Below are 72089 nucleotides of genomic sequence, written 5' to 3'. Positions count from 1 at the left end.
TTAGATCCAAATCAAAATGCTAACAGTGCAACTAGCAGTGACCATCCACCAGGAACTCAAGTAAACTTATCACAATTAGGATAAGTAGCCAACTATCTAGCTCAATAGTAGATGCAATTTTGCAATTGATTTTGGGACTACAATGCCTTATGTAAGAGGATGATCCCACAGTATTCCTAAATAGCTTTATAGAGAGAATGAAAGCCTTGCAAGAGATCCTAATACTTCAGTTTCTGAGAAGACAAATCCATTGGTGGATTGATCCAATCTCAAAATTGCTATAATCTTTGCAACCAGATGAACCAAGAAATACAAAAGAAAGCACGGGAGCTTGTTGAAACAAGTGAAATCCATGGAACAAAATGTCACTATGTAGTTGATTGATCTACTTCTATAGGGAAGATATAGTACTATATTTGACTTTTATACATTTAGAACACATTGAACTAGAAAGTGTGAATTCTTGAAAAAAACACCCATTTGTTGAATTTTTATCCTTTTATAAGACATCATAAATCAAGAGTAATATGTGTGCTATGTTAAGGAGCCCTTTATGACATTCTTGAGCAAGAAAGGCCAAGCTATGCTCCTAAAGAGACCTCCAAGATAGATTAGGAACTACCTTTAAAGGCTAAGAAAGATTGGGAGCAAAATCAAAGTAAAGTCATATATTGGATGTCTCTTAGTTTCACAAATAGCATGATGGGCTATTTTCAAAAATCTAAAATCCCATTACTACATGGAAGAATTTGGCAAGGTTATTTGAAGTAAATACAAATGCCAAAAAGCTGCAGCTCAAGTCGTCTAAGCTAAACCAAGGTGAAAAGAGGAAATCTATCCATTAATGATTATGACTTGAAGATCAAGAGTATTGTGGAAGCTCTTAAATCTATTAGTGTGGTAGTTGATGACAATAATAATGTTGTGTGTGTATTCTTAGATGAACTTGGAGATGAATACAAGAGCTTCGAGTCATCTATGAATACATGAGATGCTATCCCTGATTTTATAGACTTGGTTTCTATGTTGATCTTTGAGGAGAAGAATTCTAATAGGAAACAGAACTTTGATGATGGTGGAGAGTGGTGGTATTGTGATAAAAAATGTCACATTTCTAAAAATTGCTTCAAAAAGAAAGCTAAAATTAGAAATGGAAAAAAGCAGCAAGGTAACTAGCAGAAACGATGATGACAAGAGTGAGTAGTTGTTTGTTATGTAACACTTTATGAAAACTATGACTATTGATGGTTCATCAAAGAATGATGTATGGTATGTAAATTCAAGATTCTCTAACCACATGACTTCTCATGGAGAGTGGTTAAGAGAGATGTATTCGAGAGTCTCTGAGCCATGTGGAGACAAGGGATGATATAACTCACCCCATTACTCATGTTGAAAATGTTCATTTGAGTATTCAAAATGGCAAAACTAAGTACTTTATTGATGTGCTCCATGTATCAAATACTACAAAAACTTGGTTTCTGTTGGTGAAATGATAGAATAGGGATTGCAAGTTTGATTCACATCTAATGGTTGTTATGTAGAACATCTAAAAAATGATTGTAGGTTGATTGCAAAAGGGAGACATGCTGGAAAATTGTTTACTCTTGATGTTAAGTTTTCTTGGAATGGATATTATCATATTTGCATAAGGTTCAGGTGTGGGATCCTACAAAGACTACAACTTTGAGTGGTTGCACGTATTACATTTGCTTCATTGATAATCATACTCTCGCAAAGTATGGGTTTACTTAATGCATGAGAAAAGTGAGGTGCTTACTCACTTTAAAAGCTTTAAGGCTTTGGTTGAGAAGGAGACATGGCTGCATATTAAATACGTGAGATCAAATGGAGGAGAGATTATCTCTCCAATTAGTTTTTCATTTTTTGCAAAAAAATTGTATACAGAGGCAGTACACATGTAGATATACTCCACATAAAAAATGGAATTGCTAAGAAAAAAAATAGGCTCATGGTATTGATTATGAGGAGACCTTCGCCCCAATGTCTAAAATGGCCACTATGAGGACTATCATAGCAATGGCTGCATCAAAATGTGAGGTAGCTTGGTTGCACATGCTACTTGGTGATTTGGGGATGCAAGTGGATAAGAAGGTTATCATCTACTATGATAATCTTAGCAACATTCAATTGGCTAGGAAACCAGTGTATTTTGCGCAGACCAAACACATAGAGGTTCATTACCATTTCATTCAGGAGCAGGTTCTAGCAAGTGATATTGACTTAGTTTATGTTAGCACAAAGAATCAAGCTGTTGATATTTTTACCAAGGCCTTGGGAGCTAAGAAACTTCAATGCTTTAGGACTATATTTGGAATTCATGAGCTCATGCTAAGCTCGAGGGGGAGTGCTGAGATATGGAGCTCTACATAAGTTAGCATCCACTATGTGCCTTGGTGATGTGGCATGATATTATTCATTGATGTATTAGGTGACCAACATGAGGATATGCTAGTGATTCTATAGCTAGACTACACCCATGTAGTCCATCATTGGTTATGACACATTTATTGTGCCACCCCTTCCTTTCTAGTAGTAGCTGACCGTGTGTACATATGTTGTGGTACTTTTATATTAGTCTTTTATTATGTTGTAGACTTAGTTATTTTGTGTGGAAGAAGAAGAAAGGAGGAGAAGAAGATTTCATCCATGTCTCTCTGTGTTCTCAAGTCTCCATTGCTTGTGTGTGTGTGTTCTCTTGGGTGCTTTACCTTTCTCCCCTCTTGTCCATTTTCAAAAGGCCCTAATGAGATAGTACAACTATATTGGTGTTCTCTGATCTCTCTTTCCCTTAGTGCCAAGCTTGACTATAAGGCCAAGATCTTCTCCAAAAGAGAGCTCCAAAAGAAGGTGGGAACTATCTTGCCCTCAACGATGGCAAGCTTGAGCACATGTCCAAGCTATACAACAAAAGGGGTCTCCAAGATTGAGTTGGAATTGTCTTTCCCTCAAGATCCTAATGAGAAAGTAGAATAGTATTGGTGATCTTTCCCTGAGTGCTACCAAGATTGAGCCCATTGGCAAGCTATACACCCAAAGATGTCTCCAAGATAGAGTGAAAACCATCTTGCCCTAAGAATCTTGATGACAAAGTAGAACTTCATTGTCTTACCCCTAGTGTGCTAGGCTTGACTAGAGGGCCAAGTTGTTCTCCTAAAGAGAGCTCTAAGATAGAGTGGGAGAGCTATCTTGCTCCAAGTGCCATGCTTGAACACATGGCCAAAGCCCTACACCTAGAGAAGTAGCAGAGAAAATGTTGGAACTATCTTGCCCTCTGTGTTGTGATGAGAGAGTAGAACTATATTGGTGTTCTCTAGACTATCTTACCCTCAATGCCAAGCTCTAGAACAAGGCCAAGCTCTACTCCCATCAAAGAGAGCTCCAAGATATAGTGGGAACTATCTTTCCCTTAGTACCAAGCTTAAGCATAGGGCCAAGCTATGCTCCCATAAAAGAGAGCTCCAAGATAGAGTGGGAACTATCTTTCCCTTAGTTCCAAGCCTGAGCATATAGGACCAAGCTATGCTTCTAAAGAGAGATCCAAGATAGAGTGGGAACTATCTTGCTCTTAGTGCTAGGCTTGAGCATAAGGTCAAGCTATGCTCCCAAAGAGAGATTTAAGATAGAGTGGGAACTATTTTCTCCCAAATGTGTCCAAGATCTGCACCAAAAGAGGTATATCCAAGCCAAAGTTGGACCTTTCTTTCCCTCTAGGCCTTGATGAGAGACTAGAACTATATTGTTTTTCTCTAAACTATCTTGCCCTCTATGCCCAGCTTGAGTGCAGGACGAAGCTCTGCTCCCAAACACAGCTTCAAGAGAGAGTGGGAACTGTCTTTCCCTCAATGCTACTAGTAGGGTTAAAAACCAAGTTATGCATCCAAAGAGGTCTCCAAGACACAGTTGGGGCTATCTTGACCTCAACGTGGTGATGAGAGAGTATAGCTATATTGGTATTATTTAACCTATCTTGCCCTCAATGCCAGGCTTGAATGCAAGGCCGAGCTCTACTCCCAATGATAGCTCCAAGATAGATTGTGAGATTGAGCACATGGCCAAGCTTTACACCTAAAGAGGTCTCCACCAAGACAGAGTTGGAACTATCTTGTCCTCAAGTGTAGGCATGAGTGCATGGCCAAGATCCACATTAAGGAGTTCTCCAAGAGAGAACCTAAACTATTTTGATGAGAAAGTACAACTAGATTGGAGTACTCTAAAGTATCCTACATGTGCATCCTAGCCATGAATTTTGACTTCAATCATACCCCATAAACAAAGGGTTATACCAGAGAAATACAATTATAAGATTATGGAAGTCTTCATGAGTATTAAAGATTGATCCTAAATGATGACTTAATCTCAAGCATGATGACTATTGAGTAATCTTTGTGAATCATGTACTATAAATGACCAAGGACAACTAACTGACCCCTGGACTGAAGAGAAATCATAAGATTGAGCAAAAAAATGATAAAGTTATAAACCTTCACTTGAATAGTTAAACTTGTGATGAGTGTATACTAACAATAAAAAAAGCCTAAACAAATCATGTGAATCACATGGTAGAGACTAAGAGGAAAAGGGACTAAAATGTGCCACTACTCTCATGAAGAGCTAAACTCACTTTGCAAGGATTTGAGAAACATAAAGCCTAAAAAATGCTAGACCTTGCAAAAAGAAACCAAAATGAAAACGTGATCTAACAAGGTCTTATAAGGAAGACATGGTACTATCTTTGAATTCTATACATTTAAAAAGCATTGAACTAGAAAACATGAATTCTTGAAGAGAACTCCCATTCCTCAATTTATATCCTTATACAAGAGATCATAAATCAAGAGTAATAAGTGTTCTACCATAAGGAGATTCTAATGAGAGAGTAAAACTATATTGGTGTTCTCTAAACCATCTTGCCCCTAGTGCTAGGCTTGAGCACATGTCCAAGCTCTGCACCCAAAAAGTATCCATGACAAAGTTAGAACTATCTTGCACTTACGGTAGCCAAACTTGAGCATATGGCCAAGCTCTGTAGCCAAAGATATCTCCAAGAAAAAGTTGGAACTAGCTTGCCTTCAGTGCCAAGCTTGATCATACGCCCAAGCTCTACTAAAAGGGATCTCCAAGAGAGTCTAAACTATCTTCATGAGAGAGTTGTAACAGCTAGAGTTTTCTTGCTCTCCATGCTAGACTTGAGTGCATAGCCTTTACACTTAAGGAGATCTCAAAGATAGATTTCAAACTCTCTTTTTCTCAAGGCCAAGCTTGAGTGCATGGCCAAGGCATGTCCCTAAATAGATCTTCAAGATAGAGGTGAAACTATCTTGCCCTCAAGGCTAGACCAAGCTCACCCAAAGAGATCTCCAAGACAAAATCAGAATCCTTTGGTAAGACAAATCATATTATAGTCACAAACAAGGATATTCTATTGATTTTCCTTCACATAGTAATGGCGTATACAATGTTGTGGCAATTTAAACAAACATATACAAATTACTTTTTAAGGGAGTATAAGAATTTATGATTATGAAGATGTTAGTTTGATCAAATAATTGCAAAATCATTAGCCTCTTCAATCACAAAGTACTTGAAAACAAGGGCACAAGACCATCTACTATGAGCAAGAAGTCATCAAATGTTCCTCTAAGCTAGCAGAAAGAATAATGTGTGTAGAAGTCTTAGAAGAGACAAGTTTTCAATCCTAAAATACTCACTATGACCTCAAAAATGCTAACAATCATACATGATTAGTAATGATTATGATCAAGCATTTAGCTTCCTACATATCTCTTTTGATTAGTAAATGTATCATATCGAAAAAAATATTTTATGACTTTTAAATCATTCATGCGATTTGAGTATCCATACTGAATCTTGAATTTGAGTCAAGATGTCAAAGTGTACCCCATTCTAAGGGCACTTGATAAGTTTTCATTGGGGAAGCATTTTAGATTTTATTACTTGTCCATATTGTATATTCATTTTGATTAAAAGATGTCAAGATGTACTGGGGGCTTCACATGAAATAGGTCACATTAGAATATTGATTTCTAAGTATGTAGCTTAACAAAATTCTAAGTACGATATCAAAGTAAGTTTTATTCTAATCTTGAAGTGAAAAATGATAATAAAATGATGTCGAAGCATCTAAGTGCACCCTATTCTAAGGGGACTTGACATGATTATGTCAAAGTACACAGATTTCTAAGTATCACCAATTTCTATGAGTATAACTTGATAGAAATCCAAGTACAATGTTAAAGTAGTTTTCATATCAGTGTCAAAGTGAAAGTGAGAAATGACGATAACAACTACACGCAATGTATCCTAAAATATTTTTAATATGTCAATTTTACCTAAGCAATGGCATCAAACTACTTTGGCATCAGAGCTTAGTCATAGTGCATATTAGTGTAGCAAGGGTAGTTGACTTGAATTGAGTCATTGTATTGTTGTTGATAGATTAATGGTCCTAAAGATTCAATTAGTATCATGGCTAAAAGCACATCCTCCCCTTTTAGATGCCAAAATACTTAATGCATTCTTGATCTTAATGTGCATTCTAGTGTTGAGCAGACCAAAATACTCAATACATTCTTGATCTTAATGTGCCTTCTATAGTGTTGAGAAGAGCAACATAGAGGTACATCTTGTATCAACAATGAGTACAGTATGGCCAATATTTAGGTGCATCTTATATCAACATTGTGGCCAACATTGAGTTATAGAATATATCAACATTGTGCTACATTATATAACTTGGTCCCATGGCCAAGCTAACATCTTACATCTAGAATGGTAAATGAACAAAAGGTTTCCCTATTCCACAAAATCATGACCACGTGACAAAAATGGGTTACAAAAGCTTAAAAATGAATAAACTATTAGAGTATTCTTACAAGAAATGAACTAACTATAGAAAAATTGGGCATACCAAGAATGAGACTTTTCCCACTTTATTTAAAATACTCTTAGGTGCTAAAAACTATCCAAAACAATGAACTCAATCAAAAAGCATGCTTGCATTATAAGAAAAGTCCCAAAATATGAAAGGCTCATAAGGGCACATGATGTCCTAGTAGAGTAGTAACGTGCATACCAAGAATGGAACCCAAAAGCTAGCTAAAAAAGGCTTCAATCAGCCCCAAATGAGTACTAAGACCAACCTATCAAAAATCAAAGGAGAGGCTATCCAAATGACTACTAAAAAAGCTACCCAACTATAGAGAGAGTAAATCTTAAACATGCCAAAAATTCATATGTAATCTCTAAGTTGTTTGGCAAACTCTTATTGATGTTGGTTATTCTTATGGAACTATGCAACCAATGATATTGGGCAAGTTTTATCTCAAGAAATGGAGTAAATTGAGCTCCAATGGCAACATTCATTTATTTAATTTGTTGCATTTTCATTCAAAGCTCCCTTTCTTCTCCATCATTATTATGTATTTTTCCATTTATTGCATTTTTGTTTAAGTTAGTATGTTTTAATCATATTTGTACATTCTGTGTTTTCTCTCAAGCCCCCTCTCCCTTGACCTTCATAGATCAATTCAACTCAAGAAACCCTGGTTGTAATGAATGTGAACATACCATGCATTGCCTCATCTATGTTGCTATAGCAGAAGAGCAATGAATGTGAATATAATGTGTATTGCCTCATTTGTGTTGTAGCAAGAGAGTAATATTATCCAACACTAGCTTATGGCTCCAGCTGCAATCCTCAAATCTTGCTCCAAATTTGCAAGGACAAACTTCTTTTACATGTTGTCATGATCTCTATATTTCATTCAAACAAAGTTAGCATAAAAATTAGATTCATATTATATAAACAAGCTTGGAATTATACTTACATCCACTACAAATGAACATGTATCAAATACAGGTTTCCAATGTTGCATGTTTTATCAAAAAAAGATCAAGCCTCCTTTGGTTGGGATGATCTGACCATCCTTGTCAATATCACAAGTGACACTTTATATCCCCATGCAAGTGGTGTAACCTATAGAACAAAGGAATCCAAACACATAAAGCAGTGTAAGAGAATCCAAAATCATATGTATAATCAAAGTAAAATATACTCAAAAACTAGAAAAATATATCTGGGAGAGTAGAGGCTCATGCTCCTAAGGCAATCTCTCCACATCAACTTGTACTATCAAAGACTAAGGATTATCACTCCTTTATCTATTCACTGGACACTCATAGGCATAAGAAACAATTCCAAAACACATGTAGTACACTCAAAATCCAAAAAAATATGCCTAGAGAGGAGAGGCTCTTGCTCCTAGGGCAGCCTCTATAGCAACTCATGCTACTAACAATTGAGAAGTATCACTCCCTCATATATGCACTAGACGTTCACCATTATTATAGATAAACAAGAGAAGGATCAATCTAAAGAACACCTATAATTCTAAGTTTCAATTCAATGCAAACAAAGTCTTATATGGGTTGGTTTATCCATACCTCAATCCCTCAACCTATTTGACATGACCCAAACTCTACATGTGGCCTGAGCTAATGGAAGAGGAATCCTACCATAGATAAGAATCAAGAAAATTCAATATGAGATATTCTAGATCCCATTTTTAATGTAACATTTTTTAAAAAGGATTGCCTCATAGCTATGGGGGGTCTCTTGAGGTGCCCTCTCCTATAGAAGGTATGGCAACATCGATGCAGCCAACCTCTTGATATTAGCCTCCTATGCATTGTCAAAGGGCATCATGTAGCTCTACATATCCTCTGAATCTCCTTGTATATCAAGCCTTGCCTAGAGAGCAATCTCTATAGTGCTATCAACAACCCATCTTTGCCAATGGATGGAATGTTGCTAGTCTTAAAAATTCCTAACATGTATCTTCTATCAAAAATCATGTAATTGTAGTAATTGAGTATCCAAATGTATCTTTGTGGCATCACTAATTAGGACATATGACTAGAAAAGGAATGGAAATTCTATCTCATTTGGGTTACTTGCCTTCTCTTGATTTTCTTGATCTTTTTGTTTGTGAGAAATGTGTATATGGAAAGCATACATGTTTAGCCCATAAGAAAAACTTAAACAGAAAAAGAAGTGAGCCGCTTGACTTAAAACATAGTGAAAGCATGCACCTAATAATGCTACCCAAAATGGTGTTGCAAATCATATGAAAAGGATGCTAAATGAAAGAATGTTGAGTATGATATCTAATGGTAACCTTACTCAAGGATTTTTGGCTAAGGCTATGGAAACTAATGTACATTTGATAAACATGCTACCTAATACTATTTTGGATGGTGGCATCCCACAAGAGGCGTGGTCGAGCAATGAGCCCTCTTATAATCACTTAATAGTATTTGGCTATGAAGCTTATGTGCATGTACCAAAGGAAAAAATTGTAGCAAGTTAGGGCCAAAATCCACTAAATGCATCTTTTTGGGCTATGGACAGTGATAACATGGGTTATCACCATTTGGATCCAGAAGGTAGTAGAAAGATTGATTGTCGTAATGACATGATCTTCAATTAGAAGAAGATGCATAAGTAGCCTCTTAAGAAAGTGGAAAAAAGGAAGGTTTCTTTCCAAGATGTAATACCACCTATTATTTTGCCACATAAGGCAAGTTCTAGTGCACCAAATGTGCAAATAAAGGGGATGACCATGTGATGTTAACAAATTGTGGGGAGCCATCTTGTTACATTTGCAAAGAAATGCTTAGTTGCAAGCTTTAAAAATAGTCTCTATGGATTAAAGTAGGCCCCATGGTGGAAATGGTACAATAAGTTTGATGGCTTTATGTAGTCTCATGGCTATAATAGAAGTGAGACAAACCATTGCTTATACACTAGAAAGGCTAAAGATGGCAACTTGATAGCGTTGATCCTTTATGTGGATGATATATTGATAGCTAGGAAAACAAATATGAAATTGATGACCTAAAGAAAAGGTTAATTCAAACCTTTGAAATGAATTTAGGACATACAAATCACATTCTTGCCATCACATTATCAGGGATAGGACAAAGAGATTGCTCTATTTGTCCCATTATGTCGACAAAGTATTACAAAGTATAACAAAAGGAGAGGAGGAAAGCAAGTAGTACTTCACTACCTCCATATGTGAGACTTAGTGCTGATGATTCTCCCAAATCTAATGAGAGGAGAACAGAAATAGATGAGGTCCATATTCATCATATGTGAGCAGTTTCATGTATGTTATGATTGCCACTCACTTGGATATTGCCTTTTATTGAGATGGCAAGCTCAACACATGCAAACTTTGATGATGGACCGCCTAGCTAGATGGGTCTGCACGTCTACACTTAGCACGTTGGTGATCATTATGATACTCACATGGCCACGGACTTATCACTTATTATATTTAGTTTATTACATCTACCTACAACTGGCAAAGATATAGCGCCAATCGATTAGTGTAGTCTATTATGCATTGTTTGACTTAGTAGGCCACTTTCCTTTATGTTGTATCTTATCTATACTTTGTGTACATTGTATAGTGTGTGGAAGAAGAAGAAGAAATCAACAAGAAAACGTTTTGGCCTCCATCTCTTTTCTTGTGTTCTTGAGTGAGCTTCCTCTTGTGTATACAGTGTATGTTTGGTGCAACAACTCAACCAAGTCCCCCCACCATGCGATTCTTAACATGGTATCAAAGTGCCATTGAGAGAGGCCGATTTTGAAGGCTGAAGTGAAGGAAAAGAAGGAAGGTTCAAGCGAGCAAGCAATGGGTAAGAAGCTCTCCCATTCTTCCACTCTTTCTCTTGGATAGTGCTTGCTGAGGCACCAGAAGCAGAGTAGAGTGAAAATCTTAAATTGTTGTGAGATTTGGTGTGCAAGCAGAGCACTGTGTATTCTGTAGATAGGCCCTATAGGGTTTTTCCGTAGTTTTTTTGGGCATCTGAGGCTGTTTCAAGCACCGGTTTAGAGCCACAAGGTTGCAAATAGCAGTTTCAAGATATACTGTGATTTCGGCTATATTAACTGAAAGTGGGTGCACATGTTACAGATTTTGAATCTGTAATTTTTCAGGTGTTTGCCAAGAAGCAAACATAAGATTTATCTACAAACAGGTTACAGATTACATGTACTATTAAGCAATCAGTGAAAAAGAATGCTCGGTGTATTGTTGTGCACTTGTTGTGAAAGGTTGCAAAAGACTAGCTTGTTGTGTTGTATCATTTTTTGTGATAATGGCATAGAACAGTGGAAATCCCATTATTGAGAAGCTTGACCAGAACAACTACCCTTCATGGAAGTTTCGTGTGATGAACTTCCTCATTGGAAAGGGCCTTTATGAGTTTGTTTCATGTGAGGAAAATGATCTAGAGCTGACTATCCCTTCGATTGTAGATGAATTAAAGGCATGGAAAGAATGGAATGCAAAAGACAAAAAGATGATATATTGGCTATCTGCAGTCATTGATAATACTATGCTGGGACATATCAGGAATGCAAAAACTTCACATGCAGCTTGGACAATTTTTGAGAACATGTTTTCAATAAATACAAAGACACAAAAGATTCAACTCAAGCAAGAGTTAAATACCTTGAAGAAAGGAAAAATGTATGTTAATGAGTATGTTTTGAAGGTGAGGAGCATTGCAGATGCTTTAACAACAATTGATGTAATGTCTCTGATGATGATGATTTGGTTTCATCCACTTTGAGTGGCCTTAATAATGAGAAGGCATAGAGATTATTTGTCACTTCTGTATACGTATGGAAGTCATTTCTAGATTTTGATGAGCTGGTCTCTCTCACAATTACCAAAGAGATCAATATGCAAGGTGACTTGTCTGAAAGAAATGGTAAACAAGTCCAAGCATTTTACTCAAGTTCAAGAAGGGGACGTCGTAGATCCTCTTCGAGAAGCCAAGGAAACTTTAGAGGCATGGGAGCTCTAGAGGAAGAGGTGGATAGTAGAACAAAGGTTCTAGAAATTATGTTATTGTTTGATGATTGTTCAAGGAAACTATGGGTATATTTCATGAAGGAAACATGTTTGAAATTCAAGTGCTTGAGATCAGATGGAGGGGGAGAGTACCTCTCTAATGAGTTTAGTGGATTCATAAGGACTCATGGGATAAAGAGGCAATTTACTTGCATGTATACCCCATAGCAAAATGGGATTGCAGAAAGAAAAAATAGGCATATTGCAGAAGTTGCACGGACATTGATGGTTGAAAAGAATATGCCAAAATATTTTTTATTTGAAGTTGTTCATACTACTGTTGTCTATATTATGAACAAAACTCCCACAGCTGCAGTTCATAGGATGACCCCCGAAGAATGTTTTACAAGCAAGAAGCCAGATGTATCACACTTGAAGGTATTTGGATGTGTTGCATATGTTCATGTGACAGATGAGTTGTGGAAGAAGCTTGCTCCAAAATGTATTTTAATTGGATACTCTTTAGAGCAGAAAGGGTATCATTGTTATAACCCTCACAGGTGAGCTCAAAGTGAGCACAAATGTTATTTTTTATTAGATGAGCAGTTGGTATGCACTGTCAAGATTGTGGGAGAGAAGGAAGGAGTCTCACTTGTAGCTTTCTTGCTTGCACAATGGGGGAAGACACACAAGGGTGGAGGCTGAAAACAGTTTTCCTCTTCTTAGTTGTGTAAGCCAAAAGAACTCTCTTACAAAGAAATAGAAGAACCCTATATATGGGTCTCAAACCAAACTCAACTAACTAAGGTGGCATACTAACTGAGCCACGAACTAGAGTAGATAAGGATAGCTATCATGTAGCTATTATTCATGGGCGGTGTACCAACCACATCTACAACTAACACGTCGGTAACATAAATGCACAACGGTCACCCTGGCATATCATGAGTGGAGCTCGATATCTCAACACTCTCCCTCGAGCTCAATCCCAATTCCTGCACACCAAGCAGGTCTCTGAACTTGCGCAGCTTCTCTGCGCCCAATGCCTTTGTAAATATGTCAGCTACCTGATCCTCTGTGCTGACATAAACTAGATCAATAAGACCTAGTAAAACCCTCTCTCGCACATAGTGATAATGCACCTCAATGTGCTTTGTTCTAGCATGATAGACTGGGTTATTTGCCAAGTGTATACTACTCATGTTGTCACAATAAATGACAACTGGCCCATCTGTAGACTGATGCATATCATAAAGTAGCTTATGTAACCAAGCTACCTCACATGCAGCCATTGCTGCACCCCTGTACTCAGCCTCTGTACTCGACAAGGCAATTGTAGGCTGTTTCTTGCTGCTCCAAGTGACTGCAGCACTCCCAAAAGAGAACACATATCCACTGGTAGATCGTCTATCAGAAATGCTACCAGCCCAATCAGCATCAGTGTATCCATGCAACTGTATCTGAACCCCAGTCTCATAAAATAGTCCATACTGCAATGTGGACTTCACATACCTGAGTATGCGTCTAGCTGCATCCAAATGCGGTTTCCTTGGAGCCTGCATAAACTGACTTACCAATCCAACAGCATAGCTCAAATCTGGCCTGGTAATAGTCATATAAATCAAGCTTCCTACTATGCGTCTGTACATAGTAGGGTCTTCCAGAAGCTCACCTGCATCTGCGCTCAGCTTCACATTCTGCTCCAAAGGAACTGAAATAGGCTTACAGCCTGTCATCCCATATTTGGATAGCATGTCCAATCCATACTGCCCCTGCAAGAGCTGTATCCCACTTGGTGATCTAATCACCTCAATGCCCAAGAAATAACGCAGCTCTCCCAAATCCTTCATCTCAAACTTCTGCTTCAATAGCATTTTCACATGAAGGATATCTTCATCACTGTCACCTGTCATAATCAAATCATCAACATAAATGACAAGTAGCATAATACCTTTCTCTGTTTTTCTCACATAAAGTGAGAAATCTGCCTTGGAAATCTGAAAGCCAATAGTGACAAGATACTGTCCTATCTTGTCAGACCATGCTCTAGGTGCTTGCTTCAAGCCATACAAGGCTTTCTTCAACCTGCAAACAAATTCAGGATGAACAGCATGCACATAACCTGGTGGCTGCTCCATATAGACCTCTTCTTGCAAGTCACCATGCAAGAAGGCATTCTTTACATCCATCTGATGTAAAGACCATTCCTTTGATGCAGCCATAGCAATGACTGCTCTTACGGTTGCCATCCTTGCAACCGGACTGAATGTTTCTTCATAGTCAATGCCATATGTTTGTGCATACCCCTTGACTACTAATCTTGCCTTGTATCTGTTCACAGAACCATCTGCATTGTGTTTCACCTTATAAACCCACTTACAGCCAATTGCATTCTTACCTTTAGGCAAAGGTACCAATTCCCATGTAGCATTTGCTTCCAAGGCATCCATTTTCCTCATCCATGGATTTTTCCCATTTTTCTTTTCCCATGGCTTGCTCAAAAGAAGTGGGTTCTGGTTCCTGTATCACTTTGACCATATATGCATAGTGAATGGCTGTAAATCCATCATATTTCAGCCTATCCACAGGATACCTAGCTCTCGTAGACCTGCGCAAAGTAGGTTCACTCCCAGGTGTTCTCAAAACATCCCTGGTCTTCCTTACTCCAGGTGTAACAATAGAAGGAATACCCAACTGATCATCAATGCTCTGTTCTGAGCCACTGGATTCACCATCCACATAAGAGTGACCTGCATTCACATCAAACATGGGCTGATCAACCTTCTCTTTTCCTTTTCGTGATACCTGCATACCACTATCTGCATTGCTTTGAGAAGATTCTCTTGATCTCAATCTGCCTGTCCATGGCGAAGAATGTGAACCACTGCTAGAGGACGCTCCAGGTCCACTAATATTTTGTGACTGCTGCTGTGAATTCTGTGCAGCATTACCATTTTGTGCATCTACATCATCAATCACATTTACTGGTTTATACCAGCTACTCATCTCATCAAAAACAACATCTCTGCTCACTATAAACTTACGAGTAGAAGGGTTATAGCATCTATACCCTTTTTGCTGCAGAGAGTAACCAATAAAGATGCACTTCTCAGCTTTTGGATCCAACTTGGATCTCAGCTCATCTGGCACATGTACATAGGCAATGCAACCAAAAATTTTCAAATGAGAAATATCTGATTTCCTACCAGTATACCTCTCCTCTGGAGTCATTCCATGTATTGCTGCAGTGGGAGTCCTGTTCATTATATAGACTACTGTAGCAACTGCTTCAGCCCAATAAAAATCTGGCAAGTCTTTTTCATTGAGCATGGCACCAGATACCTCTCCAATATGCCTATTTTTCCTTTCTGCAATTCCATTTTGTTGTGGGGTATAACTGCATGAATATTGCTGCTTTATGCCATGCTCCTGCAAGAACCTTGCAAACTCATTTGAGAGGTACTCTCCCCCTTCATCTGACCTTAGGCATTTTATTTGCAGACCTGTTTCTTTTTCAGCCATAGATTTAAGGGTTTTGAAATGCCCAAAAACTTCACTTTTCTTTTTCATAAAATACACCCAAACTTTTCTGCTATAGTCATCAATAAAAGTGACAAAATAATGACAGCCTCCAAGAGATGCAGCTTTAGTAGTTCACACATCAGAGTGGATTAATTCCAATGGCTTCTTACTCTCTTGAACATGTCTAGGAAATGGTTTCCTTGCCTGTTTTCCAAATTGACAGGCTTCACATACCTTATGCATTTCTGCAACCTTGAATTTCGGCAAACCTACAATAATATTTTGGGCCTGCATTGATTTAAGTCGCTGTATATTAACATGACCAATGCGTTTATGCCAGATATCAATATCTGCAACTACACCGGTCCCATGTGCAAACATTGCTGCACTCAATTCAGGCATGTCTGCATCCAATGTAAACATTCTGCCCTTCTTCTTTCCTTTTGCTATCAAGCGACCTTTATTTTTCATATCCTCAACAAAGCATCCATGAGGATTAAATCTGACCTGCAAGCCCTGTTCAACCATTTGACCAACAGAAACCAGATTCTTGGTGATATTCGGGACATGAAATACATCGGACAGGTATTTCTTTTTCCCATCCTGCATAGACAAAGGAATTTTTCCAATCTGCACAATCGGATGTGCAGTATCATCACCAGTCTCCACAAATGCTGGTTTTTCCATTTTCCTTGCATCCTCCATCCATTCTGCATGACCTGTCATGTGGTTTGATGCACCTGAGTCAACATACCATACATCGTTGCTTTCTTCTGCACTTGTCACAGAATTATTCATGTGCTGCACCATAAACAAATGCTCATTTCTGTCATCACCCTGTCTACTAGAGGATGCATAATTTCCTTGTTGCAGTTTTCCATTCATGATGTCATTCTGCTTTTTATAGCAGTCTTTAGCCATATTACCCATTTTACCACAATAGTAGCATTCAACATTACTGTTTGCATTTTGGCCTCTTTGCCATCCACCACGACCTCTTTGGCTCCCCCTGCCTCTAGATTTACCACGTCCTCCTCCATAGGACTGGTTTTCTTGAGTTTGCTGCATATTCTGATTTCTACCACGGCCTCCAAATCGGCCTCCTCTACCTCTGCCTCTACCTCTTCCAGCATTTGAGTAGAAGACAGCTTCTTTTGAAGTTCCTCCTGAAGAAGATGCACCACCATTTCTCTGCTCCTCAGAAATTAGAAGAGCAATCAGCTCCTCAAAATCAGGAAATCTTTCACGAACTGAAATGGATGTCCGAAACTGTGCATAATCCTTTCCTAGACCATTCAAGGTCACAGAAACTAAATCATCATCTTCCACTGGTGACCCAATGGAAGCAAGTGCATCTGCAATCTTCTTCACCTTCATGTGGTAGTCGTTGATGCTCATATTTTCTCTTTGCACATTGTGCAACTCTTGCTTGAGCTGCATTTTCCTGGCTTGCGTATTTGTGCTATACATTTTTGACAAAGTATCCCATGCCTCCTTTGGCGTACTTGCATCCTGAATATGCACAATCATAGAGTCTGAAATGCTGATAGACAGCCAATACATAACTTTCCTGGCTCTCTCATGCCATGCTTTAAATGCCTGCATTTGCTGTTGATTGGGAACATCAGGAAGAACTGGTTCTTCTTCATTTCCTGCAACAAATTCCCAATATCCTTTTCCCATAAGGAAATTCGTCATTCTAAACTTCCATGCTTGGAAGTTGTTCTTGTCAAGCTTTTCAGTGACAATCTGTGAGAGAGAATCAGATGCCATTACAGAATACTGCAAAAAATTCTATCACTGCAAAAAACACAGCTTCACCCTCACAAGGGCAAATCTGCAAAACTGGCGAAAGTGGTATTTGACCACACAATCACTTCCTAGTGACGATTTTGCATCAACAGGCAACAGGGATGATTCTGTAACTCCCAATGTCTCTGCACACAAGCATACGATGCAATCTCTGTGGTAACTTTTCACCGACCTGTAGAACAGTGGTCGCACAGCATAAAACAGGGCCTTTTCCTGAGTGCGTGCAGAAAACTTCCGCCTTCAAAACAGGCCCCGAAATGGCCTCAAATCAAAAAAACAGGGTCTCTTGCTTCACCGCGAAGGGCGTCTCAACCTGAGACAATGCACTCCTGCACTTTCCGGCTGTGCTACCTACAGAGATCTGCTCCCAAAGACAGAAAATGAAAGCAATACTGCTCCTCTTACCAGACCACCGCGAGCTTGGCTTGCTTTCTTGAGCTCCTTACCACGAACAAGGCTCTGATACCATGTCAAGATTGTGGGAGAGAAGGAAGGAGTCTCACTTGTAGCTTTCTTGCTTGCACAACGGGGGAAGACACACAAGGGTGGAGGCTGAAAACAGTTTTCCTCTTCTTAGTTGTGTAAGCCAAAAGAACTCTCTTACAAAGAAATAGAAGAACCCTATATATGGGTCTCAAACCAAACTCAACTAACTAAGGTGGCATACTAACTGAGCCACGAACTAGAGTAGATAAGGATAGCTATCATGTAGCTATTATTCATGGGCGGTGTACCAACCGCATCTACAACTAACACGTCGGTGACATAAATGCACAACGGTCACCCTGGCATATCATGAGTGAAGCTCGATATCTCAACAGCACCTCACAGGTGAGTTCAAAGTGAGCATGGATGTTATTTTTTATGAGATGAGCAGTTGATATGCACCTACTGGTGATATATTAGATTATGATAATGATCATGATAGCTATGTGCAAAAAGGAAAGCAAGAATCACAAAGTCTTAGTGGACCAAAAACATCATTTGGTACTACACCTACAATGAGCCCTTGATCTTGGAGACTGAGTAGCCCCACATCTTCAGGTGGATCCATAAGTGTTGCAGGCAAAGACAAAGGAAAGAAGAAAGTGTTGGATGGTAATGATGCATCTACTAGTCATTTGGGACTTAATGGAGATTCTAGTGGTTTAGAGAGTTTGGATGATGAGCTTGGTATTCCTTCAATCGGGACACTAGGTGTACAGAGAGCAGATAGTAATGTAAAGGCTCCACTGAGTGATCCAGTGGTACGCAAGTCTAGAGGGGTCAAATACTATGTTAAAAGATTTGGTTTTGAAGGTTATGCAGCTCACAATTATGCTTATATGGTGAAGGTAGTTGAGGATGTTGAGCCCACTTGTTTTAAGGATGTTGTTGGTCATGCTCATTGGGATGTAGCAATGAATGAGGAGATGGCTGTGTTAGAAGCTAATAATACTTGGGATTTGGTATCCCTACCAAAGGGTAAGAAAGCTACTAGCTATAAGTGGGTTTACAAAGTCAAGCATAATGCAGATGCTTCCATTAGCAGGTATAAGGCTAGGTTGGTTGCAAAAGGCTATGCTCAAACATATGGCATAGATTATGAAGAGACATTAAGTCCAATTGCTAGGATGGCAAATGTTAGATGCGTGATTGCCATGGCAGAGCCAAAGGTTGGAGTTTGCAGCAAATGGATATTAAGAATGCCTTCTTGCATGGTGAATTGCAAGAAGAAGTGTATATGGAGTAGTCAGTAGGTTATGAGGATTTAGAGCATCCCACATATGTGTGCAGGTTAAAGAAGGCACTCTATGGGCTAAAGCAAGCACCTTGAGCATGGTCTGACAAGATCAGAGAGTATATTATCAATATTGGATTTTTTATTTCCGATGTTGATCACTCACTTTATGTGAGAAGGGGAGATGCAAGTTTGGTCATCATAGTCATCTATGTGGATGACTTGATTATTACAGGTGATAGTGACAATGGGATTGCTGAAGTTAAGGATTTCTTGAAGAAGAAGTTTGAGATGAAGGATTTGGGTGAGCTGAGATACTTTCTTGGTATTGACGTGATCATATGTGATGATGGCATATGGCTATCTCCCAAAGGCAATATGGCTTGGATATGTTATCCAAGTATGGTATGATAGCATGTAAGCCTCTTTTAATACCATTGGAGGAAAATGTGAAGTTGAGTGCTGACGTTGGGGATGAGATAGAAGACCCTACTATGTTCAAGAGGATAGTAGGGAGTTTGATTTATATAACCAAACTTGAGCTACGTTGTTGGCCTTGTCAGTCAGTTTATGTATATGCCTAGAAAACCTCATTTGGATGCAGCTAGATATATATTGAGGTATGTGAAGTCCACTTTACATTATGGACTTTTTTATGAGGCAGGTAAGGATGTACAAATCTTTGGATACACAGATGCAAATTGGGATGGTAGCATGTTAGACAGAAGATCTACTACTAGTGGATTCATGTTTTCCCTTGGTAGTGCAGCAGTTACATGGAACAGCAAAAAACAACCTACAGTTGCTTTATGGAGTTTAGAGACTGAGTATAAAGGTGCTGCTATGGTAGCATGTGAGGTGGTATGGCTACAAAAGTTATTAGGTGATTTGGATGTGCAGGGACATGGTCCAATTGTCATTCGTTGTGACAACATGAGCAGCATACTCCTAGCTAGGAATCTGATGTTCACTAGCACTTGGTGGTCATTATGGTACTCACATGGCCACTAGCTTATCACTTATTATATTTAGTTTGTTGCACCTACCTACAACTAGCAAAGATATAGTACCAATCAGTGTAGTTTGTTATGCACTGTTTGACTTAGTAGACCACTTTCCTTTATGTTCTATCTTATCTATACTTTGTGTACATTGTCTAGTGTGTGAAAGAAGAAGAAGAAATCAACAAGAAAATGTTTTGGTCTCCATCTCTCTTCTTGTGTTCTTGAGTGAGCTCCCTTTTGTGTATACAATGTGTGTTTGGTGCAACAGCTCAAGCAAGTCCCCCCACCACGTGATTCTTGACACCTTTGTAACGGGAGTAGTGAGCAAGTACGTGTCTAATCTTGGGGCAAGAAGGATTGGAAAGTAGTGAAAGGCATCTTGAGGTACTTGAATGGTACAAGAGATATGTGCATATGCTTTGGGAGAAGCAGTAGTGGTATACTTGGATACAAAGATGCAAACTATACAGAGAATGTTCGCAACAATAAATCAACCACATGATATTTTTTTTACCTTGTATGGTGGTGCAATCTCATGAATGTCTTGCTTGCAGACATGCATCGCATTATCCACCACTAAAGCAAAGTATATTGCAACCATAGATGCATGAAAAGAAGCCATATGGCTTACTCTTCCAGTGCGAGACTTGGCCCTAGGGATGAAGGCATGCCATTGTTGCATAGTGATGGTTAGAGTGCCATCATGTTGGCAAAGAATCATGTGTTTCATGTGAAAACTAAGCACACAGAAGTGAGCTATCACTTCATTCATCAAGTGCTTAAGAATAAGCGAGTTGGACTAATCAAAGTTCATACAAATGATAACCTTACAAAGTTTCCCTTTAAAAAGTTTGCTCATTGCAAAGAGTTGATGGACATTATGTGAAGATAACTCACATGTATTATATCTCACATATTCTCTCATTCTTTCATCCCCCTTAAAAGCACATTGGCCTTTAAGTGAGAGGTTATTGGGGTAAAGTATACTATTGTCGGCTGCCTAGCTTATTCACTAACCCTAACTATATATGTGCACACTCATTCCTCATTCTTTGATTGATAAGATACTAACATGTTGTGCACAAGAGAGCTATTGGAGACACCACAAACGTAGCATCTCTCTCTCTCTCTCTCTCTCTCTCTCTCTCTCTCTCTCTCTCTCTCTCTCTCTCTCTCTCTCTCTCTCTCTCTCTCTCTCTCTCTCTCTCTCTCTCTCTCTCTCTCTCTCTCTCTCTCTCTCTCTCTCTCTCTCTCTCTCTCTCTCTCTCTCTCTCTCTCTCTCTCTCTCTCTCTCTCTCTCTGTGTGTGTGTGTGTGTGCGTGCACGCGCGCGCACACAATCTCCATTCTCTTTACAGCTCCAACAAATAACACCTTAGTCAATGATCTATGGAGGTAGAAGAGGAAGAATAGACATCAGTCAACAAGGCCACTAATCCTAAGAATAACCTAAAGAAGTGGATACCAAAAGTAAAGGGCACTAGCAAGAAAGTTATTTCACTTGCAACTCAATCAAATGGATCTACTCCCCATATATTAAGTCCAATGCATCATTGATATAAAAGGAGAACTAGCAATAAGCCGTGATAAGTCCCCAAGGCCTTCTTGGGTGTCCAAGATTACTATGCTAAAAATAGATCGATCTAGTTTCCCAAGTTTTAGTGATTATCAACCATTCCCAAACTACCAAGACATCCTCCACTATGACCTAAATGACTTTAGTGATTATCTACCATCTCCCAAACTACCAAAATGCCTCTATGATATCACCAATCACCCATTTAATTGCATATATTAGCTGAAAATATTAGCTACGGCAAAGAAACAATTCAAACCTATGACTATTTACAACAAGAAAGAACTTAGGTGCTGCAAATCTCTATGCAATACTTTACTGCTTCAAACTCCAAACAAAAGCAACTAATCCCACCGCACATCTCAACCACAGAGAAATCAATGCCATAGCAACCTCAAGTGACCAAGAAGGTACTGATTATGCAAGCAAAAGTACCACATCAGCCATTGATTATTCCCACCACATGAACCATTAATTCCAAGAATAAAGAGGAGATCAATAGAGACTCAATGACTACCTCTTCTAGTTTGTCAACAATCATTCCTAAGGAAAATCAAGGTTAATTATAACAACAGCTATCAATGCCTATCAATGGTTCATTAAAACAACAATTATCAACGGCTAACCCATCAGTACCAACCGTCATTGACTACCAACAAAATTTTTTGGAAAATACTGTATCCTGAAAAGGTAAAATCAATCAAGAATCCATCATCAATGTCAAAGATGTCAAGTGATCAAAATTTCCAGACATGCAATATTAGACCTAATCTGTCTCCAATAATATACCCATCGTATGATAAACCATCAATCCTAGAATTAGCTATTAACATGGCTATGAGCACAAGTAAAGATATTGTCACATGCATAAAATGATTGGATAGCACTTTCATGTTGTTTGCTCATACCTACGATCAAATGGGTTTAGGTCTTCTAGATAGCAAAACAACTAAAGTAGTTAAAACTCTTTCATGTTCTTGCAAGAGGTACAAAATTATATTTATTAAGCTTGCTATGATAGTAGAAGAGTCAATAACAAAAGTACTACTACTTGATCATGTCCTTCAAGCCCAATTATTTAGACATGACACAAGAAGACCTAGGTGATTTGACCCACCCTCTAGCAAAATCTGAATCTCCCTTCTTACAAAAGTAGCTTACTCAATCAAGCACTATGGGAATGGATTGGCTATCAAATCCTTACAAATGTTGAACAATTGATGAGAAATAAAGACAACAGATAGCCAAAAAAAAAAGGAAAAGAAGGGAATCCTCTTGTATATATAGTAAATGCTTCAAATTTTGTGTAGAGTCTAGGTGGATGTGTGTGTAAAATAGCTTGTTTGTGTTATGAGCTTTGCGTATGATGTCAAATCATGTGTCAAGAAGCAATGTCACAAGGTCAAAGGTTCTAAGAAATGATTATGAGTTTGATTTCACAAAGTGGTGGTATGACAAGGCCTGAAAAAAGTGTTTGTATGGAAGAAGGAAAGGGTTGAGCAAGTTACCACAAGTTTCTCTCTTGCTAGATTGGTTGTAGTTGTTTTGCAAGGAGGGTGCTATCCTAAGTGGGAATGAGGGGCATTTGGAGGTCAAAGAGAAGTTTGGTATATGCCTTGTGTGAAGGGGGGCTTGTGTTAATTAAGGTTGTTTTGTAAGCCTTTGTTGCACAAGTTAACTAAAGCGCCTTGATTGTATGAGAACAACAAGCTCCCTGAGATATGATGCATCCATTGAGCCGAAAATGGAATTTGTGAGGTGTTGAGCATCTAGAAATTCTAGGGGAAGGGACATTGATGAATCATATGCCTACATGAAGGCATCACATGTTATACAAGTAAAGCTCTAGGGATGCAATCAACCTCATTAAACAATGGGTTTGCATATAAAAAGTCATGATGATAGCAAATGCAAAGAAAGTGAAGGTTGATAGGCTTCCACAGTCCCACACAAAGCTTCTACTCTTTCTCCTTATTCAATTGAGAAGATACAACTATCTACTGTCAAGATTGTGGGAGAGAAGGAAGGAGTCTCACTTGTAGCTTTCTTGCTTGCACAATGGGGGAATACACACAAGGGTGGAGGCTGAAAACAGTTTTCCTCTTCTTAGTTGTGTAAGCCAAAAGAACTCAAGTACAAAGAAATAGAAGAACCCTATGTATGGTCTCAAACCAAACTCGACTAACTAAGGTGGTATACTAACTGAGCCACGAACTAGAGTAGATAAGGATAGCTATCATGTAGCTATTATTCATGGGTGGTGTACCAACCGCGTCTACAACTGACAAGTCGGTGACATAAATACACAACGGTCACCCTGGCGTATCACGAGTGGAGCTCGATATCTCAACACTCCCCCTCGAGCTCAATCCCAATTCCTGCACACCAAGCAGGTCTCTGAACTTGCGCAGCTTCTCTACGCCCAATGCCTTCGTAAATATGTCAGCTACCTGATCCTCTGTGCTGACATAAACTAGATCAATAAGACATAGTAAAACCCTCTCCCGCACATAGTGATAATGCACCTCAATGTGCTTTGTTCTAGCATGATAGACTGGGTTATTTGCCAAGTGTATACTACTCATGTTGTCACAATAAATGACAACTGGCCCATCTGTAGACTGATGCATATCATAAAGTAGCTTATGCAACCAAGCTACCTCACATGCAGCCATTGCTGCACCCCTGTACTCAGCCTCTGTGCTCGACAAGGCAATTGTAGGCTGTTTCTTGCTGCTCCAAGTGACTGCAGCACTCCCAAAAGAGAACACATATCCACTGGTAGATCGTCTATCATAGATACTACCAGCCCAATCAGCATCAGTGTATCCATGCAACTGTATCTGAACCCCAGTCTCATAAAATAGTCCATACTGCAATGTGGACTTCACATACCTGAGTATGCGTCTAGCCGCATCCAAATGTGGTTTCCTTGGAGCCTGCATAAACTGACTTACCAATCCAACAGCATAGCTCAAATCTGGCATGGTAATAGTCATATAAATCAAACTTCCTACTATGCGTCTATACATAGTAGGGTCTTCCAGAAGCTCACCTGCATCTGTGCTCAGCTTCACATTCTGCTCCAAAGGAACTGAAATAGGCTTACAGCCTGTCATCCCATATTTGGACAGCATGTCCAATCCATACTGCCTCTGCAAGAGCTGTATCCCACTTGGTGATCTAATCACCTCAATGCCCAAGAAATAACGCAGCTCTCCCAAATCCTTCATCTCAAACTTCTGCTTCAATAGCATTTTCACATGAAGGATATCTTCATCACTGTCACCTGTTATAATCAAATCATCAACATAAATGACAAGTAGCATGATACCTTTCTCTGTTTTTCTCACATAAAGTGAGAAATCTGCCTTGGAAATCTGAAAGCCAATAGTGACAAGATACTGTCCTATCTTGTCAGACCATGCTCTAGGTGCTTGCTTCAAGCCATACAAGGCTTTCTTCAACCTGCAAACAAACTCAGGATGAACATCATGCACATAACCTGGTGGCTGCTCCATATAGACCTCTTCTTACAAATCACCATGCAAGAAGGCATTCTTTACATCCATCTGATGTAAAGACCATCCCTTTGATGCAGCCATAGCAATGACTGCTCTTACAGTTGCCATCCTTGCAACCGGACTGAATGTTTCTTCATAGTCAATGCCATATATTTGTGCATACCCCTTGACTACTAATCTTGCCTTGTATCTGTTCACAGAACCATCTGCATTGTGCTTCACCTTATAAACCCACTTACAGCCAATTGTATTCTTACCTTTAGGCAAAGGTACCAATTCCCATGTAGCATTTGCTTCCAAGGCATCCATTTCTTCATCCATGGCTTTCTCCCATTTTTCTTTTCCCATGGCTTGCTCAAAAGAAGTGGGTTCTGGTTCCTGTATCACTTTGACCATATATGCATAGTGAATGGCTGTAAATCCATCATATTTCAGCCTATCCAAAGGATACCTAGCTCTCGTAGACCTACGCAAAGTAGGCTCACTTCCAGGTGCTCTCAAAACATCCCTGGTCTTCCTTACTCCAGGTGTAACAATAGAGGGGATACTCAACTCATCATCAATGCTCTGTTCTGAGCCACTGGATTCACCATCCACATAAGAGTGACCTGCATTCACATCAAACATGGGCTGATCCACCTTCTCTTTTCCTTTTCGTGATACCTGCATACCACCATCTGCATTGCTTTGAGAAGATTCTCCTGATCTCAATCTGCCTGTCCATGGCGAAGAATGTGAACCACTGCTAGAGGATGCTCCAGGTCCACTAATATTTTGTGACTGCTGCTGTGAATTCTGTGCAGCATTACCATTTTGTGCATCTACATCATCAATCACATTTACTGGTTTATACCAGCTACTCATCTCATCAAAAACAACATCTCTGCTCACTATAAACTTACGAGTAGAAGGGTTATAGCATCTATACCCTTTTTGCTGCAGAGAGTAACCAATAAAGATGCACTTCTCAGCTTTTGGATCCAACTTGGATCTCAACTCATCTGGCACATGTACATAGGCAATGCAACCAAAAATTTTCAAATGAGAAATATCTGGTTTCCTACCAGTATACCTCTCCTCTGGAGTCACCCCATGTATTGCTGCAGTGGGAGTCCTGTTCATTATATAGACTACTGTAGCAACTGCTTCAGCCCAATAAAAATCTGGCAGGTCTTTTTCATTGAGCATGGCACGAGATACCTCTCCAATATGCCTGTTTTTCCTTTTTGCAATTCCATTTTATTGTGGGGTATGACTGCATGAATATTGCTGCTTTATGCCATGCTCCTGCAAGAACCTTGCAAACTCATTGGAGAGGTACTCTCCCCCTCCATCTGACCTTAGGCATTTTATCTGCAGACCTGTTTCTTTTTCAGCCATAGCTTTAAGAGTTTTGAAATGCCCAAAAACTTCACTTTTCTTTTTCATAAAATACACCCAAACTTTTCTGCTATAGTCATCAATAAAACTGACAAAATAATGACAGCCTCCAAGAGACGCAGCTTTAGTAGTCCACACATCAGAGTGGATTAATTCCAATGGCTTCTTACTCTCTTGAACATGTCTAGAAAATAGTTTCCTTGCCTGTTTTCCAAACTGACAGGCTTCACATACCTTATGCATTTCTGCAACCTTGAACTTAGGCAATCCTGCAACAATGTTTTGGGCCTGCATTGATTTAAGTCGCTGTACATTAACATGACCAATGCGTTTATGCCAGATATCAATATCTGCAACTACACCGGTCCCATGTGCAAACATTGCTGCACTCAATTCAGGCATGTCTGCATCCAACGTAAACATTCTGCCCTTCTTCTTTCCTTTTGCTATCAAGCGACCTTTATTTTTCATATCCTCAACAAAGCATCCATGAGGATTAAATCTGACCTGCAAGCCCTGCTCAACCATTTGACCAACAGAAACCAGATTCTTAGTGATATTCGGGACATGAAATACATCGGACAGGTATTTCTTTTTCCCATCCTGCATAGACAAGGGAATTTTTCCAATCTGCACAATAGGATGTGCAGTATCATCACCAGTCTCCACAAATCCTGGTTTTTCCATTTTCCTTGCATCCTCCATCCATTCTGCATGACCTGTCATGTGGTTTGATGCACCTGAGTCAACATACCATATATCATTGCTTTCTTCTGCACTTGTCACAGAATTGTTCATGTGCTGCACCATAAACAAGTGCTCATTTCTGTCATCACCCTGTCTACTAGAAGATGCATAATTCCCTTGTTGTAGTTTTCCATTCATGATGTCATTCTTCTTTTTATAGCAGTCTTTAGCCATATGACCCATTTTACCACAATAGTAGCATTCAACATTACTGTTTGCATTTTGGCCTCTTTGCCATCCACCACGACCTCTTTGGCTCCCCCTGCCTCTAGATTTACCACGTCCTCCTCCATAGGACTGGTTTTCTTGAGTTTGCTGCATATTCTGATTTCTATCACGGCCTCCAAATCGGCCTCCTCTACCTCTGCCTCTACCTCTTCCAGCATTTGAGTAGAAGGCAGCTTCTTTTGAAGTTCCTCCTGAAGAAGATGCACCACCATTTCTCTGCTCCTCAGAAATTAGAATAGCAATCAACTCCTCAAAATCAGGAAATCTTTCACGAACTGAAATGGATGTCGGAAACTGTGCATAATCCTTTCCTAGACCATTCAAGGTCACAGAAACTAAATCATCATCTTTCACTGGCGACCCAATGGAAGCAAGTGCATCTGCAATCTTCTTCACCTTCATGTGGTAGTCATTGATGCTCATATTTTCTCTTTGCACATTGTGCAACTCTTGCTTGAGCTGCATTTTCCTGGCTTGCGTATTTGTGTTATACATCTTTGACAGAGTATCCCATGCCTCCTTTGGCGTACTTGCATCCTGAATATGCACAATCATAGAGTCTGAAATGCTGATAGACAGCCAGTACATAACTTTCCTGGCTCTCTCATGCCATGCTTTGAATGCCTGCATTTGCTGTTGATTGGGAACATCAGGAAGAACCGGTTCTTCTTCATTTCCTGCAACAAACTCCCAATATCCTTTTCCCATAAGGAAATTCGTCATTCTAAACTTCCATGCTTGGAAGTTGTTCTTGTCAAGCTTTTCAGTGACAATCTGTGAGAGAGAATCAGACGCCATTACAGAATACTGCAAAAAGTTCTGTCACTGTAAAAACTCAGCTTCACCCTCACAAGGGCAAATCTGCAAAACTGGCGAAAGTGGTATTTGACCACACAGTCACTTCCTAGTGACGATTTTGCATAAACAGGAACCAAGGATGATTCTGAACCTCCCAATGTCTCTGTGCACAAGCATACGATGCAATTTCTACAGAAACTTTTCACCGACCTGTAGAACAGTGGCTACACAGCATAAAACTGGGCCTTTTCCTGAGTGCGTGCAGAAAACTTCCCTCTTGCTTCACCACGAAGGGCGTCTCAACCTGAGACAATGCACTCCTACACTTTCCGGCTATGCTACCTGCAGAGATCTGCTCCCAAAACAAAAAATGAAAGCAACACTGCTCCTCTTACCAGAACACCGCGAGCTTGGCTTGCTTTCTTGAGCTCCTTACCACGAACAAGGCTCTGATACCATGTCAAGATTGTGGGAGAGAAGGAAGGAGTCTCACTTGTAGCTTTCTTGCTTGCACAATGGGGGAATACACACAAGGGTGGAGGCTGAAAACAGTTTTCCTCTTCTTAGTTGTGTAAGCCAAAAGAACTCAAGTACAAAGAAATAGAAGAACCCTATGTATGGGTCTCAAACCAAACTCGACTAACTAAGGTGGTATACTAACTGAGCCACGAACTAGAGTAGATAAGGATAGCTATCATGTAGCTATTATTCATGGGTGGTGTACCAACCGCGTCTGCAACTGACAAGTCGGTGACATAAATACACAACGGTCACCCTGGCGTATCACGAGTGGAGCTCGATATCTCAACATCTACTTCTTAAAAACTTAAGCCTTAGGCTTAATTGTAATGCTTATGGGACTTATGAACTCATTCGCATGGGCAAACACAGGCTTGAATCTCCTAATCTACCTACCTTTCAAACTTATCACTTGAAGCCCAAGGAGGATGGACCCATCAAAGACATTTATGAAGATGAACCATTGACTCAAAGACTTAGTGTATTCAAAGGATCGTCACAAGGTGTAAAAGCAAGAAGTCCCTTTTTTTAAATAATATTTCGAATTACATCTCTTGGCTATTTTATTGATCCTTCTTAAAGGTTGTGACTCATGATGAGGCTAGAGCATTGAAGGTTGATGGAAAAAGGCTTGTCATAAGATCTTATAAACCAATCATGAGGCCCCTTGTGGGCATGTTAAACAAAGTGTTTATGTCTTATATGGTGTGTTTGGAGTTATGGGTGAGGACTGTTTATGTGGTAAACAATCCTTTTGAAATTTTATATGAAATAGATGCTCCTTTCTAAAGGTTTATTGTGTTGTGTATGTCTACTTAAATTGTGATTCCTTCCATCTTTCCTAAGGGCATCATTGACATCCTACCCTATCCATAAATTTCCTAAATTGTATCATAGTTGATAACATTGTATTTGGTTTTTTTGTTATTACATACAATTGCACTTGTAATTATGTGAGGTTGCCCTTGTATTGAGGTTATATCAATGTCATTCTCAAATGAATGGATGCTCATTTTAGAACAATGAGCTTGTATGGAGACCCTTTACATTTCTTGTCTCTACCAACTCTTAACAACAAGCACAATTCAACCTATATCACTTTGACACCCTTTAGGGTGATTACATTGACCCATAATAGACCTCTAGAAGGTAATATTATGTTACATCCCTTGTTGGATAGAATGTTGAGTGAGAGGAAGAGCTTCATGTGACCGATAGAGAACAAGTGACTTCCTAAATGAATGTCATGACCTACATTACCCATACTGGCATAAGACCATATGCCATGGATCACTATGCATCATTAGAGTACAATCCTCACTTTTTTGAATGTTTGCTACAAGGATTTCCAATCGCAAATAAACAAACCTCCACTCTTTTATTTTAAAAATAAATTTTTTATCTTTATTATTTATTCATTAAGGTTATTTATTTATTTATTTTAAAGCATCAAAGTCCAAAACTCTTATGAAATATGATGGTAGAAAACTCCTCAATCTGTCAATCAATTTTTTCCAATCTTGAAGCTAGAAACAACTGCATGGTGCTCTCAAATCTTCATCAAGTGAATACAAGATAAAACATGTCATAGGATCAATAAATCAACACTTCGATAAGCCATTGGGTGCAACAAATCCTCTTGAAGGACTCAAGCTACAACACCATCTGGCCAAAAAATACATGAAAGATTCGATCAAGAGTCCGGGTCTTGCACCAACAACAATGGCTCTTCTTCAACAATAGTTATGTCAACCATCAGGCTTTGAGTCTCAATCGTCCTGGCTCAATATATGTATTCACCACACATAAGTGCACTAGTTATGTCAACCAAGGTTATTCTCTTTAAATAATCTCCTAAGCTCCTATGATTATCACTCCATGTGAGACTAGCATAAAGTATGGCATCATAATTATTTTCCAAAAAAAAGTAGCCAAAGCATTTTCAAAAAAAGGAAAAAGAAAAGAAATACACACCCTAAAGCACTACAATATACCTAAGGGTCCTCAAGTTCGGTATGCTTAGTGACCTTGGTCGGTTAACCCCTAGCACCTTCCCCACATTTGCTTAAGGTCTATCAAGGGTAAGACACATCTAGGGAGTCTTGATTAGACCTATCTCCTTGAGTCACTTGCACTATCCCTTTCTTCCCGTTTCATTTCATTCAATGCCAATACAATTATCACAAACACAAGGGCAATGAGACATCAACAAAGAGTCACCAAGTACTACAGCTTCTACTAAGACACCTATCCTTCAAAATCGATAAGGATGGACTCTATTCTATCCTAGAATGTCATGTGAGGACCTAATTTGTGTATAGGTTATGGCGCAATTACTATGTGAGTGCATGCGCTTACTTAGGCTATTACATAGTTCAAAGATTACTTAGGCTCCCAGTCTAGCAAAATGCCATGTGCATGCAAAACTAGGCAAGCACTCCCCTTGGAAGATCTACATGAGGTTTCACTTTATAAGTACAAAATCATGTCAAGAACCACAAACTATTACTTCTATTCCAAGATAAACCTTCCACCTGCTACAATCTCCAACCATCCCTTGTCCCCATCAAAGCCATATCAAACAAATGGAAATCCCACTATAGTGAACCAATCCCTACCAAACTTGAACTCCGATTTCCACCTACCATATAGCTAGCAATATCAACAACAATAATTGCTCCTTTCCACTATCCCTATATGACTATCCCCAGCATTCCATGTCTAGGGTATACAAGTTGATGCATGCTATCTCTGATGTTGAGTGCGAAGGGACTAACACTTGTCTAAGGAGGGGATTAATGTTGGCCCTTTTTCCACAAAGTCAAGCAAAAAAAAAGGATGATTGTAGATAGGTGTGCAAAGGTTAAAGTCAAAAAACCAATTCGCAAAAAGAAAAAGCAACTTCCTAAAGTACACTAAACATATCAAATTGGTAAAACTCAAAACCAAGAGTCAAAGCCCTTCTCAAAGTTCAAAAAACCAAAGATGGCACGAAGGTGTTAGGTGCTCTAGGGCAAATCGAGGAATTAAATTCAATTCCTAGAAAACCACCTAAGAGGGAGTCCACTTTCGATTACCATGGCTTGCTAATGATCTTCCACGAATGCACAAACTACAAACAAACACACTCAGGGGAGTTGAGCAACACTACTTGCATGGTTAATCGCTCAATCTTCCACCATAAACTTACCTCCTACTTGCAAGTAGGGTCTACAAACACACAAACAATAGTACCTCCTCTTTGTTCCACCTCCTTGGCCGATTAAACATACATACATAGACAAGACAATAGCACCATAAGGATTGAAACAACATAGGAGTAGATAACAAGCAAAAATAGTTGGCCTAGACCTCATCTTCCAACACTTGGGATAATAGTAAGGGAGGGCCATGTAAAGGTGGAATTAGAGAGATAATAGGCAAACACAATTGAGAGGACAAGGCACTATTTGCACATACAAATCTTGCATTTTCAAAAGCTGCCAGCTCATTTAATGGAAGTGCCCTCACAAAGATAAGTGAGAACTTAATGCCAACTTTGTGGCCAAACCTCACACACCAAACTATGCCAATATAATTAGCAAAATATAAAATAAATAACAAGTAAACTCACAAGAAACTTCAAAGAGGCTTGATTTAGTAGACCAAGGAGCCTTAAGAATAGATTACTTTAATGATATGGAATACTTTTCCACATCTTCAAAATCCCATGCTCAATATACTAAAAATCCCATGGAATACTTTTATGTAAACTTTTAATGATATGGAATACTCTTCCACATCTTCAAAATCCCATGCTCAATCTACTAAAAATTAGACAGTTCTCCACATTATTAAAAGTTCACAAAGAACAATTATTCGACTCTTAAGAACTCGAAGGTCTACTAAATCAAGCCTCTAGAAAGCTCTTGCAAACTTACTTAGGTGTTCATTTTAATAGCTTTTGAATCCTCTTGCATATTTCTTCATGCATGTGCAAATTGGCCATGGAGCTTGGCCTAGTGCTCTCTGCTCTGTGCAAGAGCTATCCTATCATAAGAGGCAACAAGTTCTTGAAAGAAATATAGTGACAAAGAAAAGAGGACTGTATTCATGTCCTCTCTAAAGCACCTCAAAGATGTGCAAAAGTAAACCTAATTACCAAAGCTATAAGGGTCACTAAATACAAGATTACCATAGAGAACTTAATATTAGGCTTTTCGAACTCCTCTATGATAACTCACTACCTTTGTAATTTTCCCTCCTTTACATAGCCACCTTCACCTTGAGAAAAGTAAGATCCACTCTCTTGGGCTATGGAGCTTCAAATGGTACCATCTCTTGATCAATTTTGCACATCTCTTCATCTTTATTTGCCCCTTCTTGGCATCCTCTCGATGGCTAGAAGGAGACATCTAGGTTGACTATCTTCCCCTAATTGTTCATCTCCTACAACATTCATGAGGTAATCATTCTTTTTTCTTTCTATACCATATTTCGTTCAAGATTGTTTGGCGTCTAGTGTTTTATTGCACCATGTGCATGACTCTTTCATATGATAAAAATGGGTTAGGACAACTTATAATCTATGCTATTTATGCGACTATTCAACATTGATACATCTAGCCCCCTACAAAACTGCTCTCCTTAAATTTTCTTGGGTGAAGTGTCTATATGACAGACCACTACAAATAGAAGAAACCTCCTGTTCTCTTGTGTTCTCTTGGGTAGCCCTCATAGGAAAAGCATGCTCGTGTTCTCAAGAAGTCCCAAAATCTCTGATCAGACACATTGCTTATGACATGAAAAGCTTTAGACTCGAGTCATAGCAAGGCATCTCACAATGATGTGCACTTTTGAAGCTTTTATATGCTTTGAAGTTCTCATTTGCAGTTTACAAGGTGCTATTAGGAGCTTACTTTGCTTTACTTGTTCTTATTTTGTTGTTCGCTTGTATAATTTACATCTGGAGTCTTGACATGTGACTTCAGGAGCTTCAAAAGTTTGGGAAATTAATCTTGAGCTAACAAAGCAAACATCCCGTAAAAAGCTGGAGCAAACTCGGAAAACATGAACTTCAAACAAAATAATCTGAGCTTTCGATTTTTCCATCCAGTTAGCAATCTCCCTGTTCAAAAGCTCAACTCACATATCCAAAAACCAGACGCCTACATTAACGTGGGTTCCAATCCCAACTACCAAAACTGCAATCTTAACTTGCAACTGGATAAAATATCGAATCAATTCTTGAGCATATTGATGGCCCATTACCAGTGTCAAAGTCTGTTTACTTCAACATCAGACAGGACATTACAGTATCATTGACGACCATTCTCTTCACAAAACTTGGCCATGCCATAGAAACCTTGCATTTTTTATTCAGTGCACCAGAAAAACTATAAGTTCTCCAACAAACTGATATTCAGTGGCAAAGCGGATTGTAGGTTACATCTAACACGACACAAGTACTGACATTCAGCAGGTAGCATAATACAAGTAGAGCCTTGTTCATTGAGGGCACAAGGAACAGACAAATATGTCATCCATACACGATTTCTTTTGGTTAGTTTTTCTCCACTGTACAACACTTCTGAACTCAAGCTCCTTCACTCATTGTTCTTTTTGAGGTACTGATATAAAGAACTGAAACAAAAAGAACAAGTGTAGCACATTTCAGCATAATAATGAGTCAAGTGTGCCAAAAACCAATTGAAATTAGATTTAGGCATATCAAGACAACAGATTCATACCATTATTGCCTCTTATGAAAGCATCACCATATTTGTTCTTTAGTTGTCCGTTAACATATTCCTCTGTTTGTTCCATGGCAATGTTCATATAACCATCCAGGCAAGCCAAAATACCTGCTTCAAAAGACATAATATTGAACTGTATTTACTATCAGGACATAACATTATGAAGCCTTACAGAAAATACCATGATTGCATTCTCACGTGACACACCCAAAACTCCAACACCTAGATTGCAAAATCTTATACCAGACCTGAAACGACTTCCAGGCACATGCAAAATAGCAAATCAGATTCCTAAGACAACTTAAAAATTGAAAACATTCACAAATCCAAGTTTATGCAGCACATTACCCACCAGAGAAAGGCATTTTGGCCTAGGGGGCAAAAAAACGAAGAATCAACAGTCGTAGATCTGGTGGTAGATCACTTCCTCTCAGCTTTCGTTCATCTTTGAAAAGCAAGTACAAGATCAAATCACAGAGAGATTCAACCTATCATTATTGCGAAAAGAAGGGACATTGTTCCTAGCTGCTTTAGGAGAGCGGAAAAAGGTAAAGTCTATGAAGAATGCAAAGTATGATATATGCTATTAAGCTCTTCACTAGCACAAGGCATGGAGATGCTACTCCGACTGACAATAATCACTTCACTTGGTTGAAAAGGAGTGGCAGCCTAGATTGCCAGGCTTGAGGCTACATCCAAAGGTTCAAGTGTCTGACTTCCATTTATGCAGTGAAGCTAGATCCAAGTTTCAGTTGTCCCTTACTTCCATACATGGAGTGATTTCCCATTCCTTAGGACGGGTTTAAACGTGGCTCTTATAATGTGAGTATGATGGATCTCTTTAGCTACTTTTCCATGGAGCTCCCCTAAGCAACAAAATTCAAAACTTGGAGAATCAACTAGCAGTAGAGAAGTTTGTTGAAGGAGAGATAACTAAAGCATTCATCACTCGGATCAAGAATTTGTGCGACCAGTTGACTGGTCTTGGAATACAAAAGACTAGTGAGGAGCTAGCTCAAAGGTGTCTTCGGATTTGTCCACCAAAATTTGTTGGATTGGTATCTACCCTAATCACTCAGGTGAGACCCCAAGCTTTGACATTTGAAGAATTTTGTGCACTACTAATGGAGGAGGAGATGAGGCTTAAAGCCCAAGAAGGTAGCAATAATGAAGATACTGCATTCTCCACCAATGCACTCCATATGTCCCTGTTAGTAGGGTTCATAACCAAAATACGACGGACTAAGAAAATAAGGCAAGCTAACACCCCTTCTCAGATCCTAGGAGTGTCTGAAGACCCAATAATCTCATGTAATGAAGCAAAGAAGTGTTGGGCAAAGGTTTCGTGAAGAGCTCTGCCACATTGTCCACTGTAGGACAATAGACCACCACTAACTCGAAGTCCAAGATCCACTCCCATACATAAAGATCCTGAACCTCTATGTGCTTCATGCAAGCATGAAACACAGGGTTCTTTGCCGAAGCTAAGACACCCTAGTTATCCGTGTGCAATTGAGTGGGTCCTATCCAAGAAAAGCCAATCTCTACCAACAGCGAGTAAAAACGGAACATCAAGTTTGTCGTTTTAAATGGTGATTTTCAAGAGAAGATTTATATGAAGCAACCATCCCATTCCCATGTTTACTGCTTGCCAAAGGTCCTTTATAGCCTGAAGCGAGCACCCAAAGCTTGGTATTGGCAAAGAGAAAACTTTTTTCTTTACCCATGGCTTTCAACGGTGTGACTGTGACCCAAAACTCTATTTCAAATTGTTTGATGGGTTAGTGACATATGTCATTTTGTCCATAAATGATTTTATCATTACTTGGAGTCATAGTGAGTACATTGGACACCCTTGAGAGATGGTGAACATTGAGTTTGAGATACAAAATTTGGACTTATTCACTTTTTCCTTGGCCTATCAATTGTATGCCTTTTGGACCTAGGGTCCAAGTTGTCCCAACATCCTCTAATAGGCATTTCCCAAAAGGAATAGTCGTCTTATTTCCATTGGAGGGAATGGATAGTCAGGGATTGCATAATCAAACAAGGAAGATTTTCACTTTCTTGAAGCCTTTTTCTCCACCTTGTCTTCCGCAAGCATTTAATTTTCTCTTTTTTCCCATTGTTTGTTATAATCTTGCTGTCTATCTCCCCCTTCTTGTTATAGTTTGCTCTCCCTCCCTCCAAAAATAGTGAACTGCTAATCTTTTAAACCTATGAAATATGGCCTCTAAACTCAAATTTTTGAAGTGTCCATGATATTTGTTAAGTGTTTGTTTCAAAATATGAGTTTTTAAATTTACCCATTTCTTAATACCCCATTCCCGGAATGAGACGTTCCTGTTCCTATACCGTTTGTCATTTCCTGTTTTCCATTTCTAACAGCTATATGTTCGACTATCCATGTCCTGAATCACCATGACATAATGGCTGCACACGTAATCCTGCTGCTCACTGTGGCATCGCCAGCCCTGCAGCTCTCCCACCACATCATTCTGTGATTGTCCGAACAGGGACACTGTCCGGGTGCGTTACCTGACAGGAGAAGAGTCAAAAATGGAGGTACTCCTTGTCACTCGTATCCGTCTAAATATTAACTATTGGGCTTTATCGACAGCTGAGTAAAGACGAGCGGCAATATAGGACCGCCTACTGCTTGGCGGCACTTGGAATAAATGCAAACCAGTCACAGGTCGAGCAAAACACACAGTATCTGCTGCGAAGCTGAAGCAAGAACCAAGACATACAAGAACTCGAACATGCAAGGACCGAAATAAGGACATCGGCAGCAGCGACAATGGAAAAGATCATCGAATGGAAACGAAGAGCTTAAAGCGCGAGAGAGTACCTCTATAATCGACACCAGAATTAAGTTTTACGACTACGGGTCGACCTCGAATGGACTTCAAAAAGTCTGCCGGCGTCTTCGCGGATCCTCCTCCGCCGGCCGCGCTCATCCTCGCTCCCTCTCTGCCTTCCTCTTCCTCCTCCTCCCCCTCCCTCTCTCTCTCTCTCTCTGTGCGAGACTGCACGCGAGTGAACCCTAATCGTCCAGGCACAGAGACAAGATATTAATGAATTCAGTGTGGCTGCTCTAACGAGCAGATTTAGCATACCTGGTCTAGTATTTTAGGTCGTCTTTCTGTAAATCATTCTTTTCACTAGTGCACACTTTACTTTTGGAAGGCTTTCTATTTCTGCAAACTAGGCGCTCCGCGCCTAGACTCGCCCCATCGCTGGGCGGGCGCGATTTTTGCAGGCGGGGGCGGGTGCTGGACGCGTGGCACCCGCCCCCGCGTTCTCTTTTTTTTCTTGTGGGGGAGGTGGGGGGCTGCCATGTGGCACCCGCCCCCCACCTCTCGTTATTTAATAGTATATAGATGTTTGGATTCCATCACCCATTCGTCTCTTTGTTGTGCCTCAATGGTTGCAATTTGCAAAGGCTGTTTTGTCATCGATGTGATTCGAGCATTCTACCTTTGTGCTCCCTAACCTCTTAACACTAGTCTTGTAGTAAAATAGTCATTTTTGTGGCAATTTGGACCCTCTACAAAAAATTACATTTCTCATCAATGAGAGAGATTAAGAAGAAATGGTTTTAGGAAAATATGATCAACCCAAGATAGTAGTTGAAAAAAAAAATTAGAAAGGATCAAAACCAGGTAGGAAGTATATTTTTTTAATGGTCATCTTTAAGACCATTTTTGCAAAAAATCAAAAATTTCAAGTGTTTCTAATCAAATCCATTTTAGAAATTTTTTTATTAGGCTATAACTTTCATGAAAAATACTTTCATATATATAGTATGTATTTCCATTAAGAGATTTGTACTTTGACAGATTTGTACTTTGACAAAAACTGTCATTATTTTAAAGAGCTTCAAATAGTGTTGGTGTTGAGTATTAATTTGATCAATTTTCATGCACTTTTGAGAATCCACCTTTTGTAAAAAATGAATTTTCACTTGAAATTTTGTTCCAAATATTTTAATCTACTATCTTACAATGTTGAAAAAGTCCCATCTAATTTTGGTATCATATGCATATGTTATTTCAAATATAGTGAAATAGGACCTAAGCCTAAAGTGGCTTGTTGCCACTTTTGTGGCAATTTACATGACTAGTGTTAGCAATACTTTTGGTGTGTCCATAATTGGTATAGTAGTGGCACTTTTGGTGTGCCCATTGCTACACTAGAGGCACTTTGATCTACCTTAAGCATCATTATTGGGAAAAACCCTCTTCTTGGCAATTGGATATGTCTTAAAGGCTCATTGGAGATGAGATGTGATGCAATAGGCATTTTGGACATTTATTTCCATTGTTGTGGGAGTGTTAGGAAGTATTATAGGTATGTGATTTGGAACACTTGTATAATTGTCCAATTAAGTGTTTGCCTAAATTGTGGTATTAGAATAACATCATGAAATGTAATCAATCCTTCAAACTAGATGTGTTGGGAGATGTCACATTGTGGTCATGGCCACAACAAAAATAGTATCATATCCTCACGTATAGCTAGATTGCCTCCACAATAATAGTTGATTGAGCTTCACCATAAATTGAGCCACTAGAGAGCTATTGGGGGAAGAAGGTAGATAGGGGGAAAGGTAAAGAGGGAGAGAAGAAGAGGGGGAGGAGAGGGAGGGAGGGAGAAAGAGAGAGAAAACTACAACCTCCCTCTACCACCCCAAAAACCCTTACCCCTCCTACACCATTCCGAATATCATAATCAACCCCTTCCTTTAAGTCCTAGTGCACCCCTCTTAAAATCCCTAAACCCTCCCCCCAAGTTCTAATGCTCCCCCAACCACCCCAAAAAACCCCTGCACCACCAACACCTTGTCTCAAAAACCCTAACTACCCTTTAAGTATTAATGCGCCCCCTCCAAATCCTAAAACCCTCCCCCTTAGTCCCCATGCATTCCAAGGCCCCTACCCTAAGAACCCTAAACACCCCCCATACCCACCCCCAAAAAAGACTAGAAACTTAAACTACTCTCCCACAACCTTAACCCCCTTAAAAATCCCCAACCCCTTCAACTCCTAAAGCACTTGGACTACTCTCCCACAACCTTAACACCTCACCCCCTCAAAAATCCTCAACCCCTTCAATCTTAAAATGTTAATCCCTCACCCAAATTGCGATTCCTCATGTTTAAAGAGTTTAAATTGCCTTCCCTTCCAAAGCCCTAATCTACTTTTCCTCCCTAAACTTAGCCTCTCATGTCCAAAACTTGAGTCGCTCACCACCCCAAACACCTTGATCCTACAACCCCCAACCTAACCCCTGCCAAAAAACCCTAAACCCTCCTCCCCCACCCAACCCTGAGGTATTAATTCACCCTACATGCAAAAACCCCAAGCCCTAGTCCCACACCACCACCCCCTAAAAACCTAAACACCCATACAAAATCCCTAATCCCCTTGGCCCCCAAAATGCTACTCTCCTTGAAAATTACATAAAATCCCTCTCTCCAAAAATCCTAAAACCCTCCCCTTCTCAAACCTTAATCTAACTCATGTCTAACACATTTTCAAAAGCCTAACTAGCTCATCCTGAAAATCCTAACCATCTTTACAACTAAACTGATGTACCCCCTCTACAACTTAATTGATGTACCCAAAAGCTCTAATCCCCTTAAGTCCAAATGCTTCCTCCCCTTCCCCCATCCAAATCCTGAGTCCTAATTTTGCACCCCTCTATCCAAGTCTTAATGATCCCCCGTCAAAACCTTATGTCCTAATTCCCCAACGAGAGAGAGAGAGAGAGAGAGAGAGAGAGAGAGAGAGAGAGAGAGAGAGAGAGAGAGAGAGAGAGAGAGAGAGAGAGAGAGAGAGAGAGAGAGAGAGAGAGAGAGAGAGAGAGAGAGAGAGAGAGAGAGAGGGGAAGAGGAGAAGAATGGAGAGAGGGAGGGAGGGAGGGAGAAAGGATTAGTGATCCCCTTGTATTTTACAACAATCCTTATTCCTTACACTATCATTGAAATGCTATTCCTTAAATAATTTATAATAAATGCAATGCAATTTACATTGTTTGTACTCCTCTTTGAAATGGAAAGCAGCAATCTAGTTAAATATATTCAATGATGAGCTTTCTGATAACATACACACACGTGCACATACTTTGTGTGTGTGTGTGTGTGTGTGTGTGTGTGTGTGTGTGTGTGTGTGTGTGTGTGTGTGTGTGTGTGTGTGTGTGTGTGTGTGTGTGTGTGTGTGTGTGTGTGTGTGTGTGTGTGTGTGTGTGTGTGTGTGTGTGTGTGTGTGTGTGTGTGTGTGTGTGTGTGTGTGTGTGTGTGTGTGTGTGTGTGTGTGTGTGTGTGTGTGTGTGTGTGTGTGTGTGTGTGTGTGTGTGCGTGCGTGTGACTCAATGCAAAGAAAACAAATCCAAATGGTGGATTAAGTGCATCTAGGCAAATGTTTCATGTTACTAGAGTTAAACATTGATGCATGGCAAGAGCTAGAACATAATTAGAATGCCTCCAACACTTGCAATAGATCTAGATGGATATAGAGTCATGCAAGCTTCAATTGGGATTCTTAATGAACTTGATATTCATTCATGAGATAATGGAGATAGAAGAAATATGCAAGTTCATATGCCAAGTGTGTCATTTTTCCCTCCTCTCCATGATTTCTTGTCCTTGGAAGTATCATCACCTCCCTTTCTCAACACAACAATGCGGCTACAAATAATGTAGAGATTGAGATGTTGTATGATGTAGAGATTGAGATGTTGTATGAGCATTACAAAAATGACCCTCCTATGTTTCTTCCCAAAATGGTGAATTTTGTTCAATTCTCCATGAATTGCCACCTAATTTTTAACTTCATCTATTAACAACCATTTTACTCTTCCAAGAGCCAAATGTGCATAGAATTGGTATGCTTTATGAGGTTTGTGAGACCATAGCATGGTTGTTAAGTTATGGAAATCCAAAACAAAAATGTACTCTCTATTTCAACTAGAAAACATTATTATAAAGGTGGAAAAGTGATTCTCCCACCTTTACAACAACCTCCACAACCTCTGTGTAGTTTGTTGTGGATGGCTCCCATCCACAAATTGCAAAATTCAAAATTCAAAAAAAAAACATGCATACAATAGCGCTTTGGTATTTGTTTCAATGAGTGCAAAAATTAATGAGCTTTTGCCTCAAAATGGAAGTGGTTATACTTTTTGGATTCATGGATCAATATATCATCGAATGGGTTCCTTGCTTCTAGTTTTGGATGAGAGGTAGATGCCAAAGTTTGCACAACTTTATGTTTATGATACTAAACATGAGCTATTGAATTGCATGGGGGTTATATTAGAGGGGCTTCAACAAATTATGCATGCAAATGAATCCCTCTATGGAAATAAAAATGACAATCTTTGAGAATCAACAATATTCTATTCCAACCATGAGTGAAGTTACTACAATTATGCATGGACCCTTAGGTAATGATGATACACTTGGATATTGCAATATTCAAGTTTGCACTCAACAAGGGTATTTGATGACTATATTTGACCTACACAATGCATACATTCCATTGTTATATGTTCTTCTGTTTCGAAACGGAGAGGATAGATGGTATACTCGAGTTCCTTATAGAAATGTGGAACCTCAATTAAGTGCTCAAAATCTCACAAACAAAGATTGTGTTAATCAAATGTAGTATTATGCTTTGCAACTTCAAAACTGTGATGACACTAATGCATGTCTCTTAGATGGTGGGCCACTTACTACAACAATATATTGTTGATGCTTATTATAGTATTAAGGAATGTAGATTGGCTTGGTGCCATCATAATCAAACAACTTTGTGAATTGAAATGTATAAGGGGCTGGCAGATATGGTGAATGCACTTGATGCAATAATAGAGACCAATATTATTGAAGTTGTTGTGGGGAAGAGAATAGTATTGGCATCTTCTTTTAATATGGGAAGACATAGATTCAAGTACCAATTATATTAAGATGCTATGGAAATTGTATGCAGCAAAGGAAAGCTTGATTTTTTTATTACCATGACATGTTATCCTAAGTGGCAAGAGATTACAAACGCTTTGTTGCCTAGGCAATCTACATATGATCGGCCATATTTGAATATGTGAGTTTTCCACGAGAAACACAAAAACACAATGAAATTGATAGTGAACAATGATCTTTTTGGTAAGGTTTTGGGTACATATCTATTTTATGGAGTTTCAACAGAGAGGCTTACCTCATTTGCACACCCTCCTGATATCAAAGCCATGTTTTAAGTTGTTAGAACCACAACACTATGATAGATTGGTCTATACCAAGATTCCTGATAAAGAAAAAGTTCCATCTTTTATGAAATCGTCACTAAATGTAACATACATGGTCCATGTGGGGTGTTCAATGGAAGAAGTTGTTACATGAGGAATGGCCAATGCACAAAAGGGTATCCAAATAAGCTTTTGCATGCAACCATACTTGATAACAATGGTTATCCTTTGCATAGACATCAAGATTATGGAAAAAATATATAATGCCAAGGATAATGCCCTAGACAATTCATGGGTTGTACCTTACAATTTTGATTTGAGTTCCAAGTACAATGCTCATATAAATGTGGAGGTATTCTTGACAATTGTAGCAGTAGTAGAATGTTTATATAAGCATATTTATAGGGGTGATGATTGTGCGATTGTTAGATTTACAACTACGCATGTTTTCACATCCAATAGAAATAGCATGCATGATAACGATAGGCAAAGTACTAATGAAATAGAGAGCTTCTGAAGCGTGTTGGTGGCGAATATTTGAATTTAAAATTCATGACGAATAACTGAATATTCAATGATTGCAAATACATTCCCCAAAGAAAATAATGTTTCTTTTTGTGACTTTGATAGTATTCAGAATGTGGTCCAAAATGACAATGCTCAAAAGACAACTCACTCAGAGTGGTTTACTTGTAATCACATACATCTTGAGGCTAACACTGTTCTATATCAAGACTTTCCAATGGATTGGGTTTGGAATGTGCAAAAAAATTGTAGACAAAGAGAAAGCAAGGAAATACATGTGGCCAGATATATTTTGTTGCTCCTACATGTGAAGGAAAATATGACTTGTGTGTATTCCTCATTGTATGTAAGGGATGCACTTCAATTGAGTCATTACATATGGTTGACAATGTGTTGTTGTATTCTACATTTAAGGAGGCTTGCATGGCAAAAGGTTTGTTTGGGAATTGATTAAGAATGGAAAATATGATTGCGAGAAGCTACATTGATGCAAATACATGCATAGTTAAGAGCTCTATTTGTGTTTATTTGGGTATTTTATTCACTTACCCAACCTAGTGTACTTTGGGAATATTTTTTTGTGCTACTAATAGAGGATATGATGCATCAATTATCTTTGCAAAAATAGACAAAATGTTCATTTGCAAGACATGGCCAACAATCAAACTTTGATCCATATTCAAGATCTTCTACGTCAACATGACATACTTGGCTGACCATGATGGACTTCTTAGAGCGAGTATGCAAGCCAATGCAAATCCTTTGATCCTTAATGAGCGAGTTTACAATAGTCTAGAAGTAGCAAGAATATTCTTAGGAATGGAAAGTATGTTGAATGATGGACAAAGAAGTTTCGAGGAAGTTCCTTTATGGCAATAATGGATGCTATTGAATTGGGATTAGGCAAAACATTTTTCTTGGATGACCCAAGTGGTGTAAAAAACATGTATATATAGATGTTTGCTCGCAAAGCTTTGTAGTTGAGGTTGCTTTGCCATAGCTACAACATCCTCTAGTATTGTTGAATTGCTTTTGTCACATGGATGTACCACTCATTCAAAATTCAAGTTGCCATTGCAACCAAATAAGTATTCTACTTACAATATACATGTTCAAAGTGACCTTGCAACATTGTTAAAAGAGACAAGTCTTATTTTGTGGGACGAAGCTCCAATTATGCACCTATACATTTTTGAAGCACTTGATAGAACTCTTAGGGATATAATACAATTTGATAAGCCATTTGGTGGTAAGCTTGTCTTGCTTGGCAAGGATTTTAGGCAAATATTGTTTGTTGTCGAAAAGGGTACTCGTGAGGACATTGTTGGTGTAACTCTGCTATTCTAATTTGTGGCAATATATTGCTATCTTGAAAATTACACAAAATATGCAGGTGATTGTGAATGAAGATTACTCTGTTGCATGGTTGCAGGATATTGGTGATGGAAAATGTTTATCATGTACTAACAACATGTTGCAGATTCCATCTACAATGTTATTAGATAGAGGATCAATGCAAGACTTGATTAATTTTCTCTATCGAGATGTGCATTGCATACATGATTATGGATCCTTCTTTAATGAATGTGCAAATTTTGCACCTCAAAATTGTGAGGTGAAAATTTGAAATAACCATGCATTACAATCGATGCCAAGAGAGGTTAGACAATACTTTAGTTCTAATTCTATCAATAAGGCATAAGAAAATTGCTTCCTCTACAATGTAGAATGTCTTAATTCCCTTTTTCATGGTGGAGATATTTCTCCCCATATCTTGCTACTAAAAATAAATGCTATGATAATGTTGCTTAGGAATTTGAATCCTTCCAAAGTTTCTACAATGGTACCAAACTTATACGCAAGGCATCTAACAACAAGGTCATTGAAGCAAATATATGATTTTCTTTGCTTCTTTGTTTACATATGGACACACAAGTTTTCAAGTAAGTATTACAGTCTCTCCATCTCTCTATTAAGTGGTGTAATTTTCCTTTTCTTGCTCTTTTATGTTTCTCTAAATATATTCACTTGTAATTTTAACTTTACCAAAATAATACTTATTTGCTTTGAACATTTGTTTACATGTGTACAAGATAGTTTTATTTGCTACATTGTAAAGTCTAATTATCTTCTTAAGTAGATAGCTATTTGAATTTGACATCTCTACAATACATGTTGTTTCAATTTTAGTACAATCAAAGTTATTCTCTTCGAGTGTCTATTTTTATTTTATTCTTAAATCACAAAGTGCCTTATATTTAAAACTTAAAATTTACTATTTTTAAGTTTTTAAAAATCAAAGTTATTACATTTTCTCATTTTTTAATTATTAGATTAGATTTTATGGTGCCTCATCTTAAAGCTTGATATATGGTTATAAATTTGATGATAAATACTAATTTTGGTGTGTTTTTTAATGTGTTTTGTTAGATGGCCCAATCAATCTTCTAGTATTATCACACCTCTCCTTACCAAATGTAGTTGCAAGAGACACTATGCCCATTAGCAACAAATGATATTATTCATAGATCTCTTGCAAGAGTAATTCAAAGACTATGAATAGATGGGTTCACCAATGGAAACTCTCCTTTATATATAGAGATTTTGTATAATAGGTGTATCCAGTGTTACTACATTACACAAGCTTAAGATGACTACAATATATATCACTTGCACACTAGGCGAATACGAAATGATTGGAGTAGATGGGAGTTCAAGATTTGTTGTGCTTTGTTACTTTGCATCAATTTCATCCAAATTCAGCTGATTGGTCTACCAATGGTAGAGGTCAGCATATCATCACACCATGTAACACTTACACAAATTTCACTTTCTTGATTTTATTGCATAATATATATTAAGTTAAAACTATTATTTTTTATATTTTTCATTTGTTTTTTTAAGGTGTGGTAAGCAATGCTAGCATGCCACTATGTTATCTAGGAGGGGACGCGGCAGTATATCACCCTTACATATTGTGCAACCTATGTCTAACTTTAATAATTCAATTAGAAAAAGATAACTATATTTCCAATTGTTGATTCAGGATAGGATAATGGATCTATATTGTACAAAAAATACATACTTTCGTCTTTATTTTACTTTTCTTATGGTTGGCATATATGTGCAAGTGAAATTTATCATGTGAGCAATGTTGATAAGTTATTTCTACAAACTAAAGTTAAGAAATTGGTACTCATAATTAAAAGGTTATCATATAGTGAAATTATATTTTGGAAGAGTAACTATTTTTGTCAATATTTGATGGGGGCAATGCAAATTTCTTTGACGAAATATGTCTATTTTGAAATTCATTCAATCTTTCATGTGTACCATAAGTTTAGCATTACTATGTGTAGGGATATTATTTACATATTTGTATATAAGTATATGTGTAAGGTAACTTTATGTGATGAATTTGAACAATGTTCTTGATTTTGTATTAGATACATCATACAATCATATTGAAAAATCATTTAAAGTCAAGATATATGCATCATGTTTTTATATGTGTAAATTCAAATGAGATGTGTGTTAGGATGTACAATGTTGTACTTATTACAAATATTTGTGTTTTGAACTTCCATGCAAAGCATAAAGTGAATATTGGTGTGAAGAGCCTAGTGTATAATTAATAAATCGTTCATATCCAGTACACTTGCCAATATCAAAACTACCTTTCTCAAATATGAAAAGCAACCTGAGTAGCATGTAAGAAGAGAGAGTTTTGAACTAAAACATCAACATCTAGTGTGAGTTTCTTAATGAAGAAAGCAACATGAACAACATGCGAAGATAGATGCATTTAAATTTGAGCCTAATGTAATGATATTTAAATATAAACGTGAATGTTAAGCAATAGAGGCATTCACATCAAATGCACATGCTATCAATATCAAAACTACATTTCTCAAAGACTAAAAGAAAGAATTTTGTTACTCTTAAGGGCCATCCCACAATCATCTCCACTTCCCCCACATATGAGGATGCACCCTTGCGCTCATCTCCTACAATGAATAGCGCCTTGATTTCATTGAAACTTGATTGAATGCATCATTGTTTATATAATTGGTTGGAAAATGTTACCATGCTAAATAGAATAAGGTTCTAATGGAGCAATTAATGATTAAATAAATGTTAATCTACTATTGCTTTTTCAACACCCTATCAAGGTTAGGTTTTGTTGATTCATTTTCATCTATGATTAAGTGGTCACCCTTGTAATTCAAGCACATTATATCTACTAAGTCTTTTTGGGCAATGGAAATAGAATGCCCCCCTTGGCTAGTTGGTTGGCATCTTGATAGTGGTAAGTTCCATGGGTATTTAAGCCTTTTTGTTTCAATTGATGGTTGGTACTCTTGTTTTTTAACTTGGAACTCTAAATGTTGCTATATTAGCTTTTCACAATTTGATCCTTGTGGTCTCCAATTTCTTTGACTCTTTGGTCCTCTTCATGTTCAGATCTTGGATTTTGTACATTTGCTTTGTCTTTGTCTTATGATCAACTTTTAGTTTTTAGGAATTACTTTTCCTTATTCTTTATATTTGTATTCATTTTCTCCATCTATACTTTGTCTACAACTTGCATTTGCATCTTAACAGTGGGCACCAATTTTATAACTCATGTAAACAAATATTCTCATTTTTATTGTGAAAGTACATCTTGAAAGACAAAATGTTCTCTTTTTGTGAAAATACATAGTGGGATTTGAGGATACATTTCCTTGGCTCACTCGCTTCTTGGCAAACAAGAGTATTTGGGACATTATATTGGCATTTGAAAGTTTCATGGCTTTTTAATACATCATTGGATTAGGGTGTACATGAATTGGCTCACATGTATGATATTAGCTCTTGGCCTCATTACGGTGCTTAATTTTAGATAATTAGATGTAGAGGTGCACAGGGCTAGCACCCCATTATCATGGTGATGGTACGTAATTGTGCCCATAGTCCATGCAATCTCCATACCTTCAAGTGACATATGTGAAGCAAGTCATATATACCTCATCTACCTTTTAGTAATTGAGAAGAAGGGGCAAATAACCTTATCTTAGTGTGAAGAACAACATTGTGTGCATTCAAAGTTGTTGAGGCTAATATATATATATATATATATATATATATATATATATATATATATATATCCTCATATAAATGGAAGTTAGGGTAACTTTTACGAGCTCGTTAATTGGTCCCTAGTGAGTGCCATAGTAAAATGTAATATGTTTAAGTACTAGATAAATCTTTAACAAGATTATGTTTTTCAATATCCTATAAGCCCGAGAAAGAAACTAAAAGTAATATACTAAAGTTTATGTGTAGCCATTATCTAGTATGCCATAAGAGTACAATGATGATGAGCAATGGGTCATAAAACACTAACTCCATCTAGGGGGTATGATGAGATATAACATATAATATATGGGGGCAAGGAGAGCCCTCATACCTACTATCGTTGCACTATAATTAGCAACCATCAAGACCCCACAGACTACTTATCAAGTCAAGCATTTCAAGTGAGTGGCTATGGCTACCTCTCACATAGCCATGCATGCTCTCACACAAGGGTATAGTGAGCCTACTGTTGAATTTGATCATTGTAGTTCTCTTCCACTAATCCTTTGATGGCTCCACGATTCAAGGTGCTCAATCAAACAAGCTCCATCTCCAAGCTCCAACCTCCATAGTTGCATGCGCAAGGAAAGAGAAGAGAAGAACGATAAGATGATGAGAGGAGAAGAAGAGCTTCTCTATAGTCCTTCACTCACACACTCACACTCTCCCTCTCTCCCTCTCTCATGCACAAGAAGGAAGCAAGAGCAAGAACAAGAAGAAAGCTAGTTTACACACAGACACAAAGAATGAGCTTATCCATTCACTTTTTGACTTTTATGCATGCCCTTCTCCCTTTGGGCACCCAACCCTTTTTCCATGACCGGCCATCCGGTCTTGGTCCTCTTTTCCACATTCTTTCCTATTTCTTTCCCTATTCTCATGGCTCTTTTACATGGGCCTTTTCATTTACAACTTGTACATGAGGGAGCCTGGAGCTCTTTTATAAAGGGCAAAAATGAGCTTTATTTCTTATGTGTCTTTTTCTTGATTTTTAACATTTTTCCCATGCTTCTTGGTCTTCTTTTTCCAACAAGCTACCTTTCCATGCTCCTTCATAAGTTTCTTTGCACCTTGTGTTGTTTCGAGGGTTAACATTACCCCCCTCCTAATTGAGTACTAGTCCCGCGGCACTAGATGGTATGGGTGGAGAGTTAAAGGTGGTCTGGAAAATGGTATTGGGGGATTTTGGGGAATTGGTCACGAGTTAAAGGTAGTTTCGAAAATGGTACTGGGAAATTTTGGGGAACTGGTCATGTAGGATAAGCTTGCAACATGAGCTTAGAGATTGCTAGTATTGAGGATATGTTGACTGGTTGAAGAGGGCCTCTGGAGTTATTGGCTAGATGTATGGCTGCAAAATGTACATGTAAAGGAAAACTAGATGCACTACCTAGGGGGTGTGTCTACCTTATCATGTAGTGCATTGTGGCCGTGGTCGTGGTTGTGGAATTGGGAGTTGGGTCGCAAACCTGAGGTGTTGTCCCACATTTGAGGACCCAGTTTGTGGAAGGGAAGCGTGTTGTGCATGACTTAGGGAGATAGGTCTATTATGATGACCTGGCCTTGATGTGCCCTGAGTGTGTGAAGTGGGAAGGGGCTAGGGATTAAATGGTTCCTAGATGTAGTGTTCATGGCACTCATACATCACAAACGAGAAGATTTTGTTTTTTTTGTTTTTTTTTTCTATTCTTCTTATTTTTTGGTGAATAATTACAAGGGCTGATGTTGAGTTGCATCCTATTCTCCTACGAGGGCAGAGCTAGCTAGAGGTTTTAGTGACCTACTTAGGAAGGACTTGCTCAGCATATAGCTTTTTCAATTAACCCTCATGTTTAGAGGTCTAGTGGACAAAAGTGGGTGATTACACATCGTGAACCAACTATTGATTATGTCCTCTAGGAGATTCATACAAAAAGCTGGCAATAAGGTAGCTCTCATCATAAGCCTGTTCATAGCATAACTATCTATCCTTGCATTCATATAAAAAAAGAGGGGCAATAATCTCTCTTCCTCCACTTTCTACTGGTTTTTTCTTAAGAAGTATCCTAAGGATGCAGAGATAGTTACAAGTGGCGATGAATGCTGGATTTGGACATGAAGAAAATTCTTGGAGGAAGTGCATGATAGATGGTTGAAGATCTTTTTCAATGAGATCATGCACTCCTCAAGAGTCGCGGCATTAGCATTGTAGATTCAAGGGAAATCATACGTCTCATGCACCTCCAAATCAAAATCTACCTCGTGTCTTCTTGGGTAGGGCATGTAGGTAGAATTATTCCTTTCATATAGTAAGGTGTTGTAGAAGCCCATCCATGCACCCATACTGCCATCCCATATATTCCTTCTCAAATCAAGTCCCTTGCACCTTTTATACTGGCTAGTGTAGTTCGTATTTTACCCTCATTATTCTATTTCCCCTCTCTTACATTCTATCCCCACCCAAAGGTTTTTGCCCTAAAAAACAAGTTGGGCACTTATTACAAAAATGCAAGGTAGGAGTAGACCATAGCATTACTCTGTTGTTGCAGACATTACAAGGGTTATCTGATGGAATGACGGATAATTGTTGATGTATAAAGGGTCATTCATCAAGTATGATATATAGGTATGATTGGTGAATGATAAAATTTAAATATTGACCCATATTCTCTAAGAAAATGAAGGTTGCAGACAGTGAATAGCATGTTGTCTACTACAGGACCCTACAGTAGTAAAATTCGAGATAACTTTTTGTAGGGAACTCTGATCAAGGTATCTAATACATACAAATGGAGTTCTTAATGAGTACTTTCAGCCATGTATGGCACTCAATGCTATCTATAATTTAGAATAAAATCTGGTTCAAAATAGTGAATTGTCTGCAATCTTCCCTACACTAAAATATAGCCATAGATAACCAATCTTTAGCCAAAAGAGCCTACCAAAAAAGAAAAAATTGCCCACAATATGGATGCTGGTCTAAATGAGATCCCCAACTAATCCATTAACCTCTTGGATCAAAAGGTATTCCTTCATAATGATTGTCCAAGAGAAGAGAATGGCCATCAACCACATGCTCCAATCCACCCAGATCAAATGTATACAAGGAAGTATCCCCATAATCAAGTCCATAATCTCCTGGATCATAGGGAAGCACAATGCCATATTCATCTTCATGTATGACCAAATCATGTATTACACCATCATCAGACATATACTAGTCATCATAACCATGATCAAGGTACTCATTGTCAAATGTGTTTAATTGCTGTTGTAAACCTTGTTTAAGTGTAAACTGATGCTCAAGAAGATAATCATGAGGTTTCTCCAAGAGTCTAAAACCTTCAACATAACCATCTACATCTGTGAGTCCCTCATGTGATTCGTCAGCTAATATGTCATCAGCTTGTACATCTTGCTCTTCATTGTTTCCTTCTTGTACATCTTCTTGGTTATTGTCTTCTTCTTGTTCATCCTTCTTGTTGATCATGTTGATCATTATCCTCTTCTTGTTGTTCAGCTTCTTGTGCATTGCTATCTTCATCATCGTCAACACCTTGAAAATAACTCATCATTACATTTGGGTGATTATGTGGTATAAACTAATTGGGATACATGAGGTAGTTATGAACTTGCTGATGATCTAAGCTAATTCCGTCAATCTAATTACCTCCAAGCTCCTTCATCAAATTCCCCTTTTTTGCGGTCTCGCGATGATTAAAGACCATGGCCCCAAAGAAAAAAGGTATGAAGGTCGTGGAGGCAGGAGCTGCCAATAACACTACGGACACAATTGCTACAAATGGAATGGTGAGTACGAGGATTACAAACAAAGCCGTGAATATCATCAACCAAGTGCCCGTCACGGATCTTCAAGTACTAATTTTCTTAAATAAAAGTAGCTAGTAGGTCTTTATTCCATGAATAGGCAATAGAAGCTGCATGCGAAAAATAAGATTTTATTTGATTCATGCATATAATTTATTTGATGAATTCTTAACCACGAATTCCAAGGGTTAACTTGGGTCTGTACAAGATGAACCTATGTGAGTACAAGGAAGGTACTGTGTCCCTAAAAGATTTAATATTTCTAATTTTTGTGTTGATCAAATAAAATCTCTGAATCACAAATGCTAATCCTCAGTATATAAGAGACCTTGAGATGCAATTGGCAAATGATATTGTTCATAATTAAACTAAAGAAGATTTTCTTTTATTGTGGGCAAAGACCCACGAAACTCCAAGGGATTTATCCTTAAGTATGAAAATCTTGCTTAAATTCAATCCAAACTAATCCCCAAGAAAGAGGGAATCCATGAAGACTATTGGAAGGTATTACCACTTATGCTGATTCGTCTCGATGTTATTTTGCCACTTAGGCTGATTTGTCTGAAATTTATTTTGCCACTTATAGTTATTTTGCAACTTATGCTAAATTGTCTCGATATTATTATTTTTGGAAAGAAAAAAATTGTATTGGAAATAAACTTATTAAGAGTTTATGTATAATGCATTTGAAATAAGATGTTTGTGATTGTAAGCTAGGTATTGATCTTTCTTAAAATCATCAGGCTAAAAGATAGATGACTGAGTATAGATCATCGACTGAGGCAATATTCTGGTGAACACAGAACACTGAGACTGAGGCAGTGTTCTTGATGGCACTAGACCTTGCCAAGGCCAACGTGAATAAAACCTACTCCAAGGGGTTTTTCTTTATTTTGTTTTGTGCTAGTGAGTTTAAACTAATCCTAATGTGAAAGGTCTTATCGTAGGAACTCTAGTCGGCAGGAGGAGGTAAGGATACTAGGGGGCTCTGGTCTCATAAACTCCTTAGGCTCTTATGAACTACCAACTACCCTTTGATTTCCAGACTGTGTTATGGGGGTTCCAATACTAGTTGGGGAACGAAACTTAGAGAGAATAATACTTCGTATAGAAGACATTGTAAAAGTCATTTTTTTGAAAGGAACTATTAAGAAGGAATTTCTTTACTTTGTTTTTGTGTCGTAAATTAAAGAAATGTAACGAATTTGTATCAGGAGATAATTCAAGGAAGCTGATTTTATATGTAGAACCTAAAGTGGCAGGTAATGAAATAACTAAAACTACTCTCGCGAGGGAAGCCGGAGGATGGACCCTCAACGGATCCAGACCTATGGCTGGGTGGTCTCAATAATTCGAGAGGTTTTCTAAGAAGGAATAAAAATCGCACTTGATGGATCATTAGAAACCAGAAAGACTGACTCACATCACTTTAGAATCCGTTAATATTAATTAGCCACTAGTAATAGATTTGACAAAAAAAACCTAGGTCGATCCTCGTGGGAGAAACCTAAACTTCCATTGCGGGGTAGACTCAAGCGAGCCTAGTTAGCAAACTTCGAGGGTTTTATCAAAATCCCGTATGACACTTCCTAGGACATCTCTTGATAGCTACTAAGAACATATGACCGAGGAATAGCTCAGGCGGCATGTTACAGTGACTGAGCCTACAAGTTGTACTTCAATGGCCATAGGGGATTCTTAATGATCTATTACCAAATGGGTTGAAACATGGTCCAAATAGTGAGTTTACAGGTGGTTATAGATTGCTATCTTATCTTGGACAGTCATAAAGAATCAGTTATAGGAGTGTAAAATTTTATTTTGAAAATTTGATTCTTATACTCCATGCATAGAGGATGAAGTTAGCCTTGATCCTAGCTATAGAGCACCTCATTTGGACCAATAGTTCAAAAGTTATGGTCATTTAGTGACAAGTGGTCATTATAGACAACACGTAGACAGGTTGACATGCTGTGCTATTTTGATTTGAAGCAACCATATACCTCTTCCAAACTTATAAGCTCAATTAATTTGGTATATCTATGTGTTATTAGCTTCGTTTGGAGCTATTAAGCACTTAGATTGGAGGAGTATAGCTCTAGTTATTGATTCATTGATGGGCAGTCTTGAGTTACTATAGTTTTCATGATGGCAAGGAATAAGAAGGAGCATGTATTGGAGCACATTAATGAGGGTTCAAAAGATTACAATGCTGAAGAAAATCCGACCATAAGGGTGTTAACCTCAATTAGAGATGGCGAAAATATGAAGCAAAGAGCGGAAAAAGGACAGAAAAAGAGCAAAGGTGCAGAGGCAGCCCCTAAAGCTAAGTTGAGGCGAAAAGCACAATTTTAAATGGAAGGCGCCTCAAAAAACTCAAAAAACTCTTGTAAAAGAGCGCCAAGCTCCCTCCTGTGCCATTTGTAAAAGAATAGATGGGTGTAGGCTTAATGCATGAGGCAAGAAGTGGGAAATAAGAAAAAGGACCTTGCCACAACGATCGGTCATGTAAAAAGGAATGGGTGCCCATGGGATTTTAGGGCTTGTATATAAAGTTCAAAAAGTGAATGGAAGCTCATTTTTTGGTGTGTGGCTAACAAGAGTCCTCTCTTCTTCTCTTCTTCTCTTCACCTTGCTTGTGTGTGTGCTCTTGAGAGAGGGAGTGAGAGTGTGAGGGAGTGAGTGTGTGGGAGTGAGGGATCAAGAGGGTGAAGCTCTTCACCATCTCCTCTTCTCTTCTCCTCTCTTTTCTCGTGCACGCGTGGCTATGGTTGATGGAGCTTGATGGAGGAGGCTTGAGCTAGCATTTAGGATTGTGGAGCTATTGGTGTGTGCGAGGGAGGAGGCAAATCATTTCGGCATCGAGGTAAGCTCACTAAACTCGTAGGTTTCGAAGGCGCGTCGACTAGGTGAGAGATAGCCATTAGAGCTCGCTTGAAATGCTTGAAACAATAAGCAGCCCGTGGGTTGCTGGGACCAACAGATTCAAGCTTGAGCACTTGCGTGCCTCATATCGAGCATCAAAGTAAGGGATTCATCCCCAAAATGGAGCTTGAGATGGGTAGGAAGTTTGGGTTTTTTTATCTTTGATACAAGTAAGTATTTTAGTTATTTTGGTTGCTTGATGATTGGAAAAGAAGAGGAAATCATTTCAGTTATTTGCTTTCGATTCTTATGGCATTTAGCATAGGTTAGAATTAAGAAATCGGATTGGAAAAGCGTAGGTTTTACTGCTATAAAATAGGGCAAAACAAGGCAGAAATCATGGTAAATGGGAAAAAAAGAGTTTGTGAAATGGTTAATGTCGGCAAGTGAGTGATTGGGGATAGTAAGACCTTGCTCGGGAAAGGGTTTAAGGGCCATGAGACCATAGAAGAGCTCATTTTTTACCCTAGCATTGAGAGAGAGAGAGAGAGAGAGAGAGAGAGAGAGAGAGAGAGAGAGAGAGAGAGAGAGAGAGAGAGAGAGCTTCCATTGGTAATTCGATTCGATCTTACCATTGGGGAGTTCTTCGCACACGTCAAGTATATCAAACCCTTCCTCCTATGTCCTTGTTGTGATATGGAAGTTTGTGTGCCTTGTGATTGCTTGGATTGCTAGATTTAACAAAATCATCCTTGATGCTGCTGTTGTCGCGTGCAACTCAGCCCCCCGTCCGAGTGGCTTGGTTCTGGGCTGAGTCCCAAAATCGACCCTCGACCCACTAATCTTTAAATTTTGTCCAAATCAACAACTCGGCCAACACCTTTAAATTTTGTCCAAATGATCAACTCGTCCCACTAACCTGACTCGGCCCTTGGCCATGTCCATTTGGCCGTCCGAGCCGCAAATTCGGCCACTGTTCCTATTTGGCCCTCGACCAATCCGAATCCACCACTTGCCCCTGCAATTTAGATGAGTTGGACCGAGTCAGATTTTTGCAATTTTTTTGAAAAATTGCACCAGACCCAGCTAGATTTCAACCGCACAAACCTTTGTGAGCCATCCCAATGCCCAGAACTCGATTCTGGCATAAGGAATAGGCGAATTCGCAAGATGTAGATGCTTAGCAGCTTGAGCAGGTTGTTGAGAGAGTCAGCATCTTAATGGCAACTAGTGGAGGCATAGATCCCGAAATGAACCTAAAACGAGTAAGACGACCTAGCAAGAAACCCTAAAACCTATCAAAACAGCCACAAATTGATTGAACAATCCTATTAGGCCCAAGACAAAACGAGAGTGTGTAAGCCACTTAGACACTTGTTCTTCACACTCACCTTGATCTCCAGCACTTGAAGTACACCTAAGAATAATCGAAAGCCTGATTAAGCACAAGTGCACAGAAAAGAACACACACACACACACACACACACACACACACACACACAGAGTGGAGGTAATTTGAGGATTGTATGCAATAATTAAGAAACTCACTTAGATAAAAGAACTTGAAGGAACCCACCAATAGGAGAAGATCCCAAGACATAGACGAGCAATCAGAGCCGGGTAGGATAAAGTGAACAATGATAGAGACGTGGATCTCCCCAACCTGTTTAACCTTATCGACAGCTTGGTGGAGCACGAGAACGCAACCATGTTAGAAGAAAGCTCAGAATGTAGGCAGAACAAGGAACTCGACTAAGGAGTTTCCCCAGAAGCGATCCAACAGTTTGTGAACAACTATGATTCTCATGCTTGGTATGATCACTGCGGTAGAATGACATAAGCCATCATAGCTAACCTAGAGGAGGAAAGGAAGCTAGTCCACAAAGCACTGCAAGGCATAGTGGAATACAACCACGACCAACAGACTAGGAACATGAGACATAATACAGAGATGCAAGAGATACACTGTGAGTGCTGAACCTAGTAGGCAAGAATCGAACTAACCATGAGAGAGTGCTAGAAGAGACTTAACACTGAGTGAGCTTCTCATGAAGCGATTGCTAGACAACACAGCAGTAGAGCAGAGCGTTGCAGCGTTAGCAATGTCACTACTAGCAGGGTTAGGGGTAAATCAAGGCTCCAAGAGCTAGTCTAAGATACCAGTTGTCTCTAAGCAGGTCGATAAGTACTAGCCCCACGATGATCCATACAGCTTCATAGAGCAGTTTGAGTAGGTCAGCGAGACCAACGGTCTCACCGACTTAACTCAACACTCTCAAGCATTCAGGCTTTGCTTAGGTTACAAGGGTTGGACTTGCTACACAAGTCTAGATACTCTAGAGAGCAAGCAAACTTCAATGGCCTCAAAAACCTCTTCATTAAGAAATTTTTCGAGCCCGGATACTCTAACAACCTACTAGTATGACTTATGAATGTCAAGTAGAAAGAAAAAGAGAACATCCATGACTATGTGACCCACATGAGGAGTCTCTTTCAAGAGAATCCCAATGGGTGAATGACCCGACCGAAAGAGTAGTGTCGACGGCAATGACCCACCTAATGATGAGAGCCAACCTTCTACCTTCCTTCTGCCTAGCTATTCTCGAGGATATGAGTGACAGCCAATTCACCCGCTATAACCACCCATTCCTCTCCACCACCTCTCTCCATGTCCACTTGAACCTTAAGGGTTACATGCAGAGCTGGAAATTTTTTAGTCACTCCATTAAATCCCCTTCCCCACCACATTTTGATGATGATAACTAGAAATTAGCTACTGCTCGAATCATGTAACTCAGCAAGAAAAAAAGAAAAAAGAAAAAAAAAGAAAAGTAAAGAAAAGAAAAGAGAAGGCCAAACATAAAGACAACAAATAAATAACAATGAAAGAAGCACACAGCACGTCCAAGCACAAGTTGTGGCACATAGCTCACAGTCACTACACCTAGGGGTCGTCAAGCTAGGCACGTTCGATGGCCTCAGTTGCCTGGCTCCATTCCTAACCCCCTATCCCTTTTTGACTCCCCACTTCATGCTTAAGGCACCTGAAGGGCAGGACATACCTAGGGAGGTAACATTCGCCTATGGATAGACTTTTCACCCTAAGCTACACACACCACACCTCCCTTCGCACGAACGGGGTCCTCAAGTATGGGTCATCACCTAGGCTTGCCTGTGGTTAGAACCAGCTCCCCGTTCCACTAGCACAAGCACAGAGCACTGCATGGTGAGGTAGACACTCCCCTTAGGTAAATCACTTTCTCCTTTCAGGTATAACAAGATATAGCAAACCACCAACTTTGGAGGCCCCCATCATCCACTTGACATACCTTGGGTTTTCCATCCAAATCATTACCAAAGCTTCCCAATCAACGGAGTTCACATGTGGCCCTATCATCACCCTACCAACCACTTACCCAAAGCCCACCCTTCCGCAACAAATAGCTCGAAGGGCCATGGGATTGGCACCCGTCTCGGAGGGGGGTTAATGTTAACCTCAATTCAAGATGGCGGAAATATGAAGCAAAGAGCGAAAAAAGGACAAAAAAGAGCAAAGGCGCAGAGGCGGCCCCTAAAGCTAAGCTGAGGCAAAAAACATAATTTTAAATGGAAGGCACCTCCAAAAACTCTAAAAACTCTTGTAAAGAGCTCCAAGATCCCTCCTATGCCATTTATAAAAGAATAGACAGGTGTAGGCTTAAGGGATGAGGCAAGAAGAGGGAAATAAGAAAAAGGACCTTGCCACAACGGCTGGTCATGTAAAAAGGGATGGGTGCCCATGAGATTTTAGGGCTTGTATATAAAGTTCAAAAAGTGAATGGAAGCTCATTCTTTGGTGTGTGGCTAACAAGGGTCCTCTCTTCTTCTCTTCTTCTCTTCATCTTGCTTGTGTGTGTGCTCTTGAGAAAGGGAGTGTGAGAGTGTGAGGGAGTGAGGGATCAAGAGGGTGAAGCTCTTCACCATCTCCTCTCCTCTTCTCCTCTTCTCTTCTCTTCTCTTCTCTTTTCTCATGCATGTGCGGCTATGGTGGATGGAGCTCGATGGAGGAGGCTTGAGGATGCTTGAGCTAGCATTTAGGATTGTGGAGCTATTGGTGTGTGTGAGGGAGGAGGAAAAACATTTCGGAATTGAGGTAAGATCATTATACTTGTAGGTTTAAAGGCACGTTGGCTCCTTGCCACAATGGGGTCATGTAAAAAGGGATGGGTGCCCATGGGATTTTTCGAGCTTGTATATAAAGTTCAACAAGTGAATGGAGGTTCATTCTTTAGTGTGTGGCTAACAAGAGTCCTCTCTTATTCTCTTCTTCTCTTCACCTTGCTTGCGTGTGTGCTCTTGAGAGAGGGAATGAGTGTGTGTTGGGAGTGAGGGATCAAGAGGGTGAAGCTCTTCAGCATCTCCTCTTCTCTTCTTCTCTTCTTTTCTATTCTCTTTTCTCACACACATGGCTATGGTGGATGGAGCTCGATAGAGGAGGCTTGAGGATGCTTGAGCTAGCATCTAGGATCATGGAGCTACCGGTGTGTGCGAGGGAGGAGGCAACTCATTTCAACATCAAGGTAAGCTCACTACACTCATAGGTTGGAAGGTGCGTCAGCTCCTTGCCACAATGGCCGATGGTCATGTAAAAAGGGATGGGTGGCCATGGGATTTTAGGGCTTGTATATAAAGTTCAAAAAGTGAATGGAAGCTCATTCTTTGGTGTGTGCCCATCCACTTTTGAACATGGAGGACCTTCTAAGGTGAATGAAATAGTTTAGCCTCATACCAACTCTTGGAATAGAAACATGCCAAACTTCACTAATTCAAGAGATAAGGGATAGCAAGATTATTCCCTGCATGATGACAGAAATGAGTTAATACATGGATGCCATTTCTTCTATAAGGAGTTTGGTTCTCAATATACTCAAGTTCATAATGTAAGAGATGATCAAGGGTAGTATGCACGTGATAAAGCAAGGAATGGAGACAATTTCCAGCATGCTGATGATCATGATGATAGGTTGCCACATGGGATATCCACTCATAACTAACAATCACATGGGAACTCATTGAATGAAATGGGAAGCATTCATTTATTCCTAATCATGGATAGCAAGCAATGAGTGATCATTTTAATAGGCAACATTCTTTTGGATATACCAATCATAATGGGCAACACTATTATTATGACAAGGAATACAAGGACAAGATTAGCATATCCATTTTCAAAGAGAGAACCCTTCCTTGATCAAACTTGAGGAATTGATCAACAAATTGGAAATGTATTTCAATCTCTACCCATGCAATGATCAAGCAAAGATTTGTTATGCAGCCCTATACCTAGAGAGATATGCACATATGTGGTGGAGATACATGAGTAAGATTGGGGAGAATTTTTAGTCTTGGGAGGACTTCAAATCAGCCACCATGACTCAAGTTTTCGTGTCATCTATGAAGAAGGAAAGGCTTGAAAGGAAATGGTATGATCTTAGACAAAGGGGTTCTACAGTGAGGGAGTATTCCAACCAGTTCTTAAACCTTTTCATGTATGTGGAAGGCATTTCCGATTCAACCAAACTGAACAAATATATTTTTGGTCCTGATCCAAACCTTTCAGTTGAAGTTGAGGCAGCCAAGACTACAAATGTCCATGTAGCCATTCAATATGCTGAAAAGTACATCCAGAAGTATAGAAGAGATTTGATGTCATTTTTGGTCCTGATCCAAACCTTTTAGCTGAAGTTGAGGCAGCCAAGACTACAAATGTCCATGTAGCCATTCAATATGCTAAAAAGTACATCCAAAAATATAGAAGAGATTTGATGTCATTTTTGGTCCTGATCCAAACCTTTCAACTGAAGTTGAGGCAGCCAAGACTACAAATGTCCATGTAGCCATTCAATATGTTGAAAAGTACATCTAGAAATATAGAAGAGATTTGTCATCATTTCAGCCCAAGATAGGAATGAATTATCAATCAAATTAGCCTATGAGATTCGTAGCCAACAAAGAGAGGGATTTAGAGTTGAAAACAGGTTTTACAGTAATTTTAGTAAGGTTCCAACTTAGCCTATAGCATATGCTTCAAAATAGGACAATAATTTTAGATATAATGCTGATCCACAAGGAGAATTCAAGAGGGTTGAAGGTGCAAGTAAGCAATACCCCAATAATAACAGCAACAAGGCACTTCCCAATGACAAATCCAAGGGTTTATGCTATAAATGTGGGGAGAAATGGTTTCTTGAGCACAAGAAAAAGTGCAAAGGATATATGGAAAAGTCTAATATGCTGAATATTGAAGACTTTGATGAAGAGGAGACACAAGAAGGAAATCTTTTGCAAGTAGAGGCAATTCCTACTTGTGATGAGATGCATGAACATGATGATCAGGACACATAGGAGGAATTAGAGCTGGTTAATATTTTTCCTTATGATCTAGGTGGTCCATTTAATCTTGGTGGGCTATGGTTTCTTATCAGCTATGTTATGTTCCATATCTCAGGATGCATGGATGGGTTGTAAAGGTGAAAATACACTTCGGCTCAAGGGTACTATACATTCAAAGATTGCTCATACTCTCATTGATACCGGCATCACACATAGTTTTTTCAATGCCCCATTGAAGGTACAAGTGGCTAATGGTGCTCAAGAGTTGAGCAAAGAGATATGCCGGCACAGTCTTATTGAATTATCACAGTCTTGCACTATTATGACAAACTTGATTGTCCTAGATATGGGTCCTATTATTGACATTATCATTGGCTACGATTGGCTTAAACAGCTTGGAAATTTTTTTTTGGATCTAAATCAGATGTTCATAGAGTTTACTTGGAATGGGCAGCAAGTAAAACTTAATGGCATAGAGAGAAAGAAAGTGAAAATAATCAACAAGAAGAAGAAGAAGGAAATTAATGTTATGTGTTGCATTTTCACACTTCTTCTATCAAAGGTAGATGAAAATTAGCAATCTACTTCACCTAAGGAGCAAGATCCATGTCTATGTAAAATTTTGGAAGAGTTTAAGGATATATTCCAACCACCTACATCATTGCCTCCTCGGTGATAAGTGGATCATCCTATTGATTTAATGCCTGACACTAAACCCATCAACAAACCTCCTTATAGGTTATCCAAGTATGAGAGAGAAGAAGTAGAGAAACATGTTAAAAACTTGCTGGAAATGGGGTTTATTTAGTCTAGTCAGTCACCTTTTGCTTCTCCTGTACTACTTGTCAAGAAGAAAGATGGGTCATTTAGGATGTGTATTGACTATAGAGACTTAAACAAGAGCACCATAAAGAACATGTACCCAATCCCCCGCATTGTTGATTTGTTGGATGAACTCAAGGATGTAAGTGTTTTCACTAAGATTGACTTAAGGTCAAGGTATCACCAAATCAGGATGGCAGGGGATGAGTATAAGGACAACTTTTAGGATAGAAAGAGATCTCTACCACTTCTTAGTTATGCCATTTGGACTTTAAAATGCACTTGCAACTTTCCACGCTCTTATGAACAAGTTTTTATAGCCATTCTTGTATAAATCAGTCTTGGTATTCTTTGATGATATTCTCATCTATAGCAAGGATAGAGAGGAATATCTGAAGCATGCCAGAGAAGTCCTTCTTACCTTGAGAAGACACAAGCTTTTTGCAAAGGAAAGAAAGTGTACTTTTATGATGAAGTAGAATACTTGGGTCATATAGTTAGTGAGAAAGAAATTATGGTTGATCCAAAGAAGGTCTGGTGCATCAAGGATTGGCCCATACCACAGAATTCTACTTCATTGCAAGGATTATCTTCTTTCTATAGGAGATTCATCAAGAATTATGCCCATGTATGTAGCAGCTCCTCTCACTGACAAATTGAAAAAGGAAGCTTTCTTTTGGGATGCTACATCCACTATGAGTTTCAATGAGCTGAAAAGTCTTCTCATCTTAGTGTGCCCAGACTTTTCCAAGGATTTCACTGTATTTTTTTATGCTAGTGTAGAGGTATTGGGGCTATTTTATGCCAAGACCATGGTGTTATTGCTTATGAAAGTAGGAAGTTGGATGATAAAGAAAGAGAACTCCATGTCTATGAGCATGAAATGTTAGCTATTCTTCATGTAATCAAGAAGTGGAACCACTATATTTATGGAAACCATTTTAAGGTAAAGAGCGACCATTGTGTGCTGAAGTATTTCCTCTCTCAGCCAGATCTCTCTCCCAAACAAAGACGATGGTTAGCTACACTTCAGGGATATGATTTTGAGATTTCTTATATGGCAGATAAGGATAATGTAGTGGTAGATGCCTTATCTAAGATGTGGGCATGTTCCGTTTCTACCATCTCTACTATACATAAGGATTGGATCCAGGACATTCAAGAATAATATCTTTTAGATGAGCACACTACCAATATTATAAAGAAATTATAGCAAGACGATGGATCTGAATTTCCCAATTTCAAATGGCAAAATGAACTTCTTTGGTTTAAAGGGAGAGTATACTTGACCCCTCACCATTTAGGTCTCGAATTTCACATGTGATGCATTCTTCTCCTTTGGCACAACATATTGGATTGTTTAAAACCTTTGACAAGATCCATAAATGTTTCTATTGGAAGGGACTTTGGAAAGATATTAAGGAGTATGTGATGCAGTGCTTACCATGCCAGTAGAATAAAGATTCAAATTTATTGCCTAGTGGTCTACTTCAGTCTTTTTGCCTATCCCACATGGTAAATGGACTAATATCAGCATGGATTTTATTACTGGACTTCCTACCACTAAGCAGGGTTGGAATAGCATTTTTGTTGTGGTTGATCATCTTATAAAATCAGCCCACTTCTTACCTACCAAAGTCCAATATTTAGCCAAATAGATGGCAGATTAATTCATGGAAGAAATTTTCAAACTTCATGGATTACCTATGAAGTTTGTTTTTGACAGGGATTCCAAGTTCATGGGGAATTTTTGGAAAAGACTTTTTATTTCCATGGGTACCAAACTAAGTCCAAGTACTACCTACCATCCACAAACAAATGGCCAAACTGAAAGGGTCAATAAATGGTTAGAAGTCTACCTCATACACTTTTGCAATGATACACAGAAAGCATGGGATCATTGGATTCATCTTGTGGAGTTCTGTTACAATAATACTCATCACATGAGTATTAGCATGTCACCATTTGAGGTATTGTATGGATATAAAGTCCAAGTACATTCAGCATTGCTTCATGACAAAGTGAACCCTCTTGCTTGTGAAGAGTTAGAAAAGATGGAAGCCTTAATGAATTAGTACAAAGAAAACATCAGGGTGGCACAAGAGACAATGAAATTATATGCAGATGATAAATGAAGGCATGTGGATTTTGAAGATAGAGAATGGGTATTTTTGAAAGTACCTAAGTCTCGTTATGCTTCTCTCAAGGGTGGACATAATAAGCTTGCTCATTGCTATTATGGTCCATATCAAATCACAAAGAAAGTTGGAGATCTTGCTTATCAACTTGATTTGCCTTCAACCACATGCATTCACAATGTTTTTCATGTGTCTCAACTTAAGAAATACATTGGTCCTGACATAGAAGTTCTTGAAGAACTGCCTCCTCTTGAGAGATGGTTTAATCATCTATGAGCCGGAAAGGATTATTGGCAAGAGAGAGAAGGTTATAAGGAACCGTATTGTTATGGAATTTCTTGTCAAGTGGAAGGGATTGCCTATGGAAGAATCATCTTGGCAACATACTTCATATTTAGATCAATTTTCATGGCTTCTTCAAGAAGATAATTAGTTCATTGCACAATGGACAGTTTACAATTATAATTTTCTATTACGAAAATAATTGACCTATCGATATCAAAATTGGATTTTGATGATGTGGATGGATACCTTATGAAGTATCCTTCATTTCTATGTCTCGTATGCATCATTCTGACATTTCTATCCAAAGTTATGGGTCATTTACTATCACTACCCTGTTCAGGACAGCATTTCAAATTTCCACTATTTTGAGCTTATTTTGGAGATTCTTTTCAATGGAAGATTATCTTCTTCAATGGACAACTTCAACAAGGATATTCAACATTGGTCTTTCATTTCTTCACATTTACCATCCACTTGTCCTTTCACTCTTCAAAGTTTTGAGGACAAAACTTTTGGGTAGGGATGGATTGTAATAAAGCAAATTTTCATGCTACCTTAGTTAGGTAATTAGACTATTTTAAATTGGAGTATAAAAGGAAAGAGGGTGCCAATGTAAATCATCTTTTAATCATTTTTCACATCTCCACTTCTTGGAGCTTGAAGGTAATTACTTCCCCGCCATTATAAGGGGTGAGTTCCTTGTAGCAGTTATCATCAAGTGATTCTCAAGCTACCATGGCTTCAACATCTCTTGTAATTCTTGGTTGTAAGACATTTTGAATTAAGAAGTGGAAAGCTATGGTTCTCAGCATTTCTTTTTAGTATTTGTGTAATTTTCATTGAAGAGGTAACCTTCATTTCACACCTCAAGTAGTGCCGCATAGAGCTTGAATGCCACGGGCTAGCAAACTAATCAAGGCCATTGGCCAAGGAGAAGAATTAGGAGAGAAGCAAGCAACAAATAATCTTTTGACAATGCTAATGGCCACCCCTATAATCTTGAGCTTAGGAGATCCGCTGTTAACCCCAAGCCGAGAAGGCAGAAGGATCAATGAAAAAGCGGAAAGAAGATGGAAAAGGAGCAAAGACACGCAGGCGGCCTCTAAAGCTAAGTTGGGGCCAAAAGCATAATTTTAAATAAAAGGCACCTCAAAAACTCCAAAAACTCTTGCAAAAGAGAGCCAGGCTCCCTCCTGTGCCACTTGTAAAAGAATAGTCAAATATAGACCTAGGGCATGAAGCAAAAAGAGGGAATTAGAAAGAGGGACCTTGCCACAATGGACGGTCATGTAAAAAGGGATGGGTGCCCATGGGGTTTTAGGGTTTGCATATATAAAGTTTAAAAAGTGAATGGAAAGTCATTCTTTGGTGTGTGCCCAACAAGAGCTCTTCTCTTCTTCTCTTCTTCTCCTCTCCTTGCTTGTGTGTGCTCTTGAGAGAGGGAGTGTGAGAGTGTGAGGGAGTGAGTGAGTGGGAGTGAGGGATCAAGAGGGTGAAGCTCTTCACCATCTCCTCTTCTCTTCTCTTCTCTTTTCTTCTCTTGCACGCAGGACTATGGTGGATGGAGCTTGGAGATGGAGGAGGCTTGAGGATGCTTGAGCTAGCATCTAGGATCGTGGAGCTACTGGAGTGCGCTAGAGAGAAGGCAACTCATATCGGCATCAAGGTAAGCTCACTACACTTGTAGGATCGATGACGCGTCAGCTATGTGAGAGGTAGCCATTAGAGCTCGCTTGGAACGCTTGAAACAATAAGCGGTCCGTGGGTCTTGGCCGTTGAGCGAAAGCTCCCACATTTTGGTTCCATTGCCGGGACCAACGGATTCAAGCTTGAGCGCTTGGTGCCCCATATCGAGCGTTGAAGTAAGGGATTCTCCCCCAAAATGGAGCTTGAGATAGGTAGGAAGGTTGGGTGTTTTGATCTTCGAAACCAGTAAGTATTTTTGGTTATTTAGTTTGTTTGATGATTGGAAAATAGGGAGAAATCATTTTAGTTTGTTGCTTTCAATTCTCGTTGCATTTAGTATAGGATAGGATTAGGAAATCGAATTGGGAAAGGGTAGGGTTTATTGTTGCAAACAGGGTATAAAACATGCAAAAAAATGGCAAAAAGCTGGCTTGGGATGCTTAATGTCGGCAAGCGAGTGATTGAAAGTGTCAAAGCCCTGCCCAGGAAGGGGTTTATGAGCCAGGAGGCCAAGGGAGAGCTCATTTGCAACCGTTGCAAAGAGAGAGAGAGAGAGAGAGAGAGAGAGAGAGAGAGAGAGAGAGAGAGAGAGAGAGAGAGAGAGAGAGAGAGAGAGAGAGAGAGAGAGAGAGAGAGAGAGAGAGAGAGAGAGAGAGAGAGAGAGAGAGAGAGCCCGCAAAGATCCGATTCGATCGCGTCATTGGAGAGCCTACCGCTCACCCCAGGTATACCAATCACTTCCCTTGGTACCTTTACTAGGATCTGGAAGTTTGTGCTTGGGATGATTGCTTGACTAGGGAGATTCAATCGAAATTGTCATCGCGCGGCATTCGTTGCGCCGCGTTCGGCCTGTTCGAACGGCCCTTGTTAGGTTGAGTCCCAGACTCGGCCCTCAGACCCGCCCAAACCGACACTCGACCCGAAAACCCTAATCGACCCTCGGCCCAACATTCGACTCGGCCCGTCGGAGTTACTCCACTCGCGGCCCTTGCCCAGGCCGTGTCTCATCACGTTACCTCGAGAGGGAGCAGCAAGATAGAGACAAAGCTGACCTAAGGTGTGTTGAGTGTGGAATCACCCATCTCTTCGTCGATTGCCCAAAGTCGAAACCTTCTGCAAATTCAGCCGAAGTACCATCTGTTCTATTGGGGCTGTTTGGCATCGAGAACCTTGAGGGGGAGGCCACACCCATCCCGTTGCGGGCCATGACCCATGCCCAGACAAAGCAGGCCGGCATATCACTACCGGGACCCAGCAACCTCAATGCAACCTCGACGGGAAAAAAGAGCCGCAGGCGAAGGAAGAGGAGGTCGGAGGCTAAGATCGCACTAAAAGCTGAGAGTGCTACAACTCTGCCTATTGGAAAGAAAGTCGACGATGTAGAGATGAAAACTTCAACCCCCAAGATGGCCGAAAAGGGAAGTGCCAAGGTAGGGGAGTACCCGCATCCGAAGCGCCAACTCGAGGCCATAGAGAAAGTGAAGGATTGGGTAAAAGAGGCCCAAGACCACTTAAGGGACGCTGAGCCCATCCTAGAGGATGAGAGCGAGGACCTCATCAGCATGAGCATGTCAGTCTCACCCCCTCGACCAAAGTCAGGAGATGCAACCACACTGCATATAGTACCCCTTAGGGCAAGCCTTGATGCTGCAAGCCCACAAATCAGTCACAGCCATTGGCCAGGACAATTCGACATAGGAGAGGGACAAGCAGCCAACGGCCTCCTTACCATGCTAGTGACCACCCCAGTGACATTAAGCCTAGGAGACCTGCTTAAGCAACACCCCACACTATGGAAAAACCTCAAGTAGTGGGTCGAGGAATCATGAGAACAGGCATCAGATTTGCAGGATCAGGATACAGAAACACAAATATCGAGTCTAACGGTACACTCTGTGACAAAATCCTTGTACGTTAATGCTTTCTGGGAAGGCATCGAGATGCATGTAGTGTTACCAGTCCTAGCCTTAGGAGACACAACAAGAAAGGGGATTGTAGACACGGGAGCCGGGGTTAGTGTGCTAAGCCACGTAGTACTGTAGACCTGGGGAAACCCACCTGTTGAGACCACTCGGTTTAATGTCACATTAGCAAATGGCATGAGGGTGAGGCCATTTGGGGTACTTAAAAATTGGCCAGTGAAAATCGCAGGTGTCCAGTTCTCTGTCAACTTTATAGTCATGAAGAGGGTGGACTACGATGTTCTGTTAGGCCGGCCCTGGATGCGCAATGCAAGAGTTATTGAAGATTGGGTAACGGCATGATATTCTTAGGTAACAGGGCGAAAGTTGTGAGGGTAGAGATGGACACTTGGAAGACCTCACCAGTCAACTTGGATGCCATCTCCTCGATGCTCAAGGGTGACAGTCAGGTCAAGAAGTCTTATGGGTCCTTGATCAAGTACATCCCATGCCCAGAAGATGAGCCGGATTGGATGCATGTCCTTGCTACAGTCGACCTACCATTCTTGGATCAAGAGGCGCATGAGCAAGCCATCAAGATGATGGGCACGATCGAAAGCACACCCTCTATACCAGTGTGTATGATGGGAGGAACCCTTCTTGGGAGACCTAAGCCCGTCACCTTCCAAGTGCCAGGCAACAAGAGAGAACTCCAAGAGGCCCTGGAATACTTAACAAACAAGCTGGCAGACAATTCAGCAGAAAAACCTCAAACCACTCTAGGATCTCTTAGGCGAATCCAAGTGGCAATGGACCAAGGTGCATGACTTGAACCTTATGTACAACTGGGTGTTAGTCCCGGATCGATGACAAGAGATGTATCAAGCCCTACGGGACGATAAACAATCTTGCACAGAGAGGACTCTGACGATGAGTACGAAGACTGCCAATCCTTCAATGATGGAAGTGAGGGTGAGGTGGATTCGGTAGAATACGACATGGAGGGACATGAAATAGAACAAATACGGGCGGATTCCAAGCCGCAAAAAAGAAGTGCCTACAAGACAGAGCGAGGACTCATGCACATAAATTGTGACCGCGCCTTGTTAGAACACGTAGAAGCCATAGACCTTGAGTAAGCAAGCCTAGCTCAACCAAGAGCGACACTAGTGCTTAGAGCAGAATCACAATATGAATTGCGACCACCAGGGGAGACCCCCTCCTCTAGCGAAGATGGCGAGTTCCACTCTAAGTCGGTGGTGAGCTCGGATAGCGACCCAAAAATACCTAGGCCGCCCAAGACCCGACGCACAATCGGTGACTTACCTGTCCACCTGAGACGCAGATGAGTGAAGCAAGGAAGGGCGAACCAACCCAGGGACACCTGAACAGACAAACAACAAAAACCACGGGACCTTCCTAAACGATTCACGAAATTCAAGATAGGAGATAGGGTAGTGATCTTGATGGGTGCCAAACGACTAGGGCAAATGAGCGAACCAATCGAGGGACCAGCTACGGTCAAAGGGGTGAACTTAGCCCAGGAAGGGGAGACACCCCGAACAGTCTTCATTGCTGATGACTTGGTTGAGAAAGAGGAAGCAAGTTTTGTTGCTCTCTTGCGAGAGTATGTAGACGTATTCACATGGTCCTTGGAAGAGCTTAAAGGGGTGGATCCGAGTGTAGTAACTCATAACATACCCATGACACCAGACGCAGCGATTGTACCCAATGAATCCTAAGCTCGCTCATGCTGTTAAGGAAGAAATTGATAAGCTGATGAAAGCAGGATTCATTTACGAAATTGAGCACACGGACTGGGTATCACTCATAGTCATTGTGGTGAAGAAAAATTCAAAAAATTAGAGTGTGCATCAATTATAAGAAGGTGAATGTGGCTACTAAAAAGGATAATTATCCATTTCCATAAACCGAGCACATGCTTGAAAGAGTGGCAGGCAAGGATGCCTATAGTTTTTTGGACGGCTTCTCAAGATACAATCAGGTGCAAGTGCATCCTGCCGATAGGCATAAGATGGCCTTTGCCACCGAGTGGGGCGTCTTTGCATACATAGTCATGCCTTTTGGGTTGACTAATGCCCCTGCCACCTTTCAATGTCTCATGTGCACCATATTTAAAGACATGCTTCGCAAGGAGTTAGAAGTATTTGTTGATGACCTCTGCGTTCACTCGACTTGGATGGAACACTTGAACAAACTCCAAGCAGTCTTTGACTGGTGTCGCCTATATCATCTCTCTTTGAACCCCTTGAAATGCCAGTTTTGGGTGAAGCATGGATGCATCCTCAGCCATGTGGTGTCGAAGAACGGCATTGCCACTGACTTCTCGAAGGTCAGGGCTATTGTCGATCTTCCACTTCCAACCAACTACAAGGGAGTTCAATGCTTCTTAGGCCATACCAGATACTATCGATGGTTTGTGTTGAATTATGCATTGATAGCTAGACCTTTATACAAGCTGCTGATTGTCTTTGAATGAACTAAAGCATGCCAACGAGCATATGAAGAGTTGAAGAAAGCTCTAACCATAGCACCAATTCTACGAGCCCCGAATTGGACCATAACCTTCCATGTGCATATCGATGCTTCTAAAATTGCTGTGGGGGCAGTGTTGTGCCAACCTAGCGAGCACAACCTAGATTATCCAGTGAGCTTTGCTAGCAGACAACTCATGGAAATGGAAATGAATTACTCGATGATAGAAAGAGAGGGCTTGGCCATGGTGTTTGCTGTGAAGAAGTTCTGGCATTATCTATTGGCTACACCCTTTACCTTCTTTGTAGACCATCAAGCCTTGCTATACCTAGTGAACAAACCTTACGCTACAGGATGCATAGCTTGGTGGCTCCTTTTGCTTTTGGAGTTTGACTTCTCCGTGGTTGTATAGAAGGGAAAACAACACTACATGGCTGATCATATGTCACGCATCCCCACAGGGGAATCCACTGGAGAAGGCATTACCGATGAATTGCCAGATGCCCACCTCTTTAACCTCTCCAACGGGAGGGATTTATTCAAGGCCGATCTAATGCCATATTGGGCAGATGACATAGTCCAAGTGCTCGAGCACGGACTGCTTGAATGAGCAATAGAGAAGGCAAGATTGAGGCGACTTATTCTCAAAATCCAACCCTACCAATTGATAGAGCAGGCCAACAATATCGCTTAGGGCAAGATGGATTGCTGCGCAGATGTGTGTGCAAACATGAGATGCATGATGTGCTCTTGGAGGCACACAGTGGGATTGCTGGTGGACACTTTAGCGGAGATACAACGGCCCGCAAGGTATTGCAGTCTCAACTATGTTGGTCAACGCTGTTTCGTGATGCCGCACAATTTGTTAAGCATTGTGATGAATGTTAGCGGGACGAAGGTCTCGATTCACAAGGATCAAATGGAGTTGACCCCAGTCATTGCATGACAACCCTTCGAAAAATGGGGAATTGACTTCATGGGACCCATCAACCCCCTTGCATAGTATTCTCAGGCCAAATACATCATTCTGGCCACAGACTACATAACGAAGTGGGCAGAGGCGAGAGCAACCCGAAAGAACGATGCTCAAACGACTGCCAAGTTCTTGTGGGAGCAGGTGATCTCACGATTTGGATGCCCCATCGAACTAGTCAATGACCAGGGGACACACTTCATCAATGAAGTGATAACTCATCTCCTATCCACTTTCCTAATTATCCATTGGAAATCCTCTCCATACTACCCTCAAGCAATCAGCCAGGCAGAATCCACAAATAAGATTCTTGTCAACGTCTTAACTAAGGTAGTCTCGGCCTCACGCAGCGATTGGGATAATAAGCTGATG

General features: G+C 39.7%; 1 protein-coding gene across 1 annotated transcript; it reads right to left on the bottom strand.

Moving 5' to 3' along the window:
* Positions 1 to 34081: 34081 nt before the first annotated feature.
* Positions 34082 to 37612, bottom strand: LOC148017735 (uncharacterized). The gene is made up of 3 exons (XM_087662072.1): positions 37331 to 37612; positions 34474 to 34587; positions 34082 to 34366 (listed from the first exon to the last, which is right to left on the bottom strand). Exons 1-3 carry the CDS (start codon positions 37437 to 37439, stop codon positions 34320 to 34322), a joined length of 270 nt encoding a protein of 89 aa, XP_087518198.1. The 5' UTR covers positions 37440 to 37612; the 3' UTR covers positions 34082 to 34319.
* Between the last annotated feature and the right edge of the window lie 34477 nt (positions 37613 to 72089).

The sequence above is a fragment of the Lygodium microphyllum genome, chromosome 21 (genome assembly GCF_053477565.2).
Source record: "Lygodium microphyllum isolate KBCC chromosome 21, Lygodium_microphyllum_v1.1.10, whole genome shotgun sequence".
Taxonomy (NCBI): Eukaryota; Viridiplantae; Streptophyta; class Polypodiopsida; order Schizaeales; family Lygodiaceae; genus Lygodium; species Lygodium microphyllum.
This window is presented reverse-complemented; position numbering and strand designations above follow the sequence as displayed.

Bases quoted from the DNA above. Each gene is read 5' to 3' on its own strand.
- LOC148017735 (XM_087662072.1), bottom strand. From the start codon at position 37,439: ATGAGCGCGGCCGGCGGAGGAGGATCCGCGAAGACGCCGGCAGACTTT. The intron at 34,588-37,330 runs GTACTCTCTCGC...CTTTTGAAGCAG, and splicing joins TTCTGGTGTCGATTATAGAG to GTATTTTGGCTTGCCTGGAT. The intron at 34,367-34,473 runs GTATGAATCTGT...TTTTTGTTTCAG, and splicing joins TTTCATAAGAGGCAATAATG to TTCTTTATATCAGTACCTCA.